General features: G+C 39.5%; 1 protein-coding gene across 2 annotated transcripts; it reads right to left on the reverse strand.

Annotated features, from left to right (window-relative positions):
- Positions 1–38,203: 38,203 nt before the first annotated feature.
- Positions 38,204–39,969, reverse strand: LOC131228980 (probable leucine-rich repeat receptor-like protein kinase At1g35710). Of its 2 annotated transcripts, none has more exons than XM_058224833.1 (3): positions 39,011–39,969; positions 38,819–38,894; positions 38,204–38,503 (listed from the first exon to the last, which is right to left on the reverse strand). In XM_058224833.1, exons 1-3 carry the CDS (start codon positions 39,115–39,117, stop codon positions 38,315–38,317), a joined length of 372 nt encoding a protein of 123 aa, XP_058080816.1. In that variant the 5' UTR covers positions 39,118–39,969; the 3' UTR covers positions 38,204–38,314. The 2 variants fall into 2 exon arrangements, 1 of the variants encoding a protein (XP_058080816.1); XR_009163113.1 differs by having other exon boundaries at positions 38,412–38,503; positions 38,819–38,914.
- Positions 39,970–64,039: the final 24,070 nt, after the last annotated feature.

Genomic DNA, 64,039 nt, shown 5'->3' on the forward strand with positions numbered 1-64,039 from the left:
ATAGTGGGCCCATGACCTCACGTAAAGGCCTAATATACGTCACGATGGGCCTCATCATATGGACCGAAAATATATCACAATGGGTCATGACATATGAGCTAAAAATACATCACAATGGGCCACGTCATATGGACCGAAAACACATCACAATAGGCCATGACATATGGGCCGAAAATATGTCACAATGGGCCACGGCATATGGGCTGAAAATACATCACAATACATCACAATAGGCCACGACCCATGGGCTTCAAATACGCAATAGGTGGGCCCCATCACATGGGCCATAAATACATCCTAATGGGCCTCAAATACATCACATTGGGCCTCACCCATGGGCCTCAGATACATCACAATGAGTCACGCCCATGGGCCTCGAATACATCACAATGGGCCTCGAATACATCACATTGGGCCTCGTCCATGGGCCTCAAATACATCGCATTGGGCCTCGCCCATGGGCCTTCAAATACACAATAGGTGGGCCTCGCTTATGGGCCTCATACACATCAAGTGGGCTGCATCAATGAGCCTCATACACATCAAGTGGGCTGCATCAATGGGTGACACTAATGGGCCTCATACACATCAAGTGGGCTGCATCAATGGGTCGCACTAATGGGGCTCATGCACAACCAGTGGGCCGCATCAATTGAGCAATAAATACATCACATCGGGCCTCATCATATGGACAGCTTGGATCAAACACGTACATCACGTGAAGGCCACATGGACAGTGTGAATAACATATATATCGCGGTGGGTCCCACTAAAATGTGGATGAGGGCTTGGATCACATTTTAATAGTGGCAGGTGCAACATGTGTATCACTGTGCACTCTCATTCTATGGGGGACATGGCTCAGTAAAGATGATCAACACTATTCAAACATTGTCTATGTAAATTAGCATTATCCAAACATTGTCCAGCAAATTTGCACCATCCAAACATTGTATAAACACCATCCAAACATTGTCCATCACCATCCGACTACGTGGACGGTGTGGATGAAAGTATACATTATGGTTGGTCACCCACCGTCCAATCCACTAGACGGTGGATGGGGGATGAAACCATTACATTTGGTGGGTCCCATGTGAAACAACAGCTATATAGATATATTATAATATTATATCATATATATATATATATCTAATGTGAGATACAATATATATAGTTATTATATTATATATTATATTATATTAGATATAGTTATACAAGCCTATATAGCTGATGTACATGCAGCTCCCAGCACAAAAGGGCATAGGTGGGCCCCATGTGGGGCCCATCATAATAATAATAATAATATTATTATTATTATTATTATTTTGTTTGAAAAGGGTCCAGCGTCCAGACCTTGTCCTGCCATATGGATGGACGGTTTAGATAAAACACCTATCAAGGTGGGTCCCACAAAGACGTTAGTAATAAATCCAAATGGACGGTGTGGGGTACGCACGTGCGAAGGTGGGGTCCACATCGCTGGCCCACCACCGCAACATCAAGTCGCTACTTGTGTTTTCCTGCATACCCAGCAAAGATCTGCGCTCGACGTCTAATAACTAAATAGTCTGGATGTAAATCACATACATTACAGTGTGGTCCACCGTTCTAGCTAACGTTATAGATGAACGGTTTGGCTATAACACATCCCTCATGGTGGGGCCCACTGCTGGGATCTGGACAGTGTGGATGACATCAACATCAAGGTGGGTCCACGTGGTGTGGCCCACCCATTCTAGATCAAGCCGACATTTGTGCTTTCCTTCATTCGGATCTGCCGACAGATCGGCAAGAATCCCGTCCCACTGAGTCCGAAGGTGGGCCCATTTCATGGATGGCATGGATATAGAAACATCATGGTGAGCCATACACACACACGCTAGGTGGGCCACACACCTCATCATCATCAACATAAAAATGAAAGAGAGAGAGAGAGAGAGCGAGGAGAAAGAGAGGATGGTAGAGATGGGAGGGACCCGCCACTATGGGTCCTCGAAATACAATGCATACATCAAGTAGGTCCCATTACAAGTGGGGCAAAAAATAAAAATTGAGATGATGAACACCCACCGTTGGATCTCCTCTTCCTTCTTCCGTCAATGCATGCTAGAGTTCCAATGGATGAGTTTTAAGATTGAGATTGATCATGGAGGGTGAGATTAGGTGGTAGGAAGGTGAGCCACACTAGCTTCTCTCCCATGGAGCTAGCTTGGACGATTGCTCTCATGGTGGCTTGGAAGATGAGTAGAGAAATGAGAGGAGAAGGTTGTAAGGAGAGAGAGGGATGGGTGGAGTGATGTGTACTTGACATGTAAGGGATGGGTTACTTTGACTTTGGGGTTACTTTGGTACGGGAGTGATGGGATATGTACTTGACTAGTGATGTGTACTTGATTAATGTGATTGATTTGACATGTTCTCTTGGATTTTGCAAAGCATGACATTTTTCTCGAATTGAACACGGGCTCACATCTCCTGGCCTGGGTATCGCCTCAGCGCGAGGGACGTAGCGTTGGAACCGCGGCGACGGCATAGTCGCAAGGGTATAAGTCTCGGGTTAACCCGACTCTGAAATACGGGATACAACTCAGGGTTGCGTGCAAATGTTATCTACACATCGTGGGTTGCTAGAATTCGACCGAGAGGACTGCGGAAGGCTATGAAATGGTACGAGATAGGATACGGGCCTGACAATAAAAGACCCATAATAGTCTCTTCATTTTTACTTTAATCTTTAATCTTCCTTGACTAGAGATTTTTTATGCTCCAACAGACGCCCCCTTGATCCAAGATTCGACTACTTATCCAGTCGATTCGAAGGATTAAAATTTTCGAACTTCTGAGGTAAGTTGCGCGGACCCGCGCAACTCTCCCCATGCTACCCATGAGTGGACCTCTCCAGCTATAAATAGCAACTCCCCAATCATTACTTCATTCCAAAATTTTCCCCAACCCAAACCTCGTTTTCGTGCAACTCACAGACTGCGCTACTTAGCTTCTGCGCTACTGAGAGTGCACGCAACTTGTTACCCACGCAACTCTCCATCACTTAGTGCAAAAAACCTTTGTTTTAAAACCCTACCAAAATTTTTATTGCCCAGACTTAATCAATTCTCTCCCCTTTTTCTTCAGGCTTAGTCATTCTTCTGTCTTTCCTTCAATGGCTCGCACCAAAAGAACATACTGCCTCATAGAACCTCCTACTGACCAACCTTCTCATACCAGTCTTCTAAATTCTCTCCAAAACCCTGGATCTTCTCTTCTAGTTTCTGCACCCTCTCCTTCGGCCACCATGCCCTCTTCCATTCCTGAATCTACTTCTCTCCCTCCTTCTCATGAAGAATGTCTCAGAAAAAGAGTAAAAATAACTAGGAAACAACCAGCTTACATAAAAGAGCCTGTCCTTCCAATCCTCGACTTCTCTGACAGAATAAAGGTGCTCTCTTGGCCGATATGCTAAGAAATTATTGCGGGAGATGTACCCAACCCTCTAAAATAAGGTCGGGAGGTCGATTGGGAAGTGTGGCTAAAGTTAACAGCCAACCTTCGCACCGACATTGCTCGATCCTCAGTCAGGGAAGACATGCCGCCACCATCCCTTTCTAAGAAGCAACGAAAGAAGTCGAAGCAGCAAGAATTTCAAGAGGAAATCAAGGAACATAAGAAGAAGAAGCTTTCAAGTACCTGGGACACTATAAAAGCTCAAGACGGCTTCATCAAGTTCAACAACCCTTTTAGAAATGAGTTGATAGTAATTCCCTTGAACATACGTCACCATCAGTCCATTCTTCAAAGCAAACCTACAGATCGGACCACCCAAAGCAGAATGATGTACACCCCTAACTAGTCTATGAAGGAGCCCAGGATACTGGAAGGCATCTTATCAGAAAGAAGATCAAAGATATATTGTAGGCCCAAGTCCCACCATGGGGCTCCACATCTGTTGAGTTTTGGCTGTTTGATGCTTAGTTTTGAGGGCTAAATGCCACAAGCTACCATTATGGAAGATTGGAGGGGCTGATTTTGAACATGTGGTTGCTGATTCTGAAGATTTTCTAAAGATCTTGAGGATGATTTCCAAATCAAGTGTTACTATTTCAGACCATTACTAATTGGCCAAATCTTTGTTGATATGGTTCTTTCTATCAAGGATTCCTTAGCTACTGGTGTCCCACCACCAACTCTTTTCATTGGCCTTCTCTTGGTGAAGTGAGTATCACTCTCTGGGACTTGTACAAAATGGTGGGACTTCCCATAACTGACAACTTTTACGATGAGTACATACCTACCAATGAAGAATTCTCCCACTTTTCGCCCTCGAAAAGGCAAGCATTGGTATCCAATGCCTTGGTCGAGTTGTTTAGAGAAATGTCCAAGTTCCTTGATATTAAGAAGATTCCTCAATTCCTCTGGCTAGCTCACCTTTCACAAGAGCTACGGTATAATTCTTTGCTTTGCATCATAACTTTGTATACTTCATCGATATTCATTTTACTTATAGGTTTTCTTTCTCCCCTCCTTCTCTTGCAGATTCAAAAACAGTAATTCCGATAATCTGGAGAACGCCCGCCATAGAATAAGGAATCCACCGGAATACTCATCCAAGGGTGAATTAACAACATTTCTCGCGTATTGGCTGACTATTGTTATACTTCCCAGTTCTAAATGGGCCGATGCTATCAGACCCTCTATTTTTACCATTGCAGGAGGATTAACGGAAGGGAAAAAATACTCGCTGGCACCTCCTGTCCTTTGTTCATTATATAAAGCTTTTGGTGATGCTGCCACTTATGGTCAGAACCCGGCCGTCGAGTCAGTTCGACTTTCACGCCATGGCACTATTTTTATAGATGGCTAGGCGTATACTTCCCTTAGACATACGATGATACGGAAAAAGCTTACATCCATCCTTTACGAATCCCACTATGTCATTATTAGAAGAGGGTCATGCCAAAGAGAACATATGAGTGGGTCGTCGATATGATTGAGTCGATTGACATCATCGATTTCTATCAGTTCTCTTTCTCTCAGTACATCGTAGATCATGAAGCTCATGATGATGATAATCTTCCTCCATTTGAGTGTGCTTTCTTCATCTCTATCCGAGAGTGATAGCTTACCGCTATGAGAAGGTAGTGAGTTTTGGAGGGAACCCTACCACCCGAGTAGATTTGCGCGCCAATTCGGGTACGATCAAATTGTTCCAGAACATCCAGAAGTAGTGACTCGTACCATGAGAAGTTATGGCGTAGGCCCCTACAACTGGGGATTGGTTTGGAGGCAACTACTTGCAGCACGGATTAATTCAAGATTCATCATTTCGAGCTTTGGTTGCTTCATTCGCACATCATATCCATGGATGAAGATGGTGGGCACACCAGTCCTTTCTGATCCGTCATTGCATGCCGGTGGATTCTCCAATCTGGATTCCTCCCCCCAGAATCAGGAAACGCAACCTTATAAAAGGGATTGGACACACTATTGAACATGATCGTGCCCCCGCTCCCAGCGAGGCTTGTGTGAAAATTTCTGTAGAAGAGCCCATTCGTGAAATTAAACCTGCCAACACTCTTGAAAGTTGGATTGCTCATGGGTTCCCTTTGACATACTTAAAGGCTCAGAGAAGGCATACTGGCAGAGAAGATGTTATCACGGATGCTGCCGACACTCCTTAGATTCCTGCATCAACAGATCCTATTCTGATTCCAATGACTATTGGACATTTTGAACTCCAAACAGCTCTGGGGCTGCTGGATCTTTTGAACCCCAAATAATATCTCCATCTGCTTCCCAATTACCATCCACTTATAGAAATTCATCATCCCCTGTCACTAGATCGCAGACTCAGGCCAGGTCCTCTGCATCTCCTGTGATTGCCGCTGAGGAAGACCCTGCCCTTGTCAATAAGAGACAACCTCCGCGGAAAGGGAAACAAGTGGTTGTTGAATAACCAGTCTTGGATTTATCATTATCTGAGAAAGAAAGTGAAGGGTCTTCTTCTAGTGGCTCTTCTTCTAATGGGAGTGAGTCATCTTCTGGCGATTTAGGGGAAGAAGACGAATTAAATACGAATGAAGGAGAAGTAGAAGAAGGAGAGGTAGAAGTGGAAGAAGAGGAGGCAGAGGAAGGAGAGGTAGAAGAGGTAGATACAGGTAATAATGAGTAGGTCACTACAATCTCCGAAGTTGATAAGGGAGTCCCTCAAGGAGACACTATTCCCCGTACCACATCTGCAGGAGTTAATGAAGAAAAAGAGCCACTTAACTACAAAGTGTATGAAGATATACTTGGTACCGATATGACTATATCATCCAACAACAACTATTCTCCTCTCCCACGCACAGTACTTCCTGATCCTCCAACTGATGCCACAACAGTCCTAGAGACTCTACCAGCTCCTGCAGACATGATACAAATTGTCCCGGCTATCCCTTTGGTAAACGCTCTGCTAGAAAAACCAAGGCACCCCTCAAGCTCCCTATTAAAACCAGTAGAGTGGCATGCGACATCATTTTCCCAACAGAACTAATTGATGCAACTACTCCAACTACAGTCACATCTAGCACTGAAGCCAGGGCACCATCTTTTACCGACCTGACTTTGGACATACCTGGCCCATCTTCTATTCTTCAAGAAGTGCAACTTGTAGGAACGACAATCCTTGCTCCAATGGTTTCGCTTGCTCCAGGTATGCTTTATTCTGTTGTCATATTTATAATAACATCTTGTAATTCATTTTCTGACTTGTATTTTTCTTCTTATATACTTTGTAGCTCATCCTATTTCTAGCGGCTCTGTAAGTTTTAGCTCTATTGCCACCATCTCACATATAATATCTTTAGAGAAAATTCCCTGCCTGCGTTGATCTTGCTGAAGAGTTCCTTATCGGCGGCTATATACATATTTAAAGATCCGACGTAGTGGTCAGATTTGGGAATATTGCTGATATCCTTGGAGAATGCTGCGAGAATAGCAAGAATCAACATCTCTCCCCTACACGAGTCTCTTTGTCACTTCTACGAGACATGTCGTAAATTAGGGGCTGCTCAGGACATAACCATTGCTCCCGAGATTCTCGCTCGTCAAGAGGAGTTATCGTGGCTTAGAGATAAGGTTTCTATGTTAGCAACAACAATCTCAGAATATGACAAAGAATGCAATTCGCTTAAAGAACAATTGAGAGTTTCTAAACAGTCTTCTGTGCTTATAAGTGAAAAGATCTCAAGCCTCAGACAACAAATCTAAGACTTAGAAGCACAACAACATGAGATTGATTCAAGGCCTGATAAGCTCGAGGCCAATATTGAGGACAATAAACGAACAATTGACTTGAAAAGATCAGAGATTTTAAAAGAGAAGGCCGTAATAACTTCTTTAAAATAAGAACTGGCTGGCATTCCAGATCAGGTTAAGCTTGTCGCCGATGCTAAAGCTGGACAACGTAACTATGAAAGTATAATTAGAAGAGGAGTTTCGAAGATATATGCTTGCGTTAGAGATGTCGGAGGATATATGAATTTTCTTTTATGCTTGTAATCACTTTCATATTTTGTTTCTCCAAACATTATGAATGAATTTTGAGCATTAAAAAAGAAAGAGTTCTATGAATTTATTGCAAACATGCTTCTGCATAGTGATTGTTAGCATAATGTCGCCTATATGGTGTCCTTTTATGGGCGGTGCTAAAATTTGATTTTAGTCAATTTATTTCACACATAGTTTAGGCTTATGAGTCATTGGAGCAATCATAGTTTTTAAACTCATAAGTAGTTGGAGTCGGGTCTTATACGATGAGTTCACAAACCACGATCCATCAGAGGGGCCCAGTGAAGCTATCGGGGCAGTGAACTCGGTGGGTTTTATGCACATGGTTAGCCATAGTAACTCTCTAGCGTTCACGGGGCGTACAAGACTACCTTCGAATACCAAATCTAGGGCCACCAGTCCATCAATGAGGGGTCGTCTTACTTCAGAGACTTGTCCTCAAGCATTACTACTGAAATCAAGCTAAGGATCTAGGGGGTCGTCTTGCTTCAGAGACTCACTTTTTCTTCACTTGCCAGGTCAGACCCATTCACGAGAGGGCGTTTTCTTATGAGCCCTCGTGATGTTGCTGGAAACTGTATAGACGACATGGGTCTTATGTGATTAGTTCATTAACTGCTCGCATGGGTGCTCATGATGCTCTTTACGGGCTTTTTAGGGCCACAAGCTTCTCACTACTACCCGAATAATCTCATGGTATTGCCATCGCCAATGATGATAAGTCTTATACACAATTAGCTTTATATACTCACTGCTCACTTCATATGCTCGGCTCTGATGCCGTGAATAATAGATCGCCATCGTTATCGTAGGATTTCATATGTTTGTTCCATTGCCATAAGTGATAAATTGCCATGTTCCGATGATATTCATATACAACTGGCTTTATAGGTCTTGCTGAAGGTAATAAATTGAAATTGATGTATTGCCCTTTGCCGATGATATATATAAAAAAATTTATAGCTAAAATAGTGTATTAGCTTAGCGATGTTATTAATTTTGATAAATTTAGATAGTAAAATGGCCTTTGTGCCGTGTCGGCAATATGGCAATGGCGATTACGACTTTTGATGATTTGACAATGGTCATTGGCATCTTTCATTTGGTGATAATCACTGGCGCTTTTCATTTGGTGATAATCATTGGCGCTTTTCATTTGATATGCCTGAAAATCTACACGTTTATTCATATATGAGGAGGAATACAACAATCAATTAATCGCAAGTTAAGTACACAACCCATGCCTCTCCAATCCCTTTCTTACCAATAAAGACAAGCAACCCGTACCCCATGCCACCTCACCCCCATAAGTCAACGCTCATGTCATCTCTCCTTGCACCACCATACCTCTCATCCCATCCCTCTTATATACCCATCCCTCTCTTCTTATATCTCCCATCTTTCACTCATCCTCCACCATTTTTCCAAGCAACTAAGGAGAGAAAATAAGCTTCGAGTGTGGCCCACTTCCTATCCCTCTCATCTCCCATCTCAACCCTCCAACCTTCATCAACCTCCATCAAAGAGAGAGCCAAGGAGTTTGGCATTCCATTGGACCAAGAAGATTAGCAATCGGTGGGTGTTTTATAGGCTTAGATTTGTATTTTGATGATGGGCCAAGTGGGGCCTACCGATTGATGGTATGAATCTCACTTTGGACCTAAGTGTGGCTGATGGCCCACCATGATTCATATGTTCAGTCCATGATGGGGCCATTCTCCATGGACCCCATCATGATGTTTATTTTTCCTATCATAAAAGGGTCATCTAAACCTTGATCTTGTGGGTGGGAAAGGGAATCCCACCGTTGATTTTTATGATTAGAGGGCCCACATATGGTGTCCATCACACCTCTCTCTCTCTCTCTCTCTCTCTCTCTCTCTGTTTGTCTTTCTCCCTCCCTGTCTGTCTGTCTGTCTCTCTCTCTCTGTCTCTGTCTCTGTCTCTCTCTCTTTCCCATGTGTTGTGGACCCCACTGTGATGTATGTACCCACACTGTCCAGCAGTGGGCCGCCCACTGTCCAATAGCAGAGGCCCACCTTACTGCTGGCTGGCCTAGATGAGGGAGAAAACAAATAACAGCTTGATCCAAACACGTGTGGCCCACCCACGTGGGACTAACGTGATGCATGTGATTTATCCACACCATCTAGCTTGCTGGACTGTGTGACCCACCTTATTGTATGTATCTTGCATCCAGGCCGTTCATCCAGGGCATGGACGTTGGAGCTTTAAAAAAAAAATACAAATAATATATTATATTATATGTGGTGGGTCCCACGTGGGACCCACATGCTGTGAAGTAGACTGGCTGGAGTACCTTCACCAGCTACATAGCTGTATTGACATCAGCGAGTTCTGTGGGTCCCACCAGCTATCTAGCTGCTGTATTGACGTCAACAACTTTTGTGGGCTTGATCGTGAGGTATGTGTTATATCCACACCATCCAATTTGCTGGACGGTGGGACTCACCTCATGTATGTATTATCGGCACCGTACAGATCCTCGAGGAGTATAAAAATGTACTAATTTCAGGGATGAAATTTTTCTTTAAGGGGGGTAGATTGTAACATCTTGAAAAAATCCGTACAAAGGCCCGAATACCACCTCAGGAAGAAATCCCTAAGGATCGTATCCTATAGAAATTTAGGCAAATTTTAGTTAAATACTAAACTAAATAGGCGGTGGATTTAGCTTGAACCACTATCTATACAAATGGCAAGACCCAAAACTATCAAAATCACTGACTCAACATTACTTAAAAACCTAGGAGAAATCCCAAAAGCCAGTTGCACTTGGGAGCGCGTTGAAACTCCAAATCGGACCTAGACTACACGTCGAAAGTCTGATGACCGCGAAACTATAGGATTATGACCGCCTTATTGGGCTTGACAACCATCACGGAAATCGAGCCCAAATAGTGTCCAGAAACTCACAACTTGAGCCCTGAGTGAAGTGTGTGAGAAACGCGAATATCTTGGGAAAATGCATTGAAACTTAAGTGAATTGGGCCATTCGCTTACGGGCGAAATTGAAGATTTCAGACTGTTAAATTTTGACCAAACTTCACCCATGGATCAAGAAAATTTCCCTGCATATATCCGTATAACTGTGGCCATGATCGAGTGACAACGACCGTTGATCTGACTTGGGTCTTTCATGGTCGATCCGCTAATCCGATCAAACCAAAATCATAACCTGGTTTAGATCCATGGTCGAAGAACTTACTCTGTGATATAGACAGGTAATGGACCCCCAGATGAGTCCTATTTTCCCGAAACAAGTACCCTTTGGCTAATAACCTACGTATACCATGACCCTGGGGCCATTGACATCAGTTCTGGGCCTATATAATGTCCTTAAACCACCCCATTCCCATTTCATAAGAATTTCTAACCTAGGAGAGAGAAAAGAGAAAAGAGGTGAAAAGAATGAGGAGAAGAGAGAGAGAGATAGGGAGATCGTTGCTGGGATTCGCTCCCACTACTCCACGGGCTTAATCACCTCTCCTGTTTCGCTACACCATCATTTTCAACTATGATTTGGGTAAGAAATCTTAACCCTAATCTCGTTGTAGAAATTCAGGTTGGTAGTTTGTCAACCTAGCTAACCTATTACGTCATGTAAGTGTTTGACGTCTCATTTTCGGAAACGTACAGTCTGAACCGAGTCCGAATCGAGCTTTCCGACGAAAGGTGTAGACTATAAACATTTAGGTTATGATTTTCAAGGCTTTCAATGTTAGCTAATGATTTATGTATGACTTGACTGCTGTCATATCGTCTTAGACACATCGATTTCGATATATTACACATGTATGAACTATGTTGTATAAAAATGCATTCCATGTGTTTGTTGAAATGTTTAAATGAATGTGAAATCCTGATTTGTGCTTGTCATGATTACTAATCTAAGATCCATGTGTGTTATATGCTTTATAACCGATGTTATGAAATGAATTGTTATAGTGAATGTCGTAACTAATTTAGTCTATGTATTTAGTAAGGTGTAGTTTAAGTGTTTAATAAAATGTCTGAATGAAAAAATGGTTGATGGTTGGTATTTATTAAGTATAATAAGATAGGATTCTTAATTTTCTTAATCATATGTATGGCTTCTTTCATGAAATCATATCGTCATTACGCGACTTATGGATTTAATGCAAGTGTTTGGCGACATGTTCCATGTGTTTGATAAAATGCTCAAATAAGTGTTGTATTTAGATTGTTCGTTAAATGCTTATATGATAATCACATGTATCCACATGTTATATCTGAGTAAAATTGGGACTACAACATAGTCCAGACAGTCGATAACAATTCCCGTTTGAGTGGCCGAACTAGTCTCGCCACATTGATACGTTCAGTGAATCCGGGTCGTACGACGATTATCAACAGTGGTTAGGCCACGGGGAGTACTTACGCGCTTCACGTCGATTAATTTGGCGTGCACTCGTACCAATCGAGTTTGTCTAATAAACCGATTGGCTTATTATGTGTTTACCATGTATGGACATCACTACTTGAAACTAAGGTACCACCTACGAATATCAAGACTCATTTCAACTACGGTACTATGATCCATTAAGACTCATGAGCCGGGCATGGTGGTATGGGACACCGTGGTTGAGCTGTTGGCCTACGCTAGGGTGACGAATCTCCCCATAGTGACTATTGAGCAACCCAAACTTGTGAGCCAAATATGGTGGTATGGGACACTGTATTTGAGCTGTTGGCCTATGCTGAGGTGACGAGCCTCCTCGTAGTGACCTCGAGTATAAACTCTTAAATTTGCCTATCCACTGCTTTACACTAGGGGGTGATGCCCTACAACTTACCTATTGTATGTGATTAACTAGGATTGATGACCCTATATGGATCTTTCGGTTAGGTAAATGATATAAAGGGAGGTACCTTAGCTTTCAAAATCTGTTGTATGAATAAGCCTAATTAAGTACTCAGCTAACAAGACCATGCACCGCATTGCATGTGCTTTGGCGAGGAAGTGCACTTTAAGGAGTTTGCCATGCACGAATGGTTGATGTAGTCGATTGAGGGAGTGTCGTGTGAGGGTATGCATCATTACTACATACCATCCCTGCATTAATAAGAGTAGTTAGGGAATGATTGTTGTACTGCTTTATCATTACTGCTTGATTGAATTGATAACATGTTAACCTTTGCCTTATAGTACCACTGAGTTGATCACTCACTCCCACGCTGAGACAGTATTTTAAAACACCAACCAGACTCTGTTATAGATGTAGGTGATGAGGATGTATATACAGCAGAGTTGGACTTCGCAGATGAGGAGGAAGAGTTCTCCTATGTTAAGCTCTCTTGTAGGTCTATGTAGACCTCGTGCTGCTTCGATGGGATTTCAGGGATACATGGATTAGTCGGACACTTACAATTTATCATTTTGTATATTTTAAGTTAAAACATATATATATATATATATATATATATTCGGCCCAGTTATATACTCATACTCTGGTGGTTGTGAAACACGTACATATACCTTATATATCTATCTAAGTCTTTCGCTTGCTTAATTACATTAACTCTGGAGTATGATATGTCGATTTAGTGTAATCCCTCTTATGTTTAATGCACTAATATGGACAACATTTAAACATCATTATTTATGTTGTATAAGTGATGCGTTGGATCTTGGGAGTTGAGCTTTGCTTGACCATCGAAATCCAGGGCGTTACACCATCCAGCACCTTGGACGGTGGGACCCACCCTACACGTGGGGCTTGGGATCACTGGAGAAGCAAATTGGCTAGTTTACCACACAGCTATATATAGCTGATGTATTGATGTCGCAAGTGGGGTTTGATCATCCGGACCGTCCATCTATGTAGACCCCACCTCCGACTGGTGGTGTATTGATGTTAGCAATTGTGGGTCCCATCATGAGGTTATGTTACATCCAAACCGTCCATCTAATTAGCAAGCTCCTCAAGGTTTGAGACTAAAAATGAGACAGATCTATCAAATGGACCACATTACGTACGACTCTGAAGTGGAACGCCTACCATTGAAACCCTTTATGGAGTCAAAAGTTATGGATCAAAATGATATTTGTTTTTCCTCTTGATTTAGGTCTTTGTGACCATATGAGCAGATTGGATGGAAAATAAATACTATGGTGGGCCTTGGGAAATTTAAAAGGTGGAAATCATTATCTCCACTACTATTTGTGGTATGGTCCAAATGATCTTCCGATATGATTCATTTTATTTGTTTTATGATCTAGTTGATCTTTGATATGATTCATTCCTTTGGAAAATGCACTAAAATGATCTCTAAAATTGATGAATGGTGTAGGTGGTGCGGCCCATTGATGCGGCCATCTTAATGTATATGAGGCTCATTGGTGCGGCCCTTTGAGCGGCCCATTGCCATATATACATTAGGCCCATTGATGCGGCCCACTTGATGTATATAAGGCCCATTAGTGCGGCCTATTGATATATATGAGGCCCATTAGTGCGGCCCATTGATGTATATGAGGCTTATTGGTGCGGCCTATTGATACGGCGCACTTGATGTATATGAGGCTCATTGGTGGGGCCCATTAATGTGGCCCACTTGATGTATATGAGGCCCATTGGTGCAACCCATGTGAGATGTATGAGAGGCCCTTGTGTAAGGCGGAGTGTGATGTATATGAGGTCCATTGCGATGTGTGATTCCACCATGATGTATGTAGTGATGTTTATGGCGGGCCATGCCTTGGAACCAATGATGGTTTAACGTCCACATTGTAAGAGCAATGATCATTAAATGTTCGCATTGTAACTCTCCCTAGGGCCCATTGTTAGGCCCATACTTATTGTGTGTAGGCTGTTTAGGCCTATCTTCGTTATGAAGATAATTCATCACCATATAACATGCTTAGTATAACTCCATGATTCATGCCCATACGTATCATATGTATGCTTGATATGAGAAGTGACTGAACATAGCATATGCCATTGGGTAGATTGTTTATGGGACTCACTGATAGGAGTTACCCACATGAGCGCGCGGTATGCACAGGATTGCTGTATGACTGGACAGTGTGATTCATGCATCTTGCATTTGTGTGACATGATCACCGTATGCCTTATCGACATCAGGGTCATAGCCTCCACAGCACATCGTGGATGGCCGGATTAGATACCGAAAATATTGGATCTAGCATTGTGGACACATAGGATGTCCTTGGATGAAAGTCTCAAAATCTTTTTGGTACCAGGAGATGCTCCAACATCTAAACCAAGTGGATACATGAGCACACGAGTGCCGAATACCAATAGGCCATGTCTCCCACTATGTCGTAGTCGTTGGAAAGGGGTGAGGCCTTATCCGCCCGAGTGAGAGAGTTGTAAGCTAGGTGAGTTTGACCAGCTCTCAAATGGGTCTACTATCGATAAGTCGGGTAGGTATTGGCATACTACACCGGTCAAGTGGATAGTGTGGTCTCTTCAAGAGATGAGCTATATTGTTATGTGGATTCAGATGAGGACTAACATGCTTGCATTGCATCTTGCATAAGACATTTGGCTACGTACGCCTCACATCGCATGGCTTTGGTATGGCCGACCATTCATACCTTGCATCACATGGCCTTGGTATGGCCGATAACATTCATGTCTTGCATCGCATGGCCTTGGTATGGTCGATAGCATTTATGCCTTGCATCGCATAGCCTTGGTACAATTGATAGTATTCATGGACTTACCTGCATATTTCCACATTACTCCGATATTGCATACTTTGCACTTGTCTTGCGCACACACTTACATCACCCTCTAAGCTTTTTGTAAGCTTATGTATGACTGTTGCGTGCCAGTGACGTTGGATCGCAGCAACGCCGATGGAGCGTATGACAGATCATTTTGGAACTTCTTTTTATCATCTTGTATTTCCCTTTTTGCATTGTACTCAAAGTTTTTGATATAGTGGATATGTGGTGATGTTGTTTTGTGACTTTGTTATGCTCCATTACAAAAAAATTCAAATTGAAAATCCTCCATGTAAGATCCTAGGATTGGAATCTAGCATATGGGTGCCGGGAGCCGAGAATGGGGCACTATGGAGGTTATCGGCACTGGATTCAATGATCGGGAATTCTGTGAGTCTATTTTCTAAGTTTGGGGCGTGATGAGTTGGTATCAAATCATAACTTAGGAATACCCGAGGATCACATCACATATCTGCTATAAACTTAGAATAATTAGGTCCTCGAATAACCTAGTGATTTTCGGATATAGACCCTTAACGTCTTTTCCTTCGAGAGTTTTCAAGGCCGATAGGCCCCTTGTTCCTTCTTATAGGACATGCCGCCTAGAGAGTAACCCGAGTGACTCCTCTCCCTGTCTAAGACCAGACCCCGATAGCACCCATGATTGCAGATTAGCTTCAACAGACATCGTAGGCGATGACTACTATCCTTCGGGAGGCGGGTGGCCTGCTATTATGCTAACCCAGCAGAGCGAGTGCGTGAGCACCCTTCTCAAAGACTTCCGACAGCACGTTCTGGGGTGAGCCAGACCCTACCGCAGCAGAGATATGACGCTCCGAGGTGGAGAAGATATTTGATACTATGAGATGTATGACCCGCAGCGAGTCCCATTAGTCGTATTTCTTCTCTAAGGCGAGGCTTGAGCACTGGTGGGCATTAGTCGCCCGAGCGGCGGAGCCAATTTCAAGTGGACCTAGGAGGACTTTGTAGACTAGTTCGACTAGAAGTTCTTTCCCGAGCATAATCAAAGCTTGCCTTATAGTTCAAGACTCTATTCTTACAACTATGACAGTGTCCTAGTATGAGGCATGTTTCATTGAGCTATCGAGGTTTGTGATGTATCTTGTCGATGATGAGGGTGGAAGGCTCACCATTTTGAGAACGACTTGCGTCCTACCCTTAGGAGCCGTGTGGTCGGACACATGCATCCGACGTTTGAGCAGTTTGTGCAGAGGGCCCAGGTTTATGAGGTAGATTGGGCCAGTAAAGGGCCTATGACTAGAGAGGAGACCGGAAGAGGAAGACGCCCTCCAGTAGCTCCTAGCAGCAGCAATGTCAACTGTCACGGAGGCAACCCGCCCAGCATTCCGAGCACCGGTGGCACCTCCGGCACCACCTCAGAGGCAGCTTCCAAGTGCTTATTTTTGATGCGGTAGGACAAGACATCATAGGCACGAGTGTCCCCATCCACAACAGCAGCAGCACCGCAATAACCTCCACAGCAGCAGCGGCGACCACAGCACTAGCCTCCAAGACCTCCCTCGCAGAAGCAGAGGCAGCAGGTCAGGCCGCCACAGTGGCAGCAACAGCAGCAATGGCCTTAGAGGGGACAGGCACCTCTCCAACAAGCCCAGGGAAGATTTTATGCCACCCAGCAGGACCCTCAGTCATCCAGAGGGGTCATCGAGGGTACTCTCCTTGTTTCTGCATGTGTAGCTCATATATCGTTTAATTTTGGTGCATCGCATTCCTTTGTAGCATAGGATTTCTACCGAATGACTGGTTTGCCATTAGAGTCTGCTCATAAGGGTTTGTCAATATTGATGCCCTTGGTAAGCCGAAAAGGCCAAGCTATATGTCCTAGAGGGGGTGAATAGGACTATGCCAAATTTAAAATAATTACAATGAAATTTAATAATATGATAGCCAAATAAAGCAAATCAATTCACAATTGAAATGAAAAGCTACCTCAATAAACAAGTATTGAGAGGTTGATACAAATGTTGTTCTAAGGATAACCTTACACCATAAAAACCAAGGGTTTATGGCAGGACAACCTTATTTCTAGAACGTTCTTTGTATCAAAAACTCAAACTGAAAAGGAATAAATAAATAGTAAGGAATTGAAATAAATTGTAAGAATTTAAATCTAAATTATTACAACATTCCCCAGTGCTTGAAATGTAAATATTACAATATTCACATCCACACATACATTCCATAAATTTGAATGATAAAAGATAGGAAAAATAAATTACACATCCATAAAACACAAAGAGTTATAGTGGTTCACCTATGTGTTCACCAACTATTATAAAACAACCACACAGCTTGCTACTCTACTCCTAATATCCTCACATAAGGTATATCAGCGTTCACTATCAAAATAGGTTTCACAGGTTCATGTAAAACCTTCACAATTGTGTCTTTCAATGAGCTTACACAATTCAAAAACCCCTCTTTCTGTGTTTTCTGGCTCTCCTCAGATAACCAACACAATGAGATTTTTCTGGCGAATCCAAAAAGAAACCAAAAAGAATGGAAATTTACAATAATGTAAAATACCTGGATTTCTCCTTTTGTAGCAGCCCGGAAGAACCAATCGGAGTAGAAGTTCGAATGTAGAAGTTCAATGTCCAATACTCACTTTGATATGGTTTTAAGTTCTAATTGATTTTAAATTAAACCGATTGGGCATAGCTATATTTGATTTTGATTCGAATACAACAATTCCTCTTTTCAATTGATTGGAATGTAGAAACAAAATCAAATTAATAAAGTTAACAAAAAGAATATTAAATAAGCACAATGTAGCTTAAAAATGAACATAAACTTATCTTAGAGTGATGCCTTGATTTTACTTGAATTGGATTGTCAAACTCAAATTCTTCGTCTATTTATAATTGCGAAATTGTGTCTACAATCGGTCCCGAGTACTCCATGACCGATCGTAGATGAAAGCATTTTTAAAATTTTAAGCGCGATTGGATCAGACCGTTCCACGACTAGTCGAAGGTAGTCCACGACTGGTCGTGAACACCATAAGACCGGTCGTGAGACACCAAAAATGGTTGCTGTAGTTTGAGTTGTATCTCCACGATTGGTCCAGGTTGGAGTGGACACTGTTCTTACGACCGGTCGAACAGTCTCCAGGACTGGTCATAGCTCAATCAAAAAAATCTGAAAAATTGCAACAACTTAGAATTGGTCTTGAAATTTCTTGGACTGGTCGAGCCAGTGCTAGGACTAGTCAAACAGGCCTTAGGACTAGTCTTAGAATAGACTAATTACATGTAAATAGATTCAATTTGAATTATGTATCCAGAATGACCTACCCTAAGGTCAATCTAAGGTCAATCATACCTTGGAAGTGAGGTATGAACATTGAGACTTTAGTTCTTCAAATGATAGTTGACCTTTGAAGATTATAAAGCTTGAGATCTTTGTACTTGATGTAGCATTGAACTTGAGATCTTCTAGATCTTGAATTACTCTTCATCTTGAATTGTATACATTGAGTCTTTGAACAAGGTCGCTTCTTTTGATGTAGCTTATACTAGCATTGATTGAAGTTGTTCTTCGTTCTTAACTTGAAGCAAAGTGATGCAGTGTCTTAAACATATAACACAACATGCTATACAAGACATATTGTGTTTTTGACACCACAAAATTTGAAAACCAAAGGAGGATACAAACCATAACACTTACAATCTCCCCCTTTGTCAAATTTGTGACAAAACATACTTCAATAAAAATAAGAGAAGCATAACATGCTCAATAATGAATTATGAACCACTTATATAAAGAATCATGCACCAGTTACAGCCTGGGTAAAGAATCATGTACCAGTTGTCATTAATTAGCACAAATAATTCAGCACCCCTATTTACTCCCCCTGAGTAGCGCGCACACACACACACACACATATATATCCACAAAACTAATGCTACCCCATATCCATTCCAAACAGTCCAAACTAAATCTTCTCCCTCTTTTTGTCACAATATGACAAAGGAAGCACATAAATGGAATAGAATAAAAAATAGAAGAGTAATAAAGAGATAAACTTACTCAAGATATAATCAAGTTAAAAGTCCACAAACCATTAACTAGTTTAAACTAATATTAACAAACCAAATAAAGTTCACAACCAACACAAGGTAAAATAGTATTAAAGTTAATACAGACTAAAGGATAAAACACTCAATCAGATCCAGATGAAGGAGCAGGAATAGTAGGATCAAGTTGATGAAGGCCCTTGTTTAAGCGCCTAAGATACTTGCGCATATATTTAAACCGTAGATCATGGGTAACATTCATATTTTCAACCTTCTCCTCAAGAGCAGGAAGACGAGCATCAAAATCAGATGACACATAATCCGGATCATTAGTAGAATCAGATTCAAGCTCATCAAAGATATCATCCATATTAACATCATCAGGAGGAAGATCATCAGCTTCATCTGCATTTTCAGCTTCAGCTCCACCAATATCAACATCCACTTGGCCAGGAGCTAATTCCAATTTCATCTTGCTTATATTAGAATTGTTAAAAATAAGATGATGGATAAAAACCTCTCCAACAGGCATAGCAACATGCATGTTAATGGCTAACACAGTCATAAGATAAGCAAACAGAATATCACTATGACTTGGATGTAGACGAAACTGAATGATGAAATGACATATCAATGAAGGCAGACAGACTTTAGTACCAGAGATAATAGAATGCAAGATCTGAACCATAAACGCAGTCAAGTAAGTTTTGTTACCTAAACGAGGATACAGGTTTGAAATAAAATTTTTATGGAGAACCCTGTATTTGGGTAAAAAATACTTTGAGGGGAGCGCATTCCCTTTATGTGTCCATTGCACATCCATATTGCAGAGATCTTTAGTGAGCATGTGTTTTTCTGATTCTGAGGGTTTTTCAGTTAAAGTGTGAATAGGAATACCCTCATCATTGACAGGTATGTCCATAAGGCCAGATATCAGATGTCGATCTGCATCAAATGGACCTTCTTTAGCATCAATTTTAAATATTAAATTTTCAGATGAAAATTCAGAGATGCATGCAAACATGGCCTGAGCAATAGATTGGTATACAGGCCCACCCCAATGTAAGATGTTAGCTCATCCTACAGCTTGGATGAGTGGAAGGATACCAAAAGGAGCAATGTGCTCAAGATCAACAGGACGTTCAACAATGACATTGCGCATACGCAAATCCCAAACATGTGAGGGATCATCTTCAGGTGATCGAAGATGGCGCTGAGAGATAAGAGTTGATCTAGAAAATGATGGGTCACGGGATGTTTTCTTTTTCCCTCTAGCTTCCATTTGCATGAAGAAACTCAAAGAATCAAGAAGATGCAAAAAGGATAGAGTGGGGTTTATAAAAATCAGATTTGAGAGTAGAAAACACCAAAATCTTTAAGAGAACTTGAAATCAACCACTCCAAGGAAGAAAATGGAGTGAATAGAGCATAAATCTACAAGGAAAACTGAAATGATGCACTTACCTTGAAGAATGAAGCAGTTGGGTACGACTAATCGTGCCACACCCGTTGGAGAAGAAGGAAGAAATGAAGAAGAAAACATTTTTTTTCCAAATAAAAGGAATCAGTGCACTCCACGACCGGTCTTGGCCCATCCACAACCAATCGTACCACGACCGGTCGAGCACATCCTTGACTGGTCGTGTACCAACATAAATATGCATTTATCATAAAAATTTGAAATTTAAACTAATAAATTATCAAATATATTTATATTTATGATACACATATGCATGAATATTCAATTTAGAGTGCACATACCAAGATCACATTTTAATTTATTAAACCTACTTTTGTTGATCGGTTTAGTGAAAAGTCAGCAATTTAAGTCTCGGTAGGAAAGTATTCTAAAGAAATCAGCTTTTCTTCCACTAATTCACGAATATAATGATACCTAATGTCGATGTGCTTGGTACGTGAATGTTGGATTGGATTTTTAGAAATATTTATTGACTGGAATTATCACAATATAATATCATTGATTCTGTGCTATTCCATAATTGCTTAACATACATTTCATCCAAACAAGTTGTGCATTCCTCCTGCGATGTATTCAACCTCAGCAATTGAGAGTGATATAGAACTTTGCTTCTTGTTAAACCAAGAAACCAAATAATTTCAATATAAAAACAACCATCACTGGTTGATTTTCTTCATCGATATTACCAGCCCAGCATTCGAGTACCTAGTTAATTGAACACTAGTATCATATGGATACTATAGACCCAAATTAACAGTACTTGTGACATATTGAATAATCCACTTAACAATTAGATGTGACTCTTTAGGATCGATTGATATCTTGCGCAAATACCAACACTAAAAGCAATATCGGGTCTACTTGCAGTTAAATAAAGCAAACTACCTATCATACTCGATATAATTTAGGATCTACACATTTACTGTAGAGTCCTTTGAGAGTCTTAAAGTTGTACTCATAGGAGTATCAAAATTCTTACCATTCTCAAATCGGAACTTTTTAATCAAGTTCAAAGCATATTTGGTTTGGGAAATAAAAATATCATCAAGTTGTTGTTTTACTTGCAACCCTAGGAAATAATTCAAGTCCCCAACCATGCTCATTTCAAACTTAGATTTCATTAAATTTACAAACTCAACAATCTTGTCAGTATAGGTAGATCCATAAATAATATCATCAACATAGATCTAAACCATTAAAATATCATCGTTATGTTTTTAACAAAAAGAGTCTTATCTACACTTCCCATTTGAAATTTATGACTTAGTAAAAACTTAGTCAATTTTTTGTACCATGCCCGGGAGCTTGTTTTAAATCGTAGAGACCCTTTTAAGGTGATACACATGATCGGTGTTCTTAGGGTCTTCAAAACCCATTGGTTGTTCAACATAACTTCTTCATGTATCACCATTTAAGAAGACACTCTTTCACATCCATTTGATAAATTTTAAATTTTCTAAGCAAGCAATGGATATGAATAGTCGATTGATTCAAGATGAGCTACGGGCAAAGGTTTCATCATAATCAATCCCTCAATTTGAGTGTACCCTTGTACAACCTAGCCTTGTTTTGAATTATATTACCAAGTTCATCAGACTTATTTTTAAAAATTTATTTAGTTCCTATAATTGTTTATCTTTGGGTCTAAGAACAAGATACCAAACATCATTTCTCACAAATTAGTTAAGTTCTTCTTGCATAGCTACTATGCAGTTCTCGTTAGTAAGTACTTTTATGTTAGCCGGTTCTATCTAGGATGTAAAGCACATGTAATTACACATATCTTCTAGTTGTCTACGAGTGCGCACACCGGTGAGAGGGTTTTCAAGAATTTGAGTAGTTGGATGATCTTTAACAGTCCTCTGTTCAGTATTAGTTTGATTTGATGAAGTATCGGGTTTGTCGATTAAAAGAACTTCATCATTATCTGAACTTGGGGTAGGTGTATTGAAGTGATCGTCTATGACCACATTAATAAATTCTTGAATCACACAAGTCCTCTTGTTCAGTATGCGATATGTGCGACTGTTTAAAGAATATCCTAAAAAGATCCCTTCATCACTTTTAGTGTCAAACTTTCCTAGATTTTCACGGTAACATAAAATATAGCACTTGCTGCCAAAAACTCGAAAGTATTTGATAGTAGGCTTCTTATCGAACCACATTTCATAAGCAGTTTTTTATTTGACTTGTATAAACCCAGTTAATTATATAACAAGCAGTATTTACGGCTTCAGCCCAAAGGTTTTTAGGGAGCTTCATACTATTTAACATTACATTTCCCATTTCTTGAAGCACTCTATTTTTCCTCTCCACAATTCCATTTTGTTGTGGTGTTTTAGGCACAGAGAATTCATGTGATATTCCCCGATCGCTACAGAATTTCTCAAAACTGGTATTCTCGAACTCAGATCCATGATCACTAAAGATTTTACAAACTTAAGAACCTTTTTTAGTTTGGATTCGTTTGAGAACTCTTTTTACTTCATCAAGGGTTTCTGATTTATCTCTTAAAAAAGCTACCCAAGTGAATTTGGTATAATCATCCATGATTACTAGTATGTATTTTTTGCCACCTCGACTCTCCTTCCTGGTTGGTCCTATAAGATCCATATGGAGAAGCTCGAGTGGTCTTGATGTGGCATTGGAGTTCACCTTTTTGTGAGAGCTCCTTGTTTGTTTGCCAATCTGGCATTCACCACATATTTTGTCTACTTTTTATAATTTAGGTAGACCTTTTATTAGTTCTCTCTCGCTCAATCTATATAAATTATGATAGTGTACATGTCCAAGACGTTTATGCCATAATTTTGTTTCATCGGTATGGACTATGTAGCACGATTGATTAGATGAACTGCCATCGCTTACAATATAGTAGTTTTCAGAAGTCCTGCAACCAGTTAATATTACAGAACCCTTTTTGTTTAAGATTTCACAACCTTTATTAGAAAATTTCATGCTATAATTGTTATCACATATTTGAGATATGCTTAACAGGTTGTGTTTTAGCCCATCAACATATAAAACATTCTTAAATAAGGGGAGGTTATAGAGTTGAACCGTACCTTAGCCAATAATCTTAAAGTTGCTACCATCACCAAATGTGACTGACCCATCAGTCATATCTTTAAGATCGGTGAATAAAGCCTTGTCGCCTGTCATATGCCTGGATCACCCACTATCAAGATACCACTTTGAATGGCTTTTAGCTTTGAAAGTAGTGTGGGCAACTAAGCAAGTAACTTTAGGAACCCATTTCATAACTGTTTTGGGTTTAGGAGTATAGTTGGTCTTCTTGTATTTGTAATTGATGTACAAGTGACCCACTGAGTTAGATTTTAAGAGCTCCTTAAGCAAATCAACTATTTTTTCAGCTAAAGGGTTTTAGTTTTAAGTTTTATAGTTAACATAATTTCTTTTAGGTTTTTGAAAAGTTTTAGCATTTTTAGAAAGACTTTGATTAATATTTTTCCCTTTTGAGTTAGAGGTTTCTCCTTTCACAAATTTAGGAGTATTATTCTGTTTAGAAGGTATATTCTTATCATAGCCCAACCCGGATCTGTCAATACATTTTCTAGATCCGGATAGAAGTTTTTCAAACTTTAGATCTCCTTGGGCATACCTTCATGTATCCTTTAAACTCAAAAGAGAAGAGTTTTGAAGCTTAAGTTTATCATTTTTAGATTTAAGTTTTTCAACCAGGGAGGTTTTAAATTCTAAATCACATTTAGACTTTTCAAAACAATCTGAAATATGGAATTTTTCTAAAACAAGAGACTCAAAATTTTCTTTAAGCTTTGAAAATTTTTCTTTTTGAAGTTTAAGTTTGACAGCAATTTTACAACTTTCCTTGTATAAGGCATTATAAGCATCTTGAAGATCATCTTCATTTTCACAATCACTATTCAGATTTTCTTCACTTTTTGAATCATCGTTATCTGAAAAAGTGAACTTGGCTAGAGTCATAAGGGCTTTAACTTCATTGCCTGACTCGGTTTCAAAATCTTCTGATTCAGAGGAGGCTTTAAAATTAGAGGATTCATCCCAAGTAGCCAACATACTCTTCTTTTTGGGTTTGTCCTTTTTAGGACATTTGTTTGCCAAATGCCCATATTCTTGGTAGTTGTAACATTGACTATCTTTTAATGATTTCCAAGTTTTAGATTTGGATATTTTCTTATCATTTAATTTTTGAAAATCAACCCTCTTTTTACTTTTGAAATTTTTAAAAAACTTTTTCGCTAAAAGGGCCATATCATCTTCAGAATTTTCTAAATCAGAATTTTCTTGAGAAATATATTTAGAAGATTTAAGGGCAATAGATTTACCTTTAGGAGCTTTAAAATTTAACTTATAGGTTTGTAAAGACCAAACTAGTTTTTCTACCCTCATATTGTCCATATCACGAAGTTCCTGGATCGCGGTAACCTTTGAATTGAACCGTTCAGGTAGTGAGCGTAGTATCTTTGCACACACTTTACTTTCTGGAATTTTATCGCCAAGACCCTACATAAAGTTCACAATGTCATTCAATCTTGTATAAAAGTTCATAAACTTTCATTTTCTTCCATATGTATTTCCTCAAATTTGGTTATGAGGAGTTGGACTTTAGATTTCTTGACAATTGTTGTACCCTCATGTGTCATGTCTAAAATATCCCAAGCTTGCTTTGCAGTATCACAGGATATAATTCTTTTGAATTCATCTGGTGATAATGTGTAAGTGATTGCATTTAGTGCTTTTGCATTGGCACTACTCTCATTTTTCTGAAGAGTGGTCCGTGAAAAATATGGTGAAATTTTTATTGATTTTGAACCATTGACACCAGTTACTTCCATGGTAGGAGGGGTCCATTCAATCACTGTGGTTTGCCACACGCTCTCATCCATTGATTTGAGAAAAATCCTCATCCTCGCTTTCCAATAGGCATAGTTGGAGCCATCAAATGGTGGAGGCCCAGTGACTGAAAGGCTATCAAAATTTGACGTCTTAAATATAGCTTAGATCGTTAGCTTAGGAAATGAATCCAAGAGTAAAGAATTAAAAACGAGCTATTAGGCTTTGATACCACTTGAAAAGGCCAAGCTATATGTCTAGGAAGAAGGGGGGGGGTGAATAGGACTGTGCCAAATTTAAAATAATTACAGGAGAATTTAATAATAAGATAGGCAAATAAAGGAAATCAATTCACAATGCTGAAATGAAAAGCTATCTCAATAAACAAGTATTGAGAGGTTGATATAATTCTTTTAAGGACAACCTTACACCATTAAAACCAAGGGTTTATGGCGGGACAATCTTATTTTAGAACGTTCTTTGTATCAAAACTCAAACTGAAAATGAATGAATAAATAACAAGGAATTGAAATAAATAGTAAAAATTTAAATTTAAATTATTACAACATTCCCCACAATGCTTGAAATGTAATATTACAATATTCACATCCACACATACACTCCACAAATTTGAATGATAAAAGATAGGAAAAATAAATCACACATCCACAAAACACAAAGAGTTATAGTGGTTCGCCCGTGTGTTCACCAACTTTATAAAACAGCCACAACTTGCTACTCCACTCCTAATATCCTTCACATAGGGGATATTAGTGTTCACCATCAAAATAGGTTTCACAAGTTCACCTAAAACCTTCACAATTATATCTTTCAATGGGCTTACACAATTCAAAAACCCCTCTTCCGTTTTTTGGCTCTCCTCGGATAACCAACACAATGAGATTTTTCCGGTGAATCCCAAAAGAAACCAAAAGAATGTAAATTACAATAATGTAAAATACCCGGATTTCTCCTTTTGTTTGAAGCAGCCCGGAAGAACCAATCGGAGTAGAAGTTCGAATGTAGAAGTTTAATGTCCAATACTCACTTTGATATGGTTCTAAGTTCTAATTGATTTTAAATTAAATTAGATGGGCTAGCTATATTTGATTTTGATTCCAAGAAGAAGGAATACAATAATTCCTCTTTTCAATTCAGATTGGAATGTAGAAACAAAATCAAATTAATAAAGCTAACAAAAGAGAATATTAAATAAGCACAATGTAGCTTAAAAATGAACACAAACTTATCTCAGAGTGATGCCTTGATTTTACTTGAATTGGATTGTCAAACTCTGAAATTCGTCGTCTATTTATGGTTGCAGAAATTGTGTCTACGACTGGTCCTGAGTACTCCCCAACTGGTCGTAGATGAAACGAATTTTTAAAATTTTAAGTGCGATCGGATCAGACCGTTCCACGACTGGTCGAAGGTAGTCCACGACCGGTCGGGTGCCTCCCATGACTGGTCGTGAACACCCTAAGACTGGTCGTGAGACACCAAAATGATTGCTATAGTTTGAGTCGTATCTCCACGACTAGTTTAGGTTGAAGTCGACACTGTTCCTACGATCGGTCTAACAGTCTCTAGGACTGGTCGTACCTCAACCAAAAAATTTCAAAAAATTGCAACAACTTAAGACTGGTCCTCAAATTTCTTGGACTAGTCGAGCCAATGCTAGGACTAGTTGAACAGGGTTTAGGACTACTCTTAAAATAGACCAATTACATTTAAATAGATTCAATTTGAATTATGTATCAAGAATGACCTACCCTAAGGTCAATCTAAGGTCAATCATACCTTGGAAGTGAGGTATGAACATTGAAACTTCAGTTCTTCAGATGATAGTTGACCTTTAAAGATTGTAAAGCTTGAGATCTCTGTACTTGATGTAGCATTGAACTTGAGATCTTCTAGAGCTTGAATTACTCTTCATCTTGAATTGTATACATTGAGCCTTTGAACAAGGTCGCTTCTTTTGATGTAGTTTTTACTAGCATGGATTGAAGTAGTTCTTCGTTCTTGAATTGAAGCAAAGTGATGCAGTGTCTTGAACATATAACACAACATGCTACACAAGACACGGATTGTGTTTTTGGCAGCAAAAAATTTGACAACCAAAGTTTGTCAGCATCGACGCCCTTAGGGAAGATGCAGTGTTGGGCCAATTTTGCTCGTCTTGCCCCGTTTTGGTTAGGGATATCTTTTTGCCTTATCTATTCGTGTTGCCGATGTCCAAGTTTGATATCATCCTCGAGCATGGATTGGCTTGCCGAGTATCACACCGTATTAGAGCTTCGCGAGGACAGTCACGTTTTGTATACCCGATGTGCCACAGTTCTAGTTTGTAGCCAAGCCCAAAGGAGAGCAGCTTTGCCTGTTGTCGTGTGCCATTGAGGAGTCAATTGCTTTGAGTATCAACCAACTACTAGTCATTTGTGGTTTTCTCGATGTGTTCTGGAGATTCCGGGTTTACCACCTTGCAGGCACATAGAGTTTCAGATTGATCTTGTGCCTCGTACCATGTGCCTATTTTGAAGGCCCTGTATTGCATGGCACCGTTGGAGTTGCGAACTGTAGAAGTAGTTGGACGAGTTGTGCGAGTTAGGCTTTATCCATCCGAATAGTTAGCCGTGGGGAGAGCCGGTGCTCTTCGTGAAGAAGAAGGATGGCTTGTTGAGGCTTTGCGTGAACTACCGCGAGCTCAATAAGGTCGCGATTAAGAACAAGTATCCGCTCCGAGGATTGATGATTTATTCGACCAATTGCGGGGTGCACAGTTCTTTTCAAAGATTGATCTGCGTTCCGATTATCATCAGATTTGGGTCCATGAGGAGGATATCCCGAAGATGGCTTTCAAGACATGTTATGGTCATTTTGACTTCCAGGTCATGTCCTTCAAATGACCAATGCGCCCGCTATATTCATGCAGCTAATGAACGAGGTCTTTTGTCCGTATCTCAATTAGTTTGTTGTGGTGTTCATCGATGACATTCGATATATTCGAGGACCCATGAGGAGCTTGAGTAGCATCTGGAGATTACTTTGCAGACCTTCCACGCACACCACACTACGCCAAAACTGCAAAAAAAGGATGGTTTAAAACCGTCTCAAATGACCAAAAAGGACGGTCATGGACCGTCGCAAGGGCCGTCAAATTTTGATGTGTCGTATTACTTAAAGGACGGTCGAAAACCGTCATTCTTATTGATGAAAAAGGACGGTCATGGACAGTCCTTAAAAAGGACGGTCGTGGACCGTCTCTTATGAGCCTTCAAAGGACGGTCATGGACCATCCTTAAAAAAGACTGTCATATACCGTCTCTTATGAGCGTTCAAAGGACGGCCATGGACTGTCCTTAAAAAGGACTCTTATGGACTGTCCTTTATGAGCCTTCAAAGCAAATTTTCAAATTTGAGAGGGTCAATATACACCTATTACAATATATTTCATCGTATTCTTCCTGATATACACCTGTTATATAATATATTTCATCATATTCACATTCACATCCATCTAAACCCAAACTATGTAAATCCAACATAAACTACATTCATCCAAACATAAACTACATCCATCCAAACACAAACAATCTTATCCACATTACATTCATCCACGCATAAATACATATAAGTTTAACATCATAAATAAAAAAAGGAAAAAATCAGCAACAGTTTTCTTTTTGTGTCTTTCATCTAAAAAATAAATATTAAACCAACAAAACATTATAATTCAGAATCATGAAGAATTGCAGAAACTTCTTCCAAAAAGGTGGGCACTTTTTTAAAATAAAACTGATCATTAAAATAAAATTAATGCAAGCAAATAATACCAAAAAGTGTTTCAATTCAAGTTAATAGAAACAACAACAAAAATTAAAGCTTTGTAAAAAGGGGCATGTGTTAAAAGGGATACATTCTTGTTTGTTGCCATGTGATTGGGCTACAATTCAAGTTAATAGAAACAACAACAAAAATTAAAGCTTTGTAAAAAGGGGCATGTGTTAAAAGGGATACATTCTTATTTGTTGCCATGTGATTGGGCTACATTATTACAGCAATCGGGTTCGGGTTTGGGATCGGGTTTAGGTTTGGGTTTTCAAGTTTAGGTTTAGGTTTAGGTTAGGGAGTTGAGATTAGGATTAGGTGTAGGTCTAGGTTTAGGGATTTGAGAATACATTTAGGTTTTAGGTTTTAGGTTTAGGTTTAGGTTTAGGTTTAGGTTTTAGGTTATAGGTTATAAGTTTAGGTTATAGGTTATAGGTTATAGGTTAAGGTTTAGGTTATAGGTTTTGGTTTAGGTTTAGGTTTAGGTTTCGGTTATAGGTTTAGGTTAAGGTTTAGGTTTTAGTTATAGGTTATAGTATATAGGTTATAGCTTTAGGGAATTGAGAATAGGTTAAGGTTAAGGTTTAGGTTTAGGAAATCGGGTCCGGGTTCGGGATCGGGTTTAGGTTTGGGTTTTCAAGTTTAGGTTAGGGAGTTGAGATTAGGATTAGGTGTAGGTTTAGGTTTAAGGATTTGAGAATACATTTCGATTTTAGGTTTAGGTTTAGGTTTTAGGCTTAGGTTTAGGATATAGGTTTAGGTTATAAGTGCAGGTTATAGGTTTAGGTTTAGGTTAGGTTATAGGTTAAGGTTTAGGGAATTGAGAATAGGTTAAGGTTTAGGTTTAGGAAATCGGGTTCGGGTTCGGGATCGGGTTTAGGTTTGGGTTTTCAAGTTTAGGTTTAGGTTTAGGTTAGGGAGTTGAGATTAGGATTAGGTGTAGGTTTAGGTTTAGGGATTTGAGAATACATTTAGGTTTTATGTTTAGGTTTAGGTTATAGGTTATAGGTTTAGGTTTAGGTTTAGGTTAAGGTTTAGGTTTAGGTTTAGGTTTAGGTTATAAGCTATAGGTTTAGGGAATTGAGAATAGGTTAATGTTTAGGTTTAGGAAATCGGGTTCGGGTTCGGGATCGGGTTTAGGTTTGGGTTTTCAAGTTTAGGTTTAAGTTTAGGTTAGAGAGTTGAGATTAGGATTAGGTGTAGGTTTAGGTTTAGGGATTTGAGAATACATTTAGGTTTTAGGTTTAGGTTTAGGTTATAGGTTATAGGTTTAGGTTTAGGTTTAGGTTAAGGTTTAGGTTTAGGTTTAGGGAATTGAGAATAAGTTAAGGTTTAGGTTTAGAAAATCGGGTTCAGGTTCAGGATCGGGTTTAGGTTTGGGTTTTCAAGTTTAGGTTTAGGTTTAGGTTAGGGAGTTGAGATTAGGATTAGGTGTAGGTCTAGGTCTAAGGATTTGGGAATACATTAGGTTATAGGTTTAGGTTTAGGTTATAGGTTATAGGTTTAGGTTTAGGTTTAGGTTATAAGCTATAGGTTTAGGGAATTGAGAATAGGTTAAGGTTTAGGTTTAGGAAATCGGGTTCGGGTTCGGGATCGGGTTTAGGTTTGGAATGGGGAGTTGAGATTAGGATTAAGTGTAGGTTTAGGTTTAGGGATTTGAGAATACATTTAGGTTTTAGGTTTATGTTTAGGTTATAGGTTATAGGTTTAGGTTTAGGTATAGGTTATAAGTTATAGCTTTAGGGAATTGAGAATAGGTTAAGGTTTAGGTTAAGGAAATTTGGTTCGGGTTCGGGATTAGGTTTAGGTTTGGGTTTTCAAGTTTAGGTTTAGGTTTAGGTTAGGGAGTTGAGATTAGGATTAGATGTAGGTTTAAGTTTAGGGATTTAAGAATACATTTGGCTTTTAGCTTTAACTTTAGGTTATAGGTTTAGGTTTAGGTTTAAGTTTAGGTTTTAAGCTATAGGTTTAGGAATTGAGAGTAGGTTAAGGTTTAGGTTTAGGAAATCGGGTTCAGGTTCGGGATCGGATTTAGGTTTGGGTTTTCAAGTTTAGGTTTAGGTTTAGGTTATGGAGTTGAGATTAAGATTAGGTGTAAGTTTAGGTTTAGGGATTTGAGAATACATTAGGTTTTAGGTTTAGGTTTAGGTTACAAGGTATAGGTTTAGGTTTAGGTTTAGGTTATAAGCTATAGGTTTAGGGAATTGAGAATAAGTTAAGGTTTAGGTTTAGGAAATCGGGTTCGGGTTCGGGATCGGGTTTAGGTTTGGGTTTTCAAGTTTAGGTTTAGGTTTAGGTTAGGGAGTTGAGATTAGGATTAGGTGTAGGTTTAGGTTTAGGGATTTAAGAATACATTTAGGTTATAGGTTTAGGTTTAGGTTTAGGTTTACGTTTAGGTTATAAGATATAGGTTTAAAGAATTGAGAATAGGTTAAGGTTTAGGTTTAGGAAATCGGGTTTGGGTTCAGGATCGGGTTTAGGTTTGGGTTTTCAAGTTTAGGTTTAGGTTTAGGTTAGGGAGTTGTGATTTGGATTAGGTGTAGGTTTAGGTTTAGGAATTTGAGAATATCTTAGGTTTTATGTTTAGGTTATAGATTATAGGTTTAGGTTTAGGTTATAAGCTATCGGTTTTGAGAATTGAGAATAGGTTAAGGTTAAGGTTTAGGAAATCGGGTTTGGGTTCGGGATCGGGTTTAGGTTTGGGTTTTAAAGTTTAGGTTTAGGTTTAGGTTAGTGAGATTATATTAGGAATATGTGTATGTTTAGGTTTAGTGATTTGAGAATAAATTTGGTTTAGGTTTAGGTTATAGGGTATAGGTTTAGGTTTAGGTTATACGCTATAGGTTTTGGGAATTGAGAATAGGTTAAAGTTTAGGTTTAGGAAATTGGGTTCGGGTTCGAGATCGGGTTTAGGTTTGGGTTTTCAAGTTTAGGTTTAATTTTAGGTTAGGGAGTTGAGATTAGGATTAGGTGTAGGTTTAGGTTTAAGTATTTGAGAATACAATTCGATTTTAGGTTTAGGTTTAGGTTTTAGGCTTAGGTTATAAGTGCAAAGTTATAGGTTTAAGTTTAAGTTAGGTTATAGGATAAGGTTTAGGGAATTGATAATTGGTTAAGGTTTAGGTTTAGGAAATCGGGTTTGAAATGGCCAAGCTATATGTCCTAGAGGGGGTGAATATGACTATGCCAAATTAAAAATAAATACAATGGAATATGAAATAAAGAATAGATAGCAATCACAGAATAAGAATGGAAAGCAACCTAAAATAGAGAAATAGAAACATAAATTGTTCTAAGGACAACCTTACACCAAAAATCAAAGTTTATGGTAGGACAACCTTATTTCTAGAACAAATAGAGAATTAGAAGCACAACGTCAGAAAGAGATAACAAAAATATAATGCTGAAATGTAAATCTAAATTATTACAACATTCCCCATTGTGCTTGAAATGTAAAATTTACAACATTCACATCCACACATACGTTCCACAATTTTGAATGATAAAAGATAGGAAATATAAATCACACATCCACAACACAGAATTATAGTGGTTCGCCTGTTGTTCACCAACTGTTAAACAACAGCCACACAGAATGCTACTCCACTCCTAATATCCTCACACAGGGGATATTAGTGTTCACTATCAAATAGGTTTTCACAGGTTCACCCAAAACCTTCACAATTGTGTCTTTTTTAAAGGGCTTACACAATTCAAAAACCCTCACTTCTGAGTTTTCCGAAGGTCATGATAACCAATAACTTAGAGATTTTTCTAGCTTAACCTCAAACAAAACCAAACAATGTAAATTACATAAATTGTAAAATACCTGATTTTCTCCTTCGTTGTAGCAGCCCAGAAGAACCAAGTCGAAGTAGAGATTTGAATGTCAAAGTTCAATGTCCAATACTCACTTTATATTGGTTCTAGGTTCTAATAGATTTTAAATTAAAACAAAAGGGCTAGCTCTAATTGATTTTGATTCCAGAAAAAGGAAAACAATAATTCCTCTTTTCAGATTAGATTGGAATACAAGAAACAAAATCAATTAAGAAAGCTAAAGAAAGAGAATATTAAATATGCACACTTAGCGTATATGGAGCACCGACTTATCTCTTAGAAGACCGAATTAATTTAGCTTAAAGTTCATATTTTATTTTGAGATTCGTGCTCTATTTATAGGTGAGCAAATCACACCTTCGACTAGTGTAAGGACCTCTACGACCGATCGTAGAACCAACAGATATTTGAAAAATTTGGGCGCGATAAGATTTGGCGGTTTACGACTAGTCGTAGGTGGTCTATGAATGGTTGTGGGTCTCCTACGACCGGTCGTAGGTTTCACACGATTGGTCGAAGTAGGTCAATTTTTAGTCTTGTACAATTAGTCATAGTTCTACGACGGATCGTAGATGCATCGATACTATTCCTACGATCGGTCGAACAGTCCTAGGACTAGTCGAAGCCTAACATAAATTTTTATTTTTATAACAAACTTACGATTGATCCAGAAATTTCGGCTAGTCGAGCCAGTTCTAGGTCTAGTCGAACAAAGTCCAAGACTAGTCTTAGAAGAGACCAAGTATACTTATAGAAAACATATGAATTATGTATCCAAAATGACCTACTCTAAAGGTCAACCTAAGGTTAGTCATACCTCAATAGTGAAGTAAGGACATTGAACATAGAAGACATGTGACCTTTGAAGTCTTGATGGAGCTCAAACTTGAAAGCTTCTTGAGATCTTGAGGTAGAACTTGAATGCATCTTGAGATCTTGATAACAATCTCACTTTCTCGAGTCTTGACTTGTGAGCGGTGATTGTTAATCGAAATTGATCTTGAGTAGACCATTGTTCTTCATATATGCAAGCTTCATAGTAGTATCTTTGGCACCATAAATTTGACAACACACAATGCTATAAACTATGGCACTTACGGGTTCAGGTTCGGGATCGGGTTTAGATTTGGGTTTTCAAGTTTAGGTTTATGTTTTGGTTAGGGAGTTGAGATTAGGATTAGGTGTAGGTTTAGGTTTAGGGATTTGAGAATACATTTAGGTTTTAGGTTTAGGTTTAGGTTTAGGTTATAGGTTATAGGTTTAGGTTTAGGTTTAGGTTAAGGTTTAGGTTTAGGTTTAGGTTTAGGTTATAAGCTATAGGTTTATGGAATTGAGAATAGGTTAAGGTTTAGGTTTAGGAAATCGGGTTCGGGTTCGGGATTGGGTTTAGGTTTCGGTTTTCAAGTTTAGGTTTAGGTTTAGTTTTGGGAGTTGAGATTAAGATTAGGTGTAGGTTTAGGTTTAAGGATTTGAGAATACATTTAGGTTTTAGGTTTAGGTTTAAGTTATATGTTATAGGTTTACGTTAAGGTTTAGGTTTAGGTTATAAGCTATAGGTTTAGGGAATTGAGAATAGGTTAAGGTTTAAGTTTAGGACGGGTTTTCAAGTTTTGGTTTAGGTTTAGGTTAGAGAGTTGAGATTTGGATTTGGTGTTGGTGTAGGTTTAGGGATTTGTGAATACATAATGTTATAGGTTTAGGTTTAGGTTATAGTTTATAGGTTTAGGTTTTGGTTAAGGTTAAGGTTTAGGTTTAGGTTATAAGCTATAGGTTTAGGGAATTGAGAATAGGTTATGGTTTAGGTTTTGGAAATCGGGTTCGGGTTCGGGATCGGTTTTATGTTTCGATTTTCAAGTTTAGGTTTAGGTTTAGGTTAGGGAGTTGAGATTAGGATTAGCTGTAGGTTTAGGTTTAGGGATTTGAGAATACATTTAGGTTTTAGGTTTAGGTTTAGGTTATAGGTTATAGGTTATAGGTTAAGGTTTGGAGAATTGAGATTTAGGTTAAGGTTAGGTTGTAGGTTATAAGTTTAGGTTATAGGTTATAGGTTAAGGTTTTAGGTCATACGTTTTGGTTTTGGTTTAGGTTAAGGTTATAGGTTTAGGTTTAGGTTTAGGTTAAGGTTTAGGTTTCGGTTTAGGTTTAGATTATAAGCTATAGGTTTAGGGAATTGAGAATAGGTTAAGGTTTAGGTTTACGAAATGGGGTTCTGGTTCGTGGGGTTTTAAAGTTTAGTTTTAGGTTTTGGTTTGGGAGTTGTGATTAGGATTATGTTTAGGTTTAGGTTTAGGGATTTGACTATACATTTAGGGTTTAGGTTTTAGTTTATAGGTTTAGTTATAGGTTTAGGTTTAAGTTTTAAGTTTAGGTTAAGGTTAGGTTATAGGTTATAAGTTTAGGTTATAGGTTAAAGTTTAGGGAATTGAGAATAGGTTAACGTTTAGATTTAGGAAATCGGGTTTGGGTTCAGGATCGAGTTTAGGTTTGGGTTTTCAAGTTTAGGTTTAGGTTTATGTTTGGGAGTTGAGATTATGATTAGGTGTAGGTTTAGGTTTAGGGATTTGAGAAGACATTCAGTTTTAGGTTTAAGTTTAGGTTATAGCTTATAGGTTTAGGTTTAGCTTTAGCTTAAGGTTTAGGTTATAAGCTATAGGTTTAGGGAATTGAGAATAGGTTAAGGTTTAAGTTTAGGAAATTGGGTTCAGGTTTAGGATCGGGTTGAGGTTTGGGCTTTCAAGTTTAGGTTTAGGTTAGGGAGTTGAGATTAGGATTAGGTATAGGTTTAGGTTTAGGGATTTGAGAATACATTTAGGTTTTAGGTTATAAGTTAAGGTTAGGTTATAGGTTATAAGTTTAGGTTTTAGGTTACAGTTAAGGTTTTAGGTCATAGGTTTTGTTTTAGGTTAAGGTTACGAGTTTAGGTTAAGATTTTGATTTAGGTTTAGGTTAAGGTTTAGGTTTAGGTTATAATCTATAGGTTTAGGGAATTGAGAATAGGTTAAGGTTTGGGTTTTCAAGTTTAAGAAATTGGGTTCGGGTTCGGGATCGGGTTTAGGTTTGGATTTTTAAGTTTAGGTTTAGGTTATAAGTATAGGTTTAGGTTCGGTTAGAGGTTAAGGTTTAGGGAATTGAGTTTAGGTTATAGGTTCAGGTTATAGGTTATAGGTTATAGGTTTAGGTTAAGGTTTAGGTTATAGGTTTTGGGATTTGAGAATAGGTTTAGGTTATAAGTATAGGTTTAGGTTAGGTTGTAGGTTAAAGTTTAGGGAATTGAGTTTAGGTTATAGGTTATAGGTTTAGGTTGTAGTTATAGGTTTTGGGATTTGAGAATAGGTTTAGGTTATAGGTTAAGGGTGTGGTCCCTGCAAATACAGATATAAACACGGCCTGCTCCAATTGGCCAGGCCCTTCCAATGTTGTCCATAGGAAATGGACAGCTTCATCATGGTCATAACAGCGGTTCCCACCTTCTAGGGACCCCCGCTCAACATCCGGATAGCTCCGACGCACATCCGGGTCTGCTCCATCAATTTCGAGCAAATACAGATATAAACACGGCCTGTCCAAATGGCCAGGCCCCTCCAATGATGTTCATAGGAAATGGACAGCTTCATCATGGTCATAACAGCGGTTCCCACCTTCCAGGGACCCCCGCTCAACATCCGGATAGCTCCGACGCACATCCGGGTCTGCTCCATCAATTTCAACCAAATACAGATATATACACGGCCTGTCTAAATGGCCAAGCCACTCCAATGATGTCCATAGGAAATGGACATCTTCATCATGGTCATAACAGCAGTTCCCACCTTCCAGGGACCCCCGCTCAACATTCGGACAGCTCTGACGCACATCCGGGTCTGCTTATTTAAATAAAATGTATTATTAAGATCATTTAAATAAAACAGGTCCAATCAACAATTTGACCTGGGGGATTCTGTTAGCATTGTTAACGGCACCACGAATCTTGTTTTAGGGCCGAGAAATTCAAAATTAGATACAAAAATTAAAAAAACCAAAGAAATTTAAGAAAGATAGTCATAGTCCATGTGAATGAGCACAAGTATGCACCTACATATGAATTCTGAAAAGCTATTGCATATCATAAAAAAATAATGATAATAATAATAAATAATAAATAATAAAAAATCCTTGCATTTGGATATTCAACAAAATGGGTTAGAATGAATTCGTTTGCCTAATTCATGGAAACCTTGCGTTTGGATATTCAACAAAATGGAATTGTAATAATTCAATTCAGTTCAATAAACTCAGATTTCTGAGAAGGATTTAATGGTTTTAAATCCATGGTTTTTTAGAAAAGGTCCATTTCCCAGACGTTAAATTCAACGGGGAAAGTAAGATGGTTAATATTACTTTTCACAGTACAAAGTTTCAGTTATGTCTCTTCTTTACCTTCCATTTTCTTCTTAATAAGAAAATCCATATTTACTAATATTCCCATTTTTATATTTTTCAAAAGAATGAGTTCGGACTCCGAAAGCATCGACTCCAACACTCGTACTTTCAGCCCAAACCCTAACTAAGGACTCCAAAATTACCAAGTACTCATAAACATTCATTGCAAGCATTTTTTGTCTATGTGCATGACTACCATACTGTTAAGATCAATCCTCTTATTTTCATTTACAGAAACTAGTGGATGACAAATTATGTGTAACATATAGAGACGGTTCAACCACTTGTGCAATTAGGGAAGGTTCAAAAGGGCCAAATTTCCACTTTGTAGACCTTGAAAAATAGAAGGCAAAACAACTCTGTCAAATTGGACACTAAATAAACAAGCAGCATTATCTAAATCATGAAATGATATACTTCACATAAATAATATGAGAAATATCTAATAATCTATCTGAACATTCTCATTTCAACTATGTAATCATCCTAGATATTTACACAGTTGTGTCATTTTTTTAAATGATGGAATTTTATTAATAATCCAAAAAGCCACACATATACCTGCAGTTATAAACAAATTACTGTTGCAAGCTTACCTGCAGGAGGAATCGAACCAACAACAATGTAAGGTAACAATGCAAGGTTTCTCAAATTACTCGAAGCATGAGGAATTAGACCAGTCAGATTGTTTCGTAGCAACGTCAACTCAACCAAATTCTTGAGATTCCCTAATTCTGTAGGAATTGTACCTGAAATCTGATTTATAGAAAAATACAAAATTTTGAGCATGGTCACATTACCCAAAGCAGGAGGAATTGGACCAGTCAGAGAGAAGTTGTAGTTCCTTTTCTTTCTCAAGTAATGAAGCAACAAGGGAGCACTTCTTACTATTGCATTATACCGAGGCTAAGCACATGTGGGAATTCCTTCCTTGAACATCTCATAATATGATACAAATACATATTTTTTACAACTAGAATGGTCGTCTTCATTGTAAAACTAATTAAGAATGCCTCATGAGTTTATTAGTGTAAGAAATCATTGAATAGAGGATGATGTATAACCATGCACCTCGTGACGGCACCCATTGATCATCCCCAAAGCCCTATGCATGAAATTTGCTGGTTGCTCCATAGAAAAGAAACCACTGTATTTCAGATCATCTTTCTAACAGGCAGACAAACAACAAGAATAAACACTAAAGAAAATCAATTGAGCATTGAAACTAGAGAATTATTAAAGAAATCACAAGGGCCATCATACCTCATGCCAACCAAGGCTGACATAATCTCCACCAGATAAGCCCGATCCAGAAAAATCAAGAGTAAATACAGTAATATTAGAAGGAAGTAGGATTGCAACTGCATCATTTGCAGGTCATTCAGTTGTAAAATAAACTTACTCTACAAGGACTTAGAATGAACAACTGGCCTCTTTCTGTACCAAGAATATGTTGTTCATGTTAACTCTGAAATTTTCTTGGATTAATACAGTAGCTGAGCGGGTCAGAGAAATGCATAACATTCAAGGCATATATGTATATTTGTCTCACATGAACAACATTGTACATGGAACAGTTTCCACAACTTATTATATGATCTATTCACATGCACTAGCATACATGAATGAGAAAATATACACCCAGTATGTACTGCAACATATCTGTCAACAACTTCTCTTGATCCTCTCTAAATATATGATTTTCAACAAAATTTTATCAGCAAGGACCCGCATCGACCTTTACAATCATATGTACATAGAGGTATTGAATGTATGACTCCTTGAGGATGCCTTCAAATGTAGTTGATTCCTATTGTCATACTTTGTAATATGTAATTGTTGAAAAATGGGAATCCATTTATTAAAACAAGCAAGATTGTCCCTTATAAAGGTTAAAGAACTGTCATAAATTTAATTAGGTAAATGAGTACAAGGAGTGCATTTGCAGTTCGTTTTGTACAAGGGAGCAAATGATGATAGCTTGGTGTTTGTTCATGTGAGAAGAAATTTTTGTTCAATCTGTTAATGAAGGCCCATCTAACCATCTTATATATATTAGCAATAGAGAATCCAGGTGAAGATAACAGGGATGCTATCCATCATTCGGGAAATGAGGCACTTCGTGGACTTGAACATCCAGCGGTCATGGCAATTGTAGTCCTTTTTTTCTACATTTGGATTGTGATGTCCATCTATTGACCATTAATACCTTGGATTGTAAATGTTGGGATTGATGTTCTTGCCATTTCTTTTGGTAAATTCAACAGGAATGTTGCTACACATTTTAAAAGTCACACTTTACAATTCAGAATGAGATCCAAGTAGTGAATCAGGTGGGCCTTTCCATGTTGCTACACATTTTAAAAGTCACATGATTAGTTAGAACAGTCAACAAATGAACACCCATGGATAGAAATAAGCTATAACCCGCATTCAACCAGAAAAATCCTCATTAAATGGCTTGAACGATCTGACCATGGTTCTCCATTAGCAAAACTAATTGCTAGGGAAAACATGTTTAAGACCTACTGGCATAATATATCATCATCATCATTATCATCTAAGCCACGACAGTACTTACCTGATTCCATTTCTAATGCAAGTCAGCCCAAGCAACATCTTCTTGCAACTGGATGGAGTGTGTAAGTGCAAAGAGGCTTGTTGCAGGTGATTCAGTCCTTTTTCATCTGGTATGCTTGTTCAGATCCTCATGCCACCTATCTTATGCATGCAGCATTTCAACCTGCCATGTCATATATAATTTGCATCTAACACTAAAATACATTGGTTTCATCATCAAGAATGAAAGAATCATTTAATCCTGGGAATCTGGCATGCTAATCAGCCACAAACAGTCATGCCTTTGTCACTATATATATTAACTTCTTAAATTGTCTTTCATAAAAAGAAAAAGGAAAAAAGAAGGAAATAGTTACTGACCATATGCAGTGGTGGATTTCATGCATGAGGTTTTGTATGTGGATTTCACAGGGTTTGTACTCTCAAGGCAAGGAGTGATGATATACTCTCCTCCATCTCTTTGAGTGTCCTTAACAGTTGCATCACAATCAAATTTTCACTGGTACAATATGGAATGTACAAAATAACAGAAAGTAGATTACTGAATCACAATTTCATGTAAAATCTTTCTGCCAGCTCTAGATTCCTGAGGTATTTCAAATCTACCCTATGATTAGAAGCTAGATTTGAAGCAAAGAACATTATGGAATCAGGTCGCAATGTGCACACTGAAAATAACTTAGAAAAGGATGAAGCTTGTGGAGAAAGTTTTTGCAGCTCTAGCAAACCCATTTGTAAGTATTAGATCATTCAAGTGTAAAATATTAAGAAAGTTTTTTAGTGTAGTACATGTGAATTAAAACTGCACTAATAGTAAACTGTTAACTATAAGAGGAACTAAGGCAATGGTAATTAAACGATAAACAAAAAATAATGAAAAAAAAAATAGATCTTATCCAAATAAGTGTGTTGGCATGTGTGACAAGCAAGCATATTTGGTTGAAACAGAATATAGGAGTTTTTGTAACATTGCTAGATAGGTCACAGATTCTAATAAGGTTGTAAGTACAAAGGAACATACCAGCAAAAAAGTAAGAATAAGATATATATTTAAATAAAGTGGGTGGACATAATCATCAACAACATTTAGTTCACAAAACCGCTATAGTAAGGTGTCCAGTTCTATGTATTATAGGACTTTGGTGGTACACTCAAGTTCAATTAACAATTATATTTTTAAACATGAGTTCTTATTACTTAACAACTAAAAGAAATTATATTTGAACTAAAGCCTATTTGTTAAGCAATAAATAAATGTGGAAATAGAAACTGGAGATATTTGCTATAGTAGGGCCCCAAATCTCAATGATTCAGATACCGTATGATGGACCCCACTTCTACAAACTAAAAACAGTCTAGGCATTGCATGATAAATTGTATGCTACATGAAGATGTAAGGGACAAAAAAAAAAAATCAGGCCATGTTAAGAAGCATAAGAAGAAAAAGAAATCCTAGGAGCCCTTAGGCTCTAATACCATGTTAAGAAGCAGGAGGGAATTTAAGAGAAAAAGAGCATATGGGGCTAGAATGTCTAGCCCACTCTTATTTATAATATTAGAAGAAAATGAAAAATTACATATTATGCCTTATATTAAGGAAAAACTAAAGGAAGGGTAAGGGGTAAATAAAGAAAGCATGAAACAAAGATAAAAGGCTGAAAAATTAGGGATAAAGGTCCATAACAAATATAAAACCCATGCGTATTTACCTGTGGACCCAGTCATCCTTCTAAAAAACTTTCCTCTTTTTTCTCTCTCAATATTCCATAATGGTTAACAGATGGTTGACTAAAAAAGCACAACTGTCTATATTCAACTAATCTAGGACCTCTTTTATATCCATGGATCTAGGACCTCACAACCTGAAATGATTTTTGATAATGATCCATCCACAGTGGTATAGTTCAGACCAACGGTATGGATTAGTCACCATTTGATATAAAGTAAGGTCTAAAGTGTCAATTTAGTATGAAATTTGGAAACATCACTGGAAAATGTCTGCAACACTCCTATGTTAGTTTTACATCATTTAGAACATGGTGATGACTCTTCACCGATTGCAACACAAAATGTCCCAACCTAGAGAAGCAATTCCACTCTACTTACTTCCAGCCTCCTTGAGCTGAAAACCACCAAAATAAAAATCTTCATAGGTAAAAATACTACTGACATCTACAATGACATAATGAACATTTGAATTGCCTGATTTGTCGACCACATAAATTTTTAGAAAGCTACTTCAATCATGCATAGGTGCAACATGCCTTTTGTGTTTGTTTGCAAACTATTACAATAATCCCAAATCATGTGCGTGTGATCATGTAGATGCTAGATGATAAAAAATTAGATCACAGTAATAAATGAACCTTTTTTGCACGTATCATGCTATGCGGCAGCACTACTAAAAAGAAAAGTCACATCGAACCCCTTAGCTATTGAACTGATCGAGGTGCTCATGTGTGTTTATGTATATGTGAAAGTTCACATGCAACCCCATCTTTCTCACCAATTGTGTCACATGTGTTGGACATTTGACCCATGTAAAAGGTCAAACATAGATAACCTGATGACAAAATAACATTGGGCAACTCACTAGGTAGGCCACACCAGAAAAATCAATGACAACCAATGATTTAACTCAATGTACAGGTTTGACAAAGTTCCCATTGACATTTCCATTGAGTTACTTTTCAAAAAGCATAAATAAAAATGTAACAATGGAAATGTCAATGGGAACTTCAAAAACTCCCATATTGTCTTCTGTTCTACTTGAAAATCTCTGTTTTCTCATGGAAAATTGTTAATGCAACAGTCCCTTTGGCCACTACTTAAATATATGGGACTGTTTGGCACCACAGTCGTACATTTGGCCATTAAGTTAAAAATCCACTCATCAGACAAGTCACCGCGTATGAGAAGAACAGGTAGTTCAATATGGCCATTGAGTTATGTCCCATTTGGTTAACAGATGGTTGATTAAAAAAGCACAACTATCTATATTCAACTAATCTAGGACCTCTTTTATATTCATGGAACTAGGACCTCACAACCTGAAATGATTTTTAATAATCATCCATCCATAGTGGTATAGTTCAGACCAACGGTATGGATTAGTCACCATTTGATATAAAGTAAGGTCTAAGCAAGCAAAAGGATCATGTGCCCAATGACCAAACAGTCCTCACATTAACAACAAAGCATAAGAATGAATGGTCCCTGTGATAGGTAAATCACAAAGATAAGTAGCAACCTAACACAAAATCCAGCAACAACATACTCCACTTATAGCAAAAATGACAACAAAAGAAAAGCAAAATGCAGGTTATAAAAAAGAAACATCTAAAAATTCCATCTTCAAAAGATTGCTCCTGCAGGGGCAGGCGGCATAGTGCTATTACGGCGGCATACGATGACAACATTGAAGCATAAAGTAGTAGATGACCATCATTATCTCCCCCAAATGACTCATAGAAGAGGAAAAAAAAGAATCATAGATTCAGCAGAAAACTGCTACTTAGCAGAACAAAATATTTATTAACTTCAAGACCAAACAGACCCTAAGAGCTCCACTAGACCTTTTTTTATCTAGAAAAAGATATCCCCCCCATCAATTCTTGGGGAAGTAACACCACGAAAATTCTAAGTGATGTCTAACAGCTACTAAATTTTAAGTTTTCAATTCAATACAGGCTTAGAGCAAGGCAATGAGCCTGGAAGAATGAATATCATGTCAGAACAATGAGATATGCACTTGGTCAAAAAAAAAAAAAGGCTGAAAGCCTGCCACCATAATGCATTAGAAAACAGTTGCATATAATGTTAGCCAACAATTGGACACTACCAAAATGGTTGTGTGATAGTGTTCCCCAGTGGAGGTCAACAAAAAATATCTTAGGAATTAAGGAACCATACATAATTGAATGTCTAATAGCTTCCATGTACAAGCATGTATGGGAGTAAGATTGCCATGTGGATACACTGGATGCCAACCCAACCTACTTTGAATATATAGCTCTCAATTTATTGAGAAAACTAACAAAATGGCTTTCCACATGGACATACTGAGTTGACAACAGCAGATTAAACAATGCCAATAGTCAAGCAGCTAAAAGGTAGCAACAAAGTGACATGCACAAAATTAAAGACATGCATGAGATAAATGCATCCAACCTCGGAAAATGATGACAAAGAAAATCTCTGATATAAATATATAAAATTGAAAAATACACTCAAAACCCGTATAAAATGAAAAGAAAAAAAATTCCTAAAAACCCAACAAATCTCACGTCAGATTTAACACGACCCATCTCCCCAAATCCAATAAAAATCAACACCGATCCACCCACATCCCCCACCCCCCCTTCTAGACCCGACAACCCCCAATCTGGAGGAAAAATGGGGAGGTAGAGAGAGTACCGTTCCACAAACCGATGCTGGATTCATCGGTGCTGATGTTGTAGAGGACGCCTTCGTATCTAATTTTTCATTTGGATGTCAAGCTAATCACGCTGCCGTGTAGGAATCTGCGGATCCTCCTTCACCGCTAGATCCTGAAGAAGCTTTTGCTGTAGCTGTTGCTGCTACTGCTGCCATGGCTTTTCATAGCAGAGAGAGAGAGAGAGGGTTTCTCGTCGATGGAAGATGAGGAAAAGAGGGAAAATTGGAAAAGAGCGGTGGGCGTCGGATGGTTTTCATTTTTAATGAAAAGCATTTCAAATCCGTATATTGTGAGTTTACTATTATTTATAACACCAACTCTATTAACGGTCGTACATGCATGGGACCATTTTCCGGATGGTTAAGATTGTTTTATAAAAAAAAATTATAAATATTTACTATTTACAACTAGACCGATTATTTCGATGGTCTGGATAACTCTATATCTTATCCACTATTGCTATGGACGAGTCAACACCATTTTACATAAAATGCAAGACTCACAGTCAAAAACAGTAAATTGAAAACGTTAACTTGAACTTTGGACCTGGTTTCGCTCCATGGGCCCTGCCGTGATCGATTTGTTTCATCCACGTCGTCCATATATTTCATGACATCATTTTTTATATGACCCAAAAAATGAGCCTGAAATAAATCTTGGGTGGACCACACAATCAGAAAACACTATTATGTGTCGACCATTAAAAACATTTTGGGGGCCATAGAAGTTTAAGATCAAGATGATTTTTGTTTCTTCCCTTAATCTAGGCCTGTATGACCTAATCAACAGATTGGATGTCAAATAAACAGTACAGTGCGCCTTAAGAGGAATTTAATGGTGGATATCTAATCACCATTGTTTTCATGTGGTGTGGTCCACCTAAGATTTCTATCCCTCTAAGTTTTTGGATCAAGCCCTAAATTATCAGTAAAAATGGATGAACAGAATGGATGAAATACATACATCAAGGTGGGGCCCAAAGATGGCTAGTGGTAGGGGGAGTAGCCAATCTGTTTCTATGCTAGGGTCTACTGGAACTTTGGATTTAACTCGTTCTTTGGACATTGCCCTAAAATGATCTCTCCAAATGGATGGAAGGTGTGGATACAAAACATACATCATGGTGGGGCCCAAAAATGAGAGGTATATAAATCTCAAGTGCCCACTGTAATATTTATTTTTATTCGACCTGTTGATTAGGTCAGACATAAAGGAAAAAAAAATAATAATAATAATAATAACAAATATCAACTTCATCTAAAATGTGGTGTGGTCCTAAATTGAGAGGTATATAAAGATCATTTTATGACTTGATCTCAAAATTGAGAAGTATATAAATCGATATCTCAGGTGCACCACACCACATAAAAACAATAGTAATTGGATATTCATCATTAAAATCATCCTAAGGCCTATTGTACTGTTTATTTGACATTCAATATGTTGATTAGGTTATACATGGCCAGATGAAGGGGAAAAACAAAAATCAACTTGATCTAAAACTTTTATGGCCCCAAAATGTTTTTTAATGGTTGACGCTCATTCAACGCTGTTTCTTGGAATGTGGTCCACTTACGATTTGGATATATCTCATTTTTGTCTCATACCGTAAGATGATATTTAAAAATAGATAAACAACATGGATTAAACACATACACCATAGTTGGGCTCACAGAGCACCAACCACCAACCATTGGATGGTGTCAGGGGAGTAGTCAATCCGCTTCCCCTTATTTATGGTGTGGTCCATTTAATCTTTGGATATGATTCATTTTTGGATAATTCTCTAAAATTATCTCGAAAAATGGATGAACCGTGAGGGTTGATCCCAAATTTTCGTAAATCCAAAACACAAGTGTACCATGCCATGCCAAACAAGTGTGGAATAATGATTTCCACCGTTGATACCTTCCTTGGGCCCACAAGTAATGTTTATTTGACACCCAACATGTTCATAATATCAAAAATATAAATGAAGAGATATCTTATAACCTAAAGGGGACACATCAAATGTACGGTGTTGATGTTCGACACACATCATGATGGGGTCCACAAAACTTACTAACATCAATTCTTAGGTTCTCACAAGGTCAATAAGTTGGGTCCCAATTTTGACAAGAATATTTGGTCTATTTTACATGTCTAGTCCATTTACTCTATTTTATTGATCAATACCCTCAATTTGACTAGTTACTCGCCCCAATCAGGCTACATATGAGAATGATATTAGGTGGGCCACACCACATACTATAGTTGAGAGGGTTACCCTCCCATTAAAACATTCATAATCATTTATTGGGCCCACCTAGATGTGGTTCATAGATCCAACCCATTCATTTTACACGTGTCCCACTTGGATGAGGAGTCAACCCAAGTTTCACACACATCCAAAACTCATGTGGGCCCCACCAATTGAATGCTTTTATATATTTTAGGGATGTCTTCACATAGTTTTAGATGCTATGGCTCACCTGAGTTTTGTATACGATTGATTTTTGGACTTAAATGGGACACATCAAATACATGGTGTTGATGTTCTACACACATCATGGTGGGGCGCACACAGATTAACCTCATGGGAAGTTCCTATGAGGTGACCTTATAGTACCATTTCACTATTTAGGTAACTCCTTTATGGGTGTTACTCTAACCGTGTAGGGCCCACCTTCATATATTTTATGTATATCGACACCATCCATATATTTTTCCATCATATTTTAGGACGTGATTTCAAATCACAAGAACTCAATAATCTCAGGTGGGCCATACCAATCAAAACAATGATGAATAACCATTAAAAACCTTTTGAAGACCACGAAAGTTTTGTATCAATTTGATCTTTGTAGTTTACCTTCATCTAGATCTTCTTTACATTATCAACAAGTTGGATTGTAAATAAACATTACTAAAACCTTACAATGGGCTCTTTAAAATTTTTAATGGCGAGGTACTATATTATCATTCTTTCCAGTGGTGTAGTCCACTTCAGATTTAAATCTACACAATTTTTTATACCCGGCCAAAAAATGGGTTGGAGAAACATATGGGCAGAAGGATATACAACACATCATCAAAATCTCACTTTTGTTATATAACTTTTCAATTTTTCTTGTCAAAATACAAAATCTAGTTTTCTTTTTTAAAAAATATATTTGTTTTCAATTTGTCAACATTTTCACAATTTTTTTAAATTTTTTAAATCTTCTTTTTCAAAATATCATTTTTAAATCTCACTTTTGTTATATAACTTTTCAATTTTTCTTGTCAAAATGCAAAATCTAGTTTTCTTTTTTTTAAAAAAAATATATTTTTTTTTCAATTTGTCAATTTTTTCACAATTTCGTTTAATTTTTTAAAATTTCTTTTTCAAAATATCATTTTTTTTTTCAAAATTATCAACATTATTCAAAGTTCTTAATTTTTTTTTTTAAATTTAAATTTTTCTTAAACATTGTTAATTATTTTTCTAAGCTTCTCAACTATTTTTTTTTTTTTCGAAATTCATAATTTTTTTTGAGCTTGGTGCTTGATCTGAGCATTAGAGAGTCTTTAACAGTCTCTAATAGAGACGGTTTAGGACCGTCTCTAATAGAGATGGTCTTTCACAAGGCTATAAGACAGTTAAGGACCGTCTCTAATAGAGACGGTCTTTAACAGTCTCAGATTACAAGTAAAAGACAGCCAATGACCGTCTCTAATGCAAAAGGCCAATGACCATCTCAAATGACTGCATATAAGACGGCCAAGGACCGTCTTTAATGTGGACGGCCAATGACCGTCTCAGATGACTCCATATAATATGGTCAATGACCGTCTTAAATGATTTTTGGACGTTCATATTTTTAAGATAATATTAAGGATGGTTAGGGGCCGTCTAAAATTTTAGAGACGGTTTACGGCCGTCTCTAAAGCGTCTTTAAACCAAGCAATTTTAGAGACGGTCCGGAACCGTCTCGAAATCCGTCCTTTTTTTTCATTTTTCACGTAGTGTAAGTTAGTTTCTAAAATAATTCTGAAAAGAGGAGGTGAAGTTCCTCGGTCATGTGGTGATGAGGCAGGGCATCACAAGAAACCCTCAAAGGTTGATGTCATGCGTCGGTGGGGCCACCAAGAACGCATCCGAGATCTCGTGTAACGCCCGAAATTCGGTGGTCGAGCATAACTCAGCTCCCGAGTTCCAAATCATCAATTATGCAACATATTTAATGATTAATGTATGTTGAATGTATTAGTGCATAAAACATGGAATAGATTAAGACAAAACACATATATGATTCATGGACAAGTGAGTAAAGATATAGGAAGAGTTATAGTAAAATGTGTACAAGTGTAAATCCTGAATAACATATACAACCAGATCGTGTAAAAGTGTTATTTATCAAAATTTAAGTATCAAGTTACATCATTTCAGTCCCAAAATAATCCCAGAAATCCCGCGCATCCGACCGAGGCTCGCTAGAACCCGTCTCAAAACCGCATATAAGAGAAGGCAGCCTCGTCGTCAAGCTCCCGCTCTGCCTCGACGTCGCATCCACATCTGCAACATCGGGGCCTAAGACAGTCTGGTGGGTGTGAAACACCGCCCGAAACGTGGGAGTGAGTGATCAACTCGGTGGAACAATAAGGCATCGGTTAACATGTTATCAGCTCAATCAAATAGTAATGATAAAGCAGATAAGTAAGTAAATCCTAAGTACTCTTGTTAATGCAAGTATGAATGCAATATGATGCGTGCCCTCACGCGTACACCCTCGGCGTCTTCATCTTACGTTACGCATGACATCGCCTCAAAATGCGCCACATCTACAAAGCACATGCAAATGCGGTGCATGGATATGATTACCAAGTTGTTATTAGTCCGTTTCACACAATAGGATTGGGAAGCTAAGATACCTTCCTCATATCACCATCCAAACAGTGATCCATACTAGGGTCGTCAATCCTAGATATCTCATACGATCATATAGTTGAGGTCGTAGCAAAGGGCTCGTCCACCAATCAATGCAAGCCTTTCATGCCTTTACTACCACAGATCGGCTCGTCACCTCCTTGCGGTATCCGGTATGCTCGAGGTCACTACAAAGGGCTCGTCACCAATCAATGTAGGCCGACAAAGACGAATATAGTGTCCCATACCACCATAATCGGCTCACGAGTTAAGTTGCTCACCGGTCACTACGGGAGGCTCGTCACCCCGCGTAGGCCGACATTGACCACGGTTTCCCATACCACCATGTCCGGCTCATGAGTCTTAGCGGATCGGTACCATGGTTATTAGGATTTCACTGGTAAGTTCGGTACCCTAGATTCAAGCAGTAGCGTCCATACATGGTTAACATACATCGGACAATCGGGTTACTTGACGAACTCGACTAGCAGGAGCGCACGTCGAATTGAGCGACATAGAGTACGCAAACACTCCGCGTGGACAAACCACTGCCGACAACTCTAATACGACTCGGGTTCGTCTAATACGTCTTACGTGGCGAAAGTAATCTCAACCACGATTCAAAGGGTCAATTACCGATTTCCTGGACTAAGGCATAGTCCCAAACACCTTACACAACTACAGATATTCATATGGAATGTAAAGCAGTAATGGATCAACAGCTCAAATCATGGTACATACACATCTGAAGAATATCAACTTAACATAAATGTAAGCATAGGAGATGCTTGAATTTAAATAACTTGGAATGTAACTGCATAAAGGAAAACATGCGCATCCATAGGAGTATTGAGAATCACTTCTCAACGCCCGCAACAAGTGTAATAAGTTACACTTAGATCATTCATGCATTTCTACAAACACTTAGCATACATGAAACAACCTACATGACGCATGTTGAAATACATGCACTTAGACAATTCCTTTTATCAAGGAGTCGTCATACATGCATCTAGCATACATACATGACAAATAATCATGGCAAACACAAGTGCGTATTTTATACGTATACGGTACTTTATAAATACACTTAGAATACACAAATCTCAATATAGCACATGCATATCAGGAAAGCAATGTAAACATAACATTTGGCATGTGAAATCTCATCCATAGCAAGAATAAATCACTAACTGGGATTGAAAGCCTTGAAAACCATAACCTATACACTTAAAGTCCGCACCTTAAGCGAAGAAAGAACCGCCGAGCTGATTTAGACGAGTTGTCTTCGTCAACGGCGCTAGAATACCCTAAAATAAGGATAGAAATGAGATACAACAACACCAAGTCTAATCTAAGCTCTAACACAGGTTAGGGTTAGGTTAACTTACCCCAAAAGAACTCAGAATCATCAGAAAAACGATTCAAAGTGAAGGTTCGAAGATGAAGAAGAACAAGAAAGAAATCAAGATGATTCACCAACCAATCTCTCTCACTTACTCTCTCTTTTCCACTCTCTTTCCAAGCTAGGGTTAGAGAAAATCGTATGGAAATGAGAGCTAGGGTTTAAGGACTATATATAGGCCTTAAAATGATGGAAATAACCCCAGGGTCAAGGTATACTTAGGTTATAACCAAAGCACGCCTTTCTCAATCCAACGAAGCACTTCTGGTGGGCCTATAACCACGAAAGGTCGGACTTAAGCTCCTTGACCATGGATCTAGGTCAAGCTGAGATTTCATACCGACCGGCTCTTCAGATCAGCCGTGGCGGACCACACTCAATTCAACGGTCACGGAAACTCGATCAGGTCCACAAGCACTAGGATATGCCTGGGCCAACCATCCTGATCAGAGGGTGAAATTGGATCAAAATCCGACGGTCAGAATGCTTAAAATCGTCGCGCAAGCGCAGACTCAAATTTCAATAAAAGCTTAATAAATGCCAACCGTTCTCACACTCTTCACTCCGAACTCAAGCAAATCGACCTAGAACATCCGATCGACTTGATTTTCGAGGTGAAGATCAAGCCCAACTCGGTGACGCAACGGCTTAAGATCATCGCCATCGGACTTTCGACGCGCGGTCCAGTCCGATCCGGATCTTCCAAAAATTCCCCATAACAACTGGATTTAGCGATGGATCCCGGATTCCGAGTAACGTAGCGCTCACTAATCTACACGTTTAGAGCCATGCAGATACAATTTAAAGTGATTGATGCGGATTTCACAAGCAATCGAGTAAAGCGCTAATTACCCCAAAACAACTACTTAAGGAAAGATTAGCACAAAAAAATTCCAAGGTCGTTACATCCGTAGTTTTCTTAGTTTGGCGGGCTACTACCGACGTTTTATTGAGGGATTCTCCCTTATTGTAGCCCCGTTGACCAGGTTGACACGGAAGGGCGCCGAGTTCATTTGGAGCAACGCTTATGAGTAGGCATTTGTGGAGTTGAAGGACCGCCTCACGTCCACTCCTATCCTCACTCTTCCCTCTAGGAGTAATGGATTTGTTGTATTTATCGATGCCTCATGAGTTGGCTTGGGTGCCGTCTGATGCAGACGGAAGCCGTGGCTTATACATCTCTTCAACTCAAGGTCCATGAGCTAAACTACCCCACGCATGATTTGGAGTTGGTAGCAGTTGTCTTCGCACCGAAGGTGTGGAGGCACTATCTCTATGATGTTAGGTTCGAGCTCTTCTCCGATTAGAAGAGCTTGAAGTATCTATTCTCTCGGTCCTGAACATGAGGCAGAGGTATTGGATGGAGCTCTTAAAGGACTATGATTTTGATCTTCAGACCACTCGGGTAAGGTGAACATGGTGGCGGATGCTCTTATTCGATAACCACAAGGCCCAGTGGCGCACATGATGATTCAGAGTGGAAGATGCTTGAGGATGTGTCAACATTTGACTTTGAGATCGTCTTGTACTCTTCTATTGTGCAATTATCGAGCCTATTGATTCAACCCTCTCTTGTCACAAGGGTGATCGAGTCTCAGTGCAAATGAGTCGGTGCAAAGTTATCTGGACAGATGCAGATCTCGAGAGTCACTGATTGGCAAATTGGTTCGATGGTGGGATTCACTTTAGAGGTTGATTGTGTGTCCCGAACATTCCTGATTTGCGCAGAGATCTTGTGACCGAGGCACATCGATCATGGTTTTATATCCACCCTGGCTCGACGAAGATGTATCGTGATATGAGGAGACTATTTTTGGAAGAGGATGAAGTGCCAGATCGCCAGTTTTGTGGCCGAGTTTGACACATGCCAGCATGTCAAAGTCTATCATCAGAGACCCCCCGGTCCATTATAGCCGTTGAGCGTCCCGACGTGGAAGTGGGAGCACGTATTGATAGATTTCATTATGAGCTTGCGAGGACACAGCACGGTCATGACTCCATCTGGTTGTCATGGACCGTCTGACGAAGTTGGCATATTTTCTTGCGATTCGTGAGACCTAGCATGCGGACTGGCTCACCAACCTGTTTGTTGATGAGATTATGAGACTGCACGGTGTTTCTGTCTCAATCTTTTCAGACTGAGACCCAAAGTTCACGTCTCAATTTTGAGGGAGCTTCCAGAGAGTAATGAGGACTGATTTGCAACTCAGTACTGCGTACCATCTGCAAACCGATAGCCAGACCGAGAGGGTCAACCAGATCCTTGAGGATATGCTTTGGGCCTACGAAATTGACTTTAGGGGTAGCTGGGATGAGCATTTACGATTGGTTGAGTTCGCATACAACAACAGTTATCAGGTGACCATTGGCATGACTCCTTTTGAGGCATTATATGGTAGACCGTGCATATCTCCGAGGTCGGAGAGCGACGTCTCGTAAGCCCCGAGCTTGTGTACCAGACGTCCGAGGCTATCGATATCATCAAGTAGAGGATGCGCATAGCTCAAAGCTGGCAGAATAGTTTTGTTGACCGTCTACGTCGTCCCTTGGAGTTTGCAGTAGGGGACAGAGTGTATCTTAAGGTCTTGCCCATGAAGGGCGTAGTTCAATTTGGAGCGAATGACAAACTTACCCCAAGATTCATTAGACCTTTCGAGATCACTGGGCGCGTTGGCGCCGTGGCTTATCGGCTTGCCTTGCTATCTCAGTTTTCTGGCATCCAGAACATTTTTCATTTCTCTATGCTGCGGAAGAATGGGTCAAACATCGTTCCTGTTATTGATTGGCAGCCGTTAGAGGTTTGTGAGGACACTTCTTACATTGAGCAGCCAATTCAGCCAGTTTGTATCCTTGATCGGAAGGAGCAGGTCTTCTGGACCAAGGTCATTCCCTTGGTGAAGGTGCAGTGGGGTCATCATACCATAGACGAGGCGTCTTGGGAGCGCGAGGATGACACAAGCGTTATCCGCATCTCTTTGATGATTGATTGTATTTTGTATTGTCTCTTATTATATATGATGCCATGATTTCTCTCCTTTGATGAGTTATGCTTGGTTATGATGATAGTGTAAATTTCGATGATGAAATTTTTATTAGGAGGGGAGAGCTATAAGGCCCGTAACCTAGACCGTACCATTCCGTAAACTCTCGCGATCCTCCCCATCGAATTTCGACAACCTATGATCTGTAGACAGTATTTATGCGTGACCCTAAGTCGCATCGTGTAGATCTGAGTCGACTCAACTCAAAACTTGTACCTTAGTGACCACGTCGTTGCCGCGGTTCCAACGCCGCGTCTCACGTGCCAATGCGATACCTAGGCCATAGTTATGGGCCCGCATTTATTTTGAGGAAACGCCGCTCGTTGTGAATTCCAAGAGAATCTCTACAACCCATCACATCAATCAATCAAGTACACAACTCATGCCTCTCCCATCCCTTTCTCACCAACAAAGACAAGCAACCCATACCCCATGCCACCTCACCCCCCATAAGTCAACTCTCATGTCCCCTCTCTTACACCGCTCATCCCTTCCTTACACACCCATTCCTCCCATTTCATCTCTCTTACAACACCCTCGTGACCATCTAAGCAAGAGAAAAGGAGAGAAAACTTTGTGTGTGGCACACTTCCTACCCCAAGATCTTCCATCTTAGCCCTTCAATCCTCATTAACCTCCATCAAAGAGAGAGCCAAGAAGTTTTGCATTCCATCGGACCAAGAAGATCCTTAGGTGGGTGTTTCTAGGATTAGAGTTTTTGGTTTTGATGATGAACCAAGTGGGGCCTACCGAATGATGGTATGGATCCCATTTGGGACCCATCTTGTTGTCGATGGCCCACCATGATTCATATGTTTATTCCATGATGGGGCCATTCTCTATGGACCCCATCATGATGTTTATTTTCCTATTAAAAAAGGTCATCTAGACCTTGCATTTTTGGTGGAAAGGGATCTCCACTATCGATCCTTTTATGATTTAGGGCCCACATGATTTGGGACCCATTTTGATGTATGTATTATATGTGCATGGCCCACTTAGGGAGGGCCCATAGTGGCGGAGCCCCTCCCCTTTACTATGATGTGTATATTTCATTCATGCCGTCCAACAAATGGGCCACTTCGATCCCGATTCGGGGTTCGCATGACTGGATGGTCACACGGGCGCGAATGATAGGGAAAAATAAATAACGACTTGATCCTACACGTGTGGCCCACCCACGTGGGACCACCGTGATGCATGTGATTCATCCACACCATCCACTGTCGACGGTGTGACCGACCTATAATATATGTATTTTGCATTCAAGCCATCCGTCTAGGCCTGCATATTTCCCCAATGTTTTTTTAAATAATAATAAAATAAATGTATATTATATATAGGATGGCCCCACATGGGATTCCTCCATGATGTAGGGGTTTTAATCCACTCCGTCCATCCGTGTTGGGCCACCCTGGCCACACGTGTGGACCACCTTAATGATTGTATACATCCACACCGTCTGTCCTTTGGACAGTGGGAAGCGGATTGGTTAGAGTACCACACATAGTTTACTGTACTTAAAAATTTTTGTGGGCGCACCTTGGTGACATGTGCACCCGCATGTGGGGCCCTCTTTGATATATGTGTTTTATACCGCCATCCAGATGTCTTGCATAAGAGGGCCTCGATATGATACATGTGCCGTGTATCCCAAAGATCGCCCATCAATGGGGCCTCGCACTTGTGGTGCATCCACACCATCCAGCTGCATAGACGGTGGGACCCACCCTACACGTGGGGCCTACCTTTATATGAGAAGCAGATTGGCTAGTGTACCGTACACCACTCTTATAGCTGATGTATTGATGTCGGAAGTGGGGTTTGATCATCCAGCACCGTCCATCTAGGTGGACCCCACTTCCTATTAGTTGGTGTTGATGTCAGCAATTGTGGGTCCCATCATGAGGTTTTTGTTACATCCAAATTGTCCATCCAATTGGCAAGCTCATCTTAAGGCCCGAGATAAGAAAATGAGACAGATCCATCAGTGGACCACACCGCAGTAAATTAGTGGAGAGTTGAACGCCTACCATGAAACCCTTTAGGGATCACAAAAGTTCTAGATTAAAATGATATTTGTTTTTCCTCTTCATTCAGTCTTTATGACCATATGAACAGATTAGATGGAAAATAAACTCTATGGTGGGCCATAGGAAATTTAAATGGTGGAAATCATTATCTCCACCGCTATTTGTGGTATGGTCCAAATGATCTTCCGATATGATTCATTTTATTTGTTTTAGGTCCCGATGATCTTTCAATATGATTCATTCCTTTGGAAAATGCTATAAAATGATCTCTAAAATTGATGAAGGGTGTGGATGGTGTGGCCCATGTGATGCGGCCCACTTGAGGTATATGAGGCCCATTGGTGTGGCCCATGTGATGTAGCCCACTTGATGTTATGAGGCCCATCGATGCAGCCCACCGATGTATATGAGGCCCATTGATGCGGCTCACTTGATGTATATGAGGCCCATTGGTGCAGCCCATTGGTGCGGCCCACTAGATGTATATGAGGCTCATTATGATGTATTTGAGGCCCATGGGTTGAGGCCCAATGTGAGGCCTATTGGTGTGGCCCACTTGATGTATATGAGACCCATTATGATGTATTTGAGGCCCAATGTGATGCATATAAGGACCATGAGTGAGGCCTAATGAGACGTATGTGAGGCCTTTGTGTGGGGCCGAATGTGATGTATATGAGGTCCATTGCGATGTGTGATTCTACCATGATGTATGTAGTGGTGTTTATGGTGGGTCATGCCTTGGGAGCAATGATAGTTTCATGTCCACGTTGTAAAAGCAATGATGGTTAAATATCCGCATTATGACTCTCCCTAGGACCCATTGATTGGCTCATACTTGTTGTATGTTGGCCGTCTAGGCCCATCTTCATTGTGAGGATAATTCATCACTATATAACATGCTTACTATAATTCCATGATTCATGCTATACGCATCATATGTATGCTTGATATGAGTAGTGACTGATCATAGCATATGCCATTGGGTAGATTATTTATGGGACTCACTGATAGGAGTTACCCATATGAGCATGCAGTACGCCCAGGATTGCTGCATGACTGGATGGTGTGACTCATGCATCTCACATATGTGTGTCATGATCATTGTACGCCCTAACGGCATCAGGGCTATGGCCTCCACAGGCACATCGTGGATGGCTGGATTGGATACTGAAAATATTGGCTATAGCACTGTGGGCACATAAGATGTCCTTGGGTGAAAATTTTAGAACCTTTTTGGTACTAGGAGATACTCCAACGTTTAAATCGAATGGATACATGAGTGCACGAGTGCCGAATACCAGTAGGTTGCGTCTCCCACTATGTAGTGATTGGTTGGAAGAGGGTGTGACTTTATCCGCTTGAGTGAGAGGGCTGTAAGCTAGGCTGAGTTTGACTAGCTCGCAAATGGGTTCGCTATTAACAAGCCGGGTAGGTATTGACAGACTACTAGTCAGAGAGATAGTGTGGTCTTTTCCACTCGCTGGGCAGTGCAGCTAGGGAGGCGGCAGTCAATGTGGAGTGCCCTAGTAATATTCCAGAAATGAGTTGTATTGCTATGTGGATTCAGATGAGAACCGGCATGCTTGCGTTACATCTCGCATATGACATTTGGCTACGTAAGTCTTGCATCACATGGCCTCGGTATGGCCGACAGCATTCATGCCTTACATTGCATGGCCTTGGTATGACCGATAACATTTATGTCTTACATCGCATAGCTTTAGTATGACTGATAGTATTCATGGACTTACCGGTATATTTTCGCATTACTCTGATATTTCATACTTGGCACTTGCCTTGCGCACACACTTACACCACCCTTTAAGCTTTTTGTAAGCTTATGCATGACCGTTGCTTGCAGGTGACATTGGATCGTAGCAGCGCTGTGGCAGAAGCACGTGACAGATTATTTTGGAGTTCTTTTAATCATCTTGTATTTCTCCTTTCAGCATTGTATTCAAATGTTTATATTAGTGGATATGTGGTGATGTTGTTTTGTGACTTAGTTATGCTTGTGGTTATGCTCCATTACAAAAAAAAATTCCTACAAAAATCCTCCTTATAGGATCTTAGGATCGGAATCTGGCGTATGAGCGCTGAGAGCCGAGAATGGGATACTACGGAGGCTGTCGACACCGGATTTGGCGATCGGGAATTTTGTGAGCCTAGTTTCTGAATTTAGGGCGTGACAGAAGATGGTATCAGAGCATAACTTAGGAATACCTAAAGGTGATGGCTTTTGATGATTCGACAGTAGTCATTGGTGTCTTTCATTTGGCAATAACCATTGGCGCTTTTCATTTGGCGATAATCTTTGGTGCTGTTCATTTGGTGATGATCATTGGCGCTTTTCATTTGACAATAATCATTGGCGCTTTTCATTTGATCTACCTAAAAATCTGCATTGTTATTCATATATGAGGAGGAATACAAGGTTCTAACTTCTATAACTTTTTTATTCACTTGTCTTGCCCCCTTTTGGTTGAGAAGTATTGAGCCGATACTTTTCAGAACCAAAATTGCCCCCTCTTGGATTGATATACTGTTTCTTTCCGTTCGGGTGTTTTGGGCCATGGTAACTTGATTTTATCCATTATTGACAATTGATTCAATATTCGAAGCATGTCATGCCCGCAAAATTCTCTTCTGCCCAGTGGATTCTTTTACCAGTTCACCCTTGTGATGATAGGTAGAAGTTAAATCTTCCAGGCTGACTTTTCTAACAAAAGATTTTGATGACTCGATTGCATATGTCGTATTTATGGCTGCCTTCCTGTGTCGTTCATCATCCTTTTTTACAACTATTTCTCCTTGTTTTATCATACTCTTCAGTATATTTTTTAGTGTAAAATAGTCTTCTGTATGATGTCTCAAACAATGATGATAATGATAGTAATTTTTCTCTTTAGTCATTTCGACTTCTTCTGGATATCTCGGTGAAGGTAACCTGATAGTTCCAGCGGCGAGTAATTGTTCCATCATTGGCAACACATCTTTTTTATCGAATGCGTATTCCCTATGGGAGTCATATGGTCGCGGTCTTTTATCATTTTTATAATCCCTTCGTCGATCTGAATCTTCCCTTCTTATTGTTTCCCGTTTGTCGCGAAAAATATTTTTCTTTTTCTCTTAGTCAACAACATTTACTATTGCCCTATGGGGTCCTCTCTTTTCTGCATGGATTTGAAATGCTGGCATCTTTTTGGTCATTAATTCCAATGCGTGTGCTTTAGTTGGCAGATCTTGAAAAGTCCTTATGTTGGCGCTGGTGAGTCCGAATGCGATTCCTGTCTACATGGAGCTCAAACACATTTTTACATGTTCTCTTTCTTCTAGTAATTGCTGACATGATGCCCCCAGAGTCTTCCAACTATTGATAAATTTTTCCACAGGCTCATTCTCTCTTTGCTTTATAGAAGCTAACTCTGCAATACTCACATCATGATCTGACGAGAAGAAATTTGACATAAATGCGTCTTGCACATATTCCCAAGTTTGTATTGATTTAGACACCAAATTAGAATACCATCAGAATGCTTTGCCCGTTAAAGAAGACCCAAACAACCGCAAACAATATTGAGAAATAGTGGAGAAGTTACTCATGGATGTAACGAAATGCATCAAATGTTCATCCAGCGACCCATCTCCACTGAATTTTTGAAACTCGGATGCTTGAAGTTAACAAGAAAAGGTATATCTTCGACTTCTCTTGGATATGGCGTTTGATAACGCTCGACCAGTATCCAATATTTGTGCGCGATCCTAAGCCGAGTCCTATATGCCTGAGTCAACTCGACTTAAAACTTGTACCCTTACAACCGCATCATCACCGCGGTTCCAATGCCGCAACTCACGCACCGATCCGATACTCAGGCCAAGAGATGTGGGCCCGCGTTCATCTCGAAGAAAATGCCGCGCGTGCGAAATCTCGAGAGAATCTCTACAACATGTCCCATCAATCAATCAATGTCAAGTACAAGTCATGTCTCACCTTACCCCAAGTACTGCAACCCATCCCTTCTCATTCCCAAAGTCAACTCTCTCTCTCTCCACCCATCCCTTTCTTACAACACCCATCACCCATCACCCATCATCCCATCCCTTTTCACCCATCACTTCTCTCTCCCTCTCATTTTCTCTCTTCATTCCCAAGCAACAAAATATCACACGTCCAAGCTCTTCCAAATCTCCATGAGAGAGTTTTATGTGTGGCCCACTTCCTAACCCTCTCATCTCCCACCACCCAAAAATCTTCCATCTTCCACCATTAAAGTTGAAGCCAAGAAGACAAGGATCCTAAGGAGCTAAGAAGGAGCGCCATCAGTGGGTGATCAACCATTGGATTTCATTTTTTTTAGGGACCACTTGTTGTGGGACCCATCATGATGTATGCATTGTATAGGGAGGGCTCATAGTGGCAGGGGCCCTCCCCTTCCCACCGATCTCTCTCTCTCTCTTATATGATGTAAAGGTGTGTGGCCCACCTAATATGTGTGTGGCCTACCATGAAGAATGTATTATATCCATGCCATCGATCCAATACCCCACAACCTAATCCAACTGAACGATTGACTAAGGGTAAAATTGAAGAGAAATGCAAATATCACCGACCCAACTCTAAGAGGGCCACGTCGTGGGGACCCACCAACGTGGATGTTTTATTAGTCGTCCGTCCAGACGGTTGATTATAAATATATAATATTATATATTATATGTAATATAATATAATATATATTATATATTATGCATGTGGGCCCCATGTGGGACCCACACGTGATGTAGTGCCCTTCGTCTAGCCATCTGCTTTGTCTGACACCGGACGCTGGACCATCTAAAAAATAAAAATAAATAAAATAATATTTTTCTTTTGGTGGGCCATGCTCATGGACCCCACCTTGATTTATGTGGTTCATATTCACGCCGTCCATCCGGTTGATCCGGATCATGTGCCCTATTATGAATTCAAGCATCAAATTAAGACTGCCTAGAGTGTCTGTGCCTCCTGACGGTGGCCTTTGTTTTTTTTTTTTTTTAAAAGATTTATATTATGTATTATATTATATTATATTATATTATATCATATTATATTATATATATTTTTATATGAAAGGTGGGCCACATGCGTGGGACCCACCACCGATGTATGTGATTCATCCACACCGTCCACTTCTGGATGGTGCTGGATGGGCCGCACTGGATGTGTGGGTCCCATCCACACCGCCTGGATGAGTGGAGCCAGTGGAGTCCACCGTATTGTATGTTTATATCCACTCCGTCCATTCATCAGTGGGATGGGTGGAGCCCACCGTGATGTATCCTTGCCGTCCATTCATTTTTCAACTCATTTTAAGGCTAAGATCAAAAATAAAAAATAAAATAATAAATACTAAATAAATAATAATAATAAGGCAGATCCAATATATCCGGTGGACCACACCGCATCAAAACAATAGTGATTGGATATATTAAAATCCCTTTTTTGGGATTTCAAAAGTTTTGGACCAATATGATACTTGTTCAGGTCTTTGTGACCTTAGAACAGACTCTGGATGGGAAAATAAATACTATGGTGGGCCCACCGAAAATTCAACTATAGAAATCATTATCACCACCGCCATTTGTGGTATGGTCCAGATGATCCTTTGGATATGATTCATTTTTTATATAATACTCTAAAATGATCCCTAATAATAGATAATTGGTGTAGTGGTGCAGCCCACTTGATTCGGCCCATTTAATAGGCCCAATTGATTTGACCTATTCGATTCGACCCATTTGATCGGTCCGCTTGATTCGACCCATTTATATCGACCCATTTGATAGGCCCAACTAACTCAGCCCATTGAATCGACCCATTTGACCTAGCATATTCGACTCGGCCTATTTGACTTAGCCCATTTGACTCGGCATATTTGACTCAGCCCATTCGACTGGCCCATTTGGTGAGGCCCATTGGTATGGCCGTTGATACGGGCCATTTGATGTCTATAAAGCCCATATGATGTGGCCCATTGTGATATATTTGAAGCTCATGGGATGTGGCTCAAGCAGTGTATGTGGGACTGATGTGATGCGTGATTCCACCTTAATGTATGTAATAATGTTTACGATGGGTCATGCTTGGGAGCAATAATGGTTTGACATCCACATTGTAAGCGCAATGATGGTTAAATGTCCACATTGTAACTCTCCCTAGGGCCCATTATTAGGCCCATGCTGTTGTGTGTAGGCCGTCTAAGCCCATCTTCGTTATGAACAGGATCCATCACCACATAACATGTTTAGTTTAGTTCCATGATTCATGCTCATATGCATCATGTGTATGCTTGATATGAGGAGTGACAGATCATAGCATATGCCTTGGGCATTGTTTATGGGCTCCCTTATATGCCGAGTTGCCCTTCATGAGCACGGTACAGCAAGATTATTGCATGACTAGTAGTGTGATTCATGCACTTCGCATTTATGTGATATGATACGCCCTATTGACATCAGGGCTAGCCTCCACAGCACATCGTGGATGGCAGGATCGCACACCAAAAATATTGTTACTAAGCATCGGGCGCCATAGATGTCCCTAGGTGAAAATCCCTAAACCTAATGGTACTAGAGGATGACTCCAATATCGAGAATGAGTAGATACATGAGCATACGAAGGCCATATACCAGTTGGTCGCGTCTCTCACTATGTCGTGGTCGGTTGGAAAGGGGTGTGGCCTTACTCACCCGAGCGTAGGGGGCATTACTAGCCGAGTTTGACTAGCTCATGAATGGGTCCACTATCGATATGCCCGGATAGATATTGGCGGACTATTGGTCAGCAGATAGTGAGATTTTTTACGCTCACTTGGACTGCGGGCCTGGGAAAGGGAAAGTGCCATTTGGAGGGTACTAAACCTCGGTGATTATCCAGACTAAGAACTATATCGATATTTGATGCTCTAGTGAGGAGTTGCATTGATATGTAGATGAGGATTTGCATGCTTGACTTGCATTTCACATTGCATGGCCTTGATATGGCCGATAACATTCATGTTCTACACCGCATAACCTTGGTATAGCCGATTGCATTTACGTACTCATCCATGATTCCACATTACTCGATATTGCATTCGAGCATGCTTATATTGCGCACACACTTACATCACCCACTAAGCTTTCTATAAGCATATGTACGATTGATGCGTGTAGGTGACGCTAGGATGCAGCTAGCTTTGCCGCAGTAGGAGTGTGCAATCGAGCTTCAGGAGTTTCGTTATCATTATCTTGTATTTCCCTTCATACACATTATACTTTAAAAGTTTTTTATCATAGTGGATTTTTATGATGGTGTTCTTGTGGTTATTGTTCGTGGGTTATGCTTGGTTATGCTCATTACGAATCAAATTGATGTTAAAAATTCTCCTCGTAGGATCCCAAGATCAGAACCTGGCATATGGGCGCTGGGAGCCATGAATGGGGTACTACGGAGGTCGTCGACACCGGATTCACCGATTGAGAATTTTGTGAGCCCGGTTCCTAAGTTTGGGGCATGACGAAGTTGGTATCGAGCATAACTTGGGAACAACTCAAAACAACATCACGTATCTAGTATGAGTTTAGGTCAATTAGGTTTCGAGTGCGTAACCTTCCGATTTAGTCCTCTAACGTGCCTTTGGGAGTTTTCAAGGATTAATAGACACATTTATTCTTTTCTATAGGATATGCCGCCCAGAGAGTGACCCGATCGACTCCCGCTCCACCACCGAGGCTCCTACTTTACTACCTACGACTTCCACTCCACCTCCAGAGATCCCTGCTCCTCGCTAAGGATGCCGTTCGCCCACCCGAGACCGTCACGGATTCGATCGTACTGTGAGTGCCTACCGTTATAGCAGATGTTGCAAACTATGACGGTTGCGCTC

This window comes from Magnolia sinica, chromosome 2 (genome assembly GCF_029962835.1).
Source record: "Magnolia sinica isolate HGM2019 chromosome 2, MsV1, whole genome shotgun sequence".
In the NCBI taxonomy this organism is placed as follows: Eukaryota; Viridiplantae; Streptophyta; class Magnoliopsida; order Magnoliales; family Magnoliaceae; genus Magnolia; species Magnolia sinica.

What these genes read in the sequence shown, in the direction of transcription:
- LOC131228980 (XM_058224833.1), bottom strand. Translation starts at nt 39,117, where the DNA reads ATGATGCAGTTGCAATCCTACTTCCTTCTAATATTACTGTATTTACTC. An exon ending in TCAGCCTTGGTTGGCATGAG is followed by an intron (nt 38,895 to 39,010) that starts GTATGATGGCCC and finishes TCTGAAATACAG; the next exon opens with TGGTTTCTTTTCTATGGAGC. An exon ending in TCAATGGGTGCCGTCACGAG is followed by an intron (nt 38,504 to 38,818) that starts GTGCATGGTTAT and finishes TCTATAAATCAG; the next exon opens with ATTTCAGGTACAATTCCTAC.